At 44.2% G+C, this 72,089-nt stretch overlaps 1 protein-coding gene across 1 annotated transcript in view; it reads left to right on the top strand.

The window, feature by feature from the left end:
- The first annotated feature begins 71,821 nt into the window (after window positions 1-71,821).
- The window catches only part of LOC121549341 (photoreceptor outer segment membrane glycoprotein 2-like), a 9,237-nt gene continuing 8,969 nt past the window's right edge, over window positions 71,822-72,089 (top strand). The window contains exon 1 of the mRNA XM_041861198.2: window positions 71,822-72,016. The gene's annotated coding sequence lies outside the window, so the exon portion shown is untranslated. The remainder of the gene's footprint in view (window positions 72,017-72,089) is intronic.

The following is a 72,089-nucleotide window of genomic DNA, read 5'->3' as shown; positions in this document are numbered from 1 at the left end:
TCTGATGAAACCAAGTTTGAACTCTTTGGCCTGAATGCCAAGCGTCATCTCTGGAAGAAACCTGGCACTATCCCTACGGTGAAGCATGGTGGTGGCAGCATCATGCTGTGGGGATATTTTTCAGCGGCAGGGACTGAGAAACTAGTCAGGATCGAGGGAAAGATGAACGGAGCAAAGTACAGAGAGATCATTGAATGTCCTTGAGTGGCCCAGCCAGAGCCCGGACTTCAACCCGATCTAACATCTCTGGAGAGACCTGAAAATAGCTGTGCAGCGATGCTCCCCATCCAACCTGACAGAGCTTGATAGGATCTGCAGAGAAGAATGGGAGAAACTCCCCAAATACAGGTGTTCCAAGCTTGTAGCGTCATACCCAAGAATACTCGAGGTTGTAATTGCTGCCAAAGGTGCTTCAACAAAGTACTGAGTAAATGGTCTGAATACTTATGTAAATGTGGTATTTCAGTTTTTTATTTGTAATACATTTGCTAAAATAACTGTTTTTTGCTTCGTCATTATGGGGTATTTTGTGTAGATTGAGGGGGGGAACAGTTTTTTATCCATTTTAGAATAAGGCTGTAACGTAACAAAGTGGAAAAAGTCAAGGGGTCTGAATACTTTCCGAATGCACTGTATGTCAAGAAACGTGAATATTTTCCTCGAAAGTACGTCATGTCACAATTCCAAAGCTACGGAATATTACAGATAGCAAGTTAATGATCTCACATCTCGGAAAATATTTGTAATGTTGTACTAAATGTGTGTTAAGGTTGGGTTTTTGAGCTGGCGCCGAATAGACTCCCATTCACTCTTTGAAGGAGAGCGCTCCTTGTCCCAGAATTTTACATTTACGTCATTTAGCAGACGCTCTTATCCAGAGCGACTTACAGTTAGTGAGTGCATACATTGTTTTTTTATTTTTCATACTGGTCCCCCGTGGGAATCAAACCCACAACCCTGGCGTTGCAAACGCCATTCTCTACCAACTGAGCTACATCCCTGCCTGCCATTCCCTCCCCTACCCTGGACGACGCTGGGCCAATTGTGCACCGCCCCATGGGTCTCCCGGTCGCGGCCGGCTATGACAGAGCCTGGATTCGAACCAGGATCTCTAGTGGCACAGCTAGCACTGCGATGCAGTGCCTTAGACCACTGCGCCACTCGGGAGGACAGAATCACTCAGAATGCACCGCGCGGCCCATTGACGAAGCATGGGCAACGTTTCCCTCCTCCTCAAAAGTATGGCTGAATGTTAGACTCCACTCTGTGAGGCACATTGATCTGCAGGTTGAACATGGTGAGATTGTAGACTCCTAAATTGATAGTGCAGTTTGTTTAGGCGATTTTACAGTTAACTAGCTACTTTACATGCTGATATTGTCTTTGGTATTATTGTATGTAGCTACGTTTGCCAGGCAGCTACCTACCAAGCTAGCTAGCTAGCCAGCCAGCCTCCGAGCATTGCATTGTGGATTTTTTAGTCAACTTGAGCTGAAACAGATTTCCACAACGATTTTCCATGTTGCGACTAACCTTATTATAACGCCAAAATATAACAAAAAATATTGTTCACATGTTAGTGTTTTAATACTGTAAATTAAAGAAATTAGTGGTTGTGGGTGGATTTTTCCTTTAATAGGTTTCATGGATGTGGGATGGTTGGGCCTTAGATTTCAATTTGCTGCCATGGCCTTTTGGGAGAAAGACCATTCCAAATTCCTGTACTGTAGGCCTATCAAAGAGCAGCTGGAAATTGATTTAACATTCCATGGAATGTTCCAGACTTTGGTGAAAAGGAAGAAAATAGGGAGGGCTGCTTTGCTCAAGGTTAATATTTGAAAAGTATCCTATAGGGTGGTCATTGGATTCAAGGGACGTGGTCATTGGATTCAAGGGACGTGGTCATTGGATTCAAGGGACGTGGTCATTGGATTCAAGGGACGTGGTCATTGGATTCAAGGGACGTGGTCATTGGATTCAAGGGACGTGGTCATTGGATTCAAGGGACGTGGTCATTGATGAGGAGTAGCTATGGCACGTGCCTAGAATTCACTAAACTCTTCTCCTCTGAACCCTTCTGTTGTTCAAAGGAATTGGTTACCTGTAATGTAACCAGTCAACCATACACACTATAAGATACAGCACCGATTAAGATCCAAGAGAATGTTATGCTAATGAATAGTCTTTGAAAACAAAACTCAAGATTACATTTCTTTATGGAATTCACATTTTGGCAGAGGGAGTCAGATTAGTTGATCTAATTTCCATATACACCATATGGCTTCAATTTGACAGATTATTCTTTTCACAACAAAATGATATTTCGTCCAATCATCATTCCTCTTCTCCTTGACAGTTTGCATTCATATCTGTCAATGGAATTTGCTGTCTTTTTGTCAAGGAGAAATGTGGCCAATTCCATGAACAATTCCATCATACTGAGCAGTAATTGTGTTGGTAAATGCAACCCACTCGATTTTAAATTCCTTTAATTGATGGAAATGGAATAAAAAGTCAACAGAAAACAACATTGTCATGTTTATTATGAAGCCATAGCAAAATTCATGCACACAAATGCAAATGTTGTCCAGGTTTCCATTCAAGATTTGCATAATTTGCCTGAGCATGTGAGAATGTGCAGTTTCAAATATGGATCAACATGTTTTTCTAAGTTACGAAAGGTTGTATTATCATTGTTGCATTCAGGGGAGCTTTCTGGCATCACTGATATTACAATTTACCTGATAATACATGGCTATTTGGCTCATTACCATACCGTTTATTCAAAGGGATAGCTCACCCAAATTGTCATTCAACCATAGCATCCTTAGATTTAGGGAACCAAACTTTTGAAAAACAAACACATTACCTTTCTGTCCAAAACCTCATACCAAATTCAAGGAACCTTTTTGACCCACCCTAGTGGAGTTTAACGTATAACTTATGTTATTAGTTCTGGGCTGTATATTTTATCTATATATCTTGCTCTTTATTTAGTTCCTCACCCTGTTCATTTCTTCAGTCTTCACTCATGCCTCATATCACATTGACCCTATAACCCATTCAAAGTAAAAGGACATTGGAGCTTTTGGAGGAGCTTTACCCCAATGAACTAATATGGAAAGGAACTGTTTGTGTGTTACCTGAAACAGCACCTCCAGGGCTGTTCCATTTTTTTTGGGGGAGCACGCCAGTGAAAAGGATGAGGAGGGAATGGTTAAAGTAGAATATGCTCTTAATGAGTGGAAGGCTTATCATCATTGTAAAGAGGTGATTATTTGTCCATTAAATAATATATTTTCTATTTATACAGTGGGGAGAACATGTATTTGATACACTGCTGATTTTGCAGGTTTTCCTACTTACAAAGCATGTGGAGGTCTGTAATTTTTATCATAGGTACACTTCAACAGTGAGAGACGGAATCTAAAACAAAAATCCAGAAAATCACATTGTATGATTTTGAAGCAATTCATTTGCATTTCATTGCATGCCATAAGTATTTGATAAATCAGAAAAGCAGAACTTAATATTTGGTACAGAAACCTTTGTTTGCAATTACAGAGATCATACGTTTCCTGTAGGTCTTGACCAGGTTTGCACACACTGCAGCAGGGATTTTGGCCCACTCCTCCATACAGACCTTCTCCAGATCCTTCAGGTTTCGGGGCTGTCGCTGGGCAATACGGACTATCAGCTCCCTCCAAAGATTTTCTATTGGGTTCAGGTCTGGAGACTGGCTAGGCCACTCCAGGACCTTGAGATGCTTCTTACGGAGCCACTCCATAGTTGCCCTGGCTGTGTGTTTCAGGTCGTTGTCATGCTGGAAGACCCAGCCACGACCCATCTTCAATGCTCTTACTGAAGGAAGGAGGTTGTTGGCCAAGATCTTGCGATACATGGCCACATCCATCCTCCACTCAATACGGTGCAGTCGTCCTGTCCCCTTTGCAGAAAAGCATCCCCAAAGAATGATGTTTCCACCTCCATGCTTCACGGTTGGGATGGTGTTCTTGGGGTTGTACTCATCCTTCTTCTTCCTCCAAACACGGCGAGTGGAGTTTAGACCAAAAAGCTCTATTTTTGTCTCATCAGACCACATGACCTTCTCCCATTCCTCCTCTGGATCATCCAGATGGTCATTGGCAAACTTCAGACTGGCTGGACATGCGCTGGCTTGAGCAGGGGGACCTTGCGTGCGCTGCAGGATTTTAATCCATGACGGCGTAGTGTGTTACTAATGGTTTTCTTTGAGACTGTGGTCCCAGCTCTCTTCAGGTCATTGACCATGTCCTGCCGTGTAGTTTTGGGCTGATCCCTCACCTTCCTCATGATCATTGATAACCCACGAGGTGAGATCTTGCATGGAGCCCCAGACCGAGGGTGATTGACCATCATCTTGAACTTCTTCCATTTTCTAATAATTGCGCCAACAGTTCTTGCCTTCTCACCAAGCTGCTTGCCTATTGTCCTGTAGCCCATCCCAGCCTTGTGCAGGTCTACAATTTTATACCTGATGTCTTTACACAGCTCTCTGGTCTTGGCCATTGTGGAGAGGTTGGAGTCTGTTTGATTGAGTGTGTGGACGGGTGTCTTTTATACAGGTAACGAGTTCAAACAGGTGCAGTTAATACAGGTAATGAGTGGAGAACAGGAGGGCTTCTTAAAGAAAAACTAACAGGTCTGTGAGAGCCGGAATTCTTACTGGTTGGTAGGTGATCAAATACTTATGTCATGCAATAAAATGCAAATTAATTACTTAAAAATCTCACAGTTGAAGTGTACCTATGATAAATATTACAGACCTCTACATGCTTTGTAAGTAGGAAAACCTGCAAAATCGGCAGTGTATCAAATACTTGTTCTCCCCACTGTAAGTGTCACGTCTCCTCCCGTTGCTCCCTCCGGCGCTCTGATTCAACGGTCTACTGAACCACCGGTCTGAGCGCACCACCTCGGCTACACCGGAATGGAAACCCAACGCACCCTAATCACCTCCAGCGTACCTGCACCTCATCATCTCATCACCACCCCTATTTAGCCGTGGACTGTTCAGCATTGTGTTGTGTGTGATTGTTAGCGTCGTGTCGTTATTCTCTTTCTCATTATTAAGTAAACCTTGACCTTGTTAATTCCTGCGTCTGCGTCCTTCCTCTTCATATACTCAGTACTCGTCACAGAATCACACACACACTCACGAAAATGGATGCAGCAGGAGTTTCCCAGTGCCTCGACCAGCACCAGCAGCAGCTTGCCCAGTTGAACGCTGCCATGCAGGAAGTGCTTCAAACTCTGCATAATCTGCCCAGCGCTCCGGTTCCACCTCAGGGAGCAGCCAGTGCACCCAATCCACCTGTTCCCGTGCTATCACCCACTTCTGAGGGAACCCTCGCCCTACCGGAGCGCTATGACGGTAAAACTACTAAATGTAGCGGCTTCCTGCTCCAGGTTTCACTTTATCTGGCGCGTCAGCCTGGGGCAAATCCATCTGACCAAGCCAGGATAGCGCTGGTGATTTCGCTACTTAAAGGAAAGGTGCTGGATTGGGCCACGGCAGTCTGGGAAGGAGAGGAGGCAGTGGCGCTTCCCTACTCCACCTTCCTAGCTCAGTTCAGGGCGGTGTTTGATCATCCCACGGAGGGAAAGACCGGGGTGAGCGTCTCCTCCATCAACAACAGAGAGAGGGGCCCATGTCCGAGTACGCTCTGAGCTACCGCACGGTGGCAGCGTCTTCCGGCTGGAATGAGCGTGCTCTGTGCACGGCCTTCAGGAGAGGCTTACGGGAGGACATTAAGATGGAACTCGCATGTCGGGACGACGAGATGGACCTTGATACCCTCATCACCACGTCCATCCGTCTTGACGACATGTTGAGAGAGAAACTGCATTCCCAAACCTCCCGGAGCCTCGACGCTCACCCCATCTGAGCTATGGAAGCCGCCCTGCCTCCGAGTCCTCACCCATGGAGGTGGGCAGCACCCCCTACTCCACCACGGACCACAGAACTCCTGGCAGCTCCCAATCTAGGCTGTATGACTCCCGTAGCCGCTCCATGAGTGTTACATCATCTCCTATCACAAAACCATTGTTTTTAGTTCCCTTAACGGTGACTGGTTATTCCTTCTCTTCCATTTCTACTGCAATGATAGATTCCGGATCAGCGGGGAACATTATAGATAGGGAGCTGGTCTCTGAATGGGGGTTGCCCACAGTGGCACTGCCATCTCCACTACACGTCACCTCGCTGGACAATAAACCACATGGATCAGGCACCATTATGCAAGTCACTCTCCCCATCACCATCACCATTTCCACACTACAGGAGCACCATGAGGAAATGTCATTCCACATCGTCACGTCACCCCTTCATCGTCTTGGGATTGCCCTGGCTCAGACTACACAACCCCCCTGTGTGTATAGCCTCCCTACTGTTGTTTTGTTTTACTTCTGCTCTTTTTTTCTGAACACTTTTTTGTTGTTTTATTCTACTTTTTTATAAAAAATAAATTCACTGTTGGTTAAGGGCTGTAATTAAGCATTTCACTGTAATGTCTGTACCTGTTGTATTCGGCGCATGTGGCCAATAAAATCTGATTTGATTTGAATTGGATCACCAAGAGGATCACAGCCTGGTCCACCTCAAGACCTGCCTGCCGGTGGTTTGTTGTTCCACGTCAGTGGAGAGTCCGGAGTCCGCCCTCCAGCCCAACATTCCACGTGAGTACTCAGATCTCTCCGATGTCTTCTCTTCATGAAAGGCTACGTGTCTCCCTCCTCACAGGCCCTGGGACTGCGCCATTGACCTGCTGGAGGGACAACACCCCACGAAGAGTCGCATTTACCCCCTTTCCATGGCGGAGACTGAGGCCATGGAGAAGAATGTGGCGGAGACCCTGAAACAGGGGTTTATCAGACGCTCTACCTCTCCTGCCTTCTCCAGCTTACTCTTTGTGGCCAAAAAAGACGGAGGACTGAGACCATGCATTGACTACAGGGGGCTGAACGCAGTCACCACCAAGTACCGGTACCCCCCTCCCTCTGGTTCCGTCGGCCATCGAGCAGCTACGAGGGGCCTGGTACTTTATCAAGTTGGACCTGAGGAGTGCCTACAACCTGATCCGAATCCGGGAAGGAGACGAGTGGAAGACGACATTCAGCACTACCTCAGGCCACTCTGAATACTGCGTCATGCCTTACGGCCTCGCCAATGCACCTTCTGTGTTCCAGTCCTTCGTCAATGACGTGTTCCGAGACATGCTGAGTAGACAGGTGGTGGTGTACATCGACGATATCCTGATCTACTCGGCTATGTTGGAGGAGCATGTCAGGGACGTCCGAGCTGTCCTACTCTGCCTCCGGGAACACAGCCTGTTGGTGAAGGGGGAGAAATGCGAATTCCTCCAACAGGCCATCTCCTTCCTGGGATACAGGATCAGTCCTCAGGGGGTGTTCATGGAAAGAGTGAAGACGGATGCCGTCAGGTCATGGCCAGTCCCCACTACCATCAAGGGCCTACAGAGCTTCCTGGGTTTCGCCAATTTCTACCGGCGTTTCATCAGGTCCTTCAGCTCCATAGCTGCCCCGCTCACTTCTCTCCTTAAGGGTGGGCCTCAGAAGCTGGACTTGAACCCTGAGGCTCACGCTGCCTTCAAGAGGCTGAAGGAGAGGTTCACCACAGCGCCCATCCCTAAAACACCCAGATCCATCTTGTCCTTTCATCCTGGAGGTGGACGCATCGGAGGAGGGCGTGGGTGCGGTCCTCTCCCAGCGGCACGGTAAGCCAGAGAAAATGTATCCCTGTGCCTTTTTTTCTAAAAAGCCCAATTTCTTACTCACTTTCAATTCATTCTGTCCTACCGCCCAGGATCCCAGAATGTGAAAGCCGACGCACTCTCCAGGATGCACCATACCGGAGAAAGGAAGGATCTGGGGGGTCCTATCCTGCCCTCGTCTCTCATCGTTGCACCTGTCGTTTGGGATGTGGACGAAGACATCCGCCTGGCGGCTCAGGAGGACCCATCGCCTGCCGATGCCCCTCCAGGGTATGTGTATGTACCCACCAGTGTCCTTGACCGCCTGCTGATCTGGACGCACACCTCCCTTACGGCAGGGCACTCTGGTGTTACACGTACCCTGCATTCTCCAGCACAAAAATACTGGTGGCCCACCTTGGCTTCTGATGTGTCCCGCTATGTCAACTCCTGTTCCGTATGTGCCCAAACGAAGACACCTCGGAACGCCCCGGCAGGCAAACTAGTTCCTCTCCCAGTGCCTCAGCGACCTTGGTCACACCTGTGATACACCTTCACCACAGTCTTGGTGGTTGTAGATTGATTCTCCAAATCATGCCGTTTTTTGCCACTAACTGGTCTTCCTTCTGCTCTCCAGGTCACTGAGGTCCTGTTCCAACAGGTCTTCCGGAATTATGCACTTCCGGAGGACATCATCTCGGACCGTGGCCTCCAATTCACCTCCCGAGTGTGGAAGGCTTTCCTTGAGAAGATCGGGGCCATGGCCTGCCTCACTTCCGGGTATAGGTCTCAGTTGAAAGGGCAGGTGGAGCGCATGAACCAGGATCTGGGGAGGTTTAATCTTTGCCACTGTCAGGACCGGCAGGGTGAGTGGGCGAGGTTTCTTCCCTGGGCAGAATATGCCCAGAACTCCCTCGTTCACTCCCCCATGGGGCTCACTCCCTTCCAGTGCGTCCTGGGGTACCAACCGGCCCTGGCCCTTTGGACACCAAGCCAGACCAATGCGCCCGCTGTCGACGAGTGGTTCCACAGGTCCGGACAGGTCTGGGATGCCGCCCATTTCCATCTCCAGAGGGCTATTCGTCGGCAGAAGGACCAAGCCGACCGCCACCGCAGTGAGGCTACTGTATTCCAGCCTGGGGATCGTTTCTGGCTGTCCACAAAAAACCTCCCTCTCCGCCCTGCAAGAAACTGAGCCCCCGGTTTGTTGGGCCGTTTAAGGTCCGGTGGATAAATGAGGTATCATACCGGCTGCTCCTTTCCCCTCACTACCGTGTCTCTCCTCAGGCCGGTGGTTCCTGGTCCTCTGGTGGATGCTGTCCCCCGGGGTACGCATCCTCCGCCCCTGGACATTGACAGGAGTCTGGCGTATGCGGTGAGGGACCTGCTGGACGGCTCCATTACCTGGTGGACTGGGAGGTGTATGGTCCTGAGGAGAGGAGCTGGGTTCCGGCTGGGGACATTCTGGACCCCAACCTAATTTGGGACTTTCACCGTCGCCGTCCTGACCGGCCCGCTCCTCCCGTTGCTCCCCTCCGGCGCTCTGATTCGCCGGTCTACTGAGCCACCGGTCTGAGCGCACCACCTCGGCAACACTGGAATGGAAACCCTAGGCACCCTAATCACCTCCAGCACACCTGCACCTCATCATCTCATTTCCACCCCTATTTAGCCCTGGACTGTTCAGTATTGTGTTGTGTGTGATTGTTAGCGTTGTGTCGTTTACTCTCTCTTTGTTATTCTCTTTCTCATTATTAAGTAAACCTTGACCTTGTTAATTCCTGCGTCTTCGTCCTGCCTCTTCATCACTCAGTACTCGTCACAACAAGACTGCTGGATGTGGGTTTGGGGAGCCCAAAAGGCTCTGTAAGAGTAACGAACCACAGTAAACCCATCAATGAGTACATTTACATGCACAGTAATAATTCAATATTAAACTGATTATGGCAGTAGGCAGATTATGCAATAGTCATGTAAACACCTTACTCTGCTATCTTAATTTGCGTAAGGTCAAAATCGAAGTAAGCGTACGGCAATTAAAACACCTGGTTTTCTGAGTAATCTTTTGAATTATTAGGACATGTAAACACCTTAATCGGCGTTCCTGCGATCTCCGCACATGCTAGCACCTGCCAAGTGAGCCTCCCTCTTTAGCGCAAGTGATTTCAGATGTGTCCAGGTAATCAGGATTATTAGGGAAATTGTTCTTTCTAAACATTTTAATTGAACTATTATATTAATCTGACTATCCCAATAACCCCATTATTGTGTGCATGTAACCATACTCATTGGCAATCTTAATGAGATTGGATGCCAGGAGGCGACTAACCTTTCAGAGACAGTCTATTGACAAGAGGCATTCCCTAAGTAACCCTAATGATAATCATTCATTTCTTCTCCAAATCCAGAGGTGGAGCCTGATCAGGGCCTGCATTCAGAAAGCGTGTCAGTGTAGTGCTGATTTAGGATCAGTTTTCCCCATAAAGAATATAATTATATGTACAGTTTTGATATAATTTTTTGTGTGCACAAAAACAGCCCGCCAAATAATGGTTTCCTTGAACTGAGTCGATGCTTCCCTGAAATGTTAGAAAACATACCCTTTTCCATTCCAAATTAGTCTATCTTCAATTTCCACTCGAGTGCAAGTACATCATGCGCTGGGAAAGAGACATTAAACAATCCAGAGGACAAGAATGAGACTTATCTGGGCCCATCAATTCATTAGCAGAAGAGGCTGTCACTGGATCACAATCAGGGGTCATAAAACAGCACGGTTCCCCCCAGCTTCCACTTCACTGTCCTGGGGTGTTCATAAAACGTTCCACCCCGGAGCATCTAGCGCCTTTTGGCCGAGAGATGCTAATTACGCGGAGGCCCATAAACGTATTACACCAAGTACCTTCATCTGCCTGCTCTCCAATCCGTTTACACGGTCTCTCGTAGAAAGAGTTGCAAGGCACAGATACAGCCACTTGATTAAATCTAGAAGGGTGGAATGGGGGAAATCCCGTGCTTAATTCCGACTGTGAGTTTTATTTGCACATATGAACGCATATAAAGTGCAGATATACAGCACACCAACACAAATGGTATTGTGTGCATGCAATAATGTGTAGCCTATGTTTCGACTGAAGAAAATATTACTGATATTTAGCGTTGTTCTCATTTGCAGGCAACCACGAGTTGTTCTCTCCAAAAAGTGTGATGTAACATTTGTGCACTTGTAACACAAATCCCTGGTGCCTTTGTGAATTAGCCTACACATCAAGTAGTTTTAAGACAGTATTTAGTACACAAGGAAGTTGGGAGAGAGGACAAGGAGATAATTCTCAACATTCTCAGCATAGGTGAGAAACTAATGATTTGGAACAAGTTCAATCACTTAGGCACATGCGAGTCTGTAATTTTGGACTTATCTGAGTATGTGGATGGGGGATTCTCTGCGCCCTTTTGAATTGACTATTACACTTTTAAAATCTTTTAGTCATTTGGAATACACTTCAATGAAAATACATTTTGTTTCAATCAAAGTAGTAAGGTAGAACAAAGGCTAGTTTTAGAGTTTGCTTCTTTACACCTGTTATTTTCAGAAGGGAATTAAACCCAAAAGAAGAAAGCTAAAATCGAGCAGCTTTCATTATTTTCACAACTCTTTAGTTCTTATCCCTCTCTTTATCTTTCTTTTGCCACTGTGTTCTGTATTTTGTATTTTATTCTTAAATGCTATAAAGGTCCAATGCAGCTGATTTTATCTCAATATCAAATCATTTTTGGGTAACAATTAAATACCTTACATTGATTGTTTTCAATTAAAATGGGGAAAAATAAGAAAAAAATAGCTTCTTAGCAAAGAACAATTTCTCAAGCATGAATTTTGCTAAGACTGTCTGTGAATGGTCTAAGTGGGGAGGGGAAAACAGGAAACTATCTGTTTGGAACTCTCTAACTTATTGGTCTATTAACTCATTTACCGCCTGATGACAAAAACTCCATCCCACCTAAACAGGCTGATATTTCAGGCAGTCTTTTCAAACAGCTCTTACACTAAAAGGGCATTATGATAATTTTCACAATTTCACAGTATTATTCCAACCTCATAGTGTGGAAATATATATAAAACACAGGAAATCACGTTTTTTACTGCACTGGGACTTTAAGTAAGTACATACTTCAAGAAAGTATGGAAGTGCTTGGTAAATCAGGCTCATAAAGTTAAGTTAACCCTTATAGACTGCCTCACCCTCATAGACTGAGATATACTGCATCGACATGTCTTGAGAGAATGTGATAAAAACTATACCAGTAGATCTCTTTCCATGCTTTCGCACACACTTAAACACATTTTGTGTCTCTCAGTGCACAGCAAGTGCAACAAAGGCTTTTCCAAGTGCACATGCTTGAATTGTAGCATGATGAGTAGAGTATTTCCCTTTTATGCACATGGAGGTTGTAGTGACAGGAATAAACCATAGTGGAATGTCAGATCCCCCACGGTGATGACACACACACACACTCTCCTACTGAGATTAAATTGGTTAACCCACTCCAGCCATTCTCTCTACTTTAAAAGCTTTCAGAGAGAGACGTGAACAGGGTCGTGTGGTTGTGTTTGTCTTTGAAATAATGCGGCCCATTAAACACAGATATTGGAGTGCCGTCACAGAGTGTGTATCACACAAGGAACTCTGGTAAGTGAATGGACATTTCTAATATTTGTGCTCCTTGAGTGATTTTCCATAGTTATCCTTGGACCTTTCCCTTTTTCAGAGAGTTGTGCGCTTTATATTCACAAGTATGAATTTGAGTTTGCACCAAAGATTTGTCAGAATGACTAGTGACATAACTTGAGGTATCACATGAGAATCTAGGGCTCATGGGGAAATAAGGCTTGGCAAGATTTAGGTCAGAAGTCCAGACATGCTTGTCTAATAGAAATACAAAAATGTTGCTGCCCTCTGCATGAGAAATAGTTTTCCAAAACAAAAACCATCAGGAATTGATAGACCTGATCACAAAGTATTCCTTTTATAATGAGTTTGTCTGGTCTGGATAAATCTCCTTGTGTTTAAGAAAATCTATTGAAGTTAATTAATGTTATCTTCATTAGGGAGCACAAGGTAAGTCCCTTTCACCATTGTAATTTAAGTCGGCCTTAGACAGTTCTTGTTTTCTTAAACAGTTCTCTAATTAGTGGTAATCTTTCACTACCTCATCAAGCTGCTATCGATGTTGAATCCATACTGGGTTCAGTACTGTAGGCTCATTAGTCCTTTGGATACGGTGCAAACTTGTCAAGACCAAGAGAAACAGAAGGGTGAATGAACAGACAAGAACATCAGGCATGTAAACAGTTCCCCACCACAGTCAGTTCAACTGGGTGTAAGGGTTGGTGTGAGGTGTGACCCAGGTGCGGTGCAGGATAGACAGTAGGCAGTAGACAAAGATGGTGAAACAAGGATCTTTACTGGTGGTCCCAAAGCCAGGATACAAAATAACGGACTTATCACGAAAAATGAAGGAGGAGCAAATTGGTCTCCAAAAACAGGCTGTCAGCAAAAATACGAAATACTAACTATGACTAAAAACAACAATGAAACAGGGAGAACACTTCTCAAGTACCTGTACTTCGGTCTCGTGATCAGACACTGATTCGTACTGCTTGACATCAAGAAACTAACAGAGAAAACGGAGCAAGGGAACACAGGGAAGTGAGGGCATAAATACACAGGGGAACAGATAGACCCAGGTGACATCAATAGGATGATGATTAGTCCAGACTGTGAGTGAGGAGGTGCCTAAGGTTGTCGGAGGATGACACCTAGTGGGTCACTCCGGAACTGCGACCCCCTCCTGTAACAACTGGGCTAATTACTTACTGCTTTGTTTATGTACATTTCAAATTGTAGTTCACAAGGCACTATGGTGACACTGTATGGTAGGGTTTAATGACAAATCCTCAATGGAAACTTCAGACAGTTTTTTTGTGCCAACTAAACTAGATGACACCCCAAGTCATGTGTCCAAACCTTGTAGGACTACAAGAAGCTGTACATATGTTCAAATAAAGACCAAAGGCACTCATACGCTTTAAGCACAAACTTCACAATGTTCTGTTATGAAAAAGCCGATGCTTCAATTAATCCCATATTAATCCTGTAAATATTGATTTGGCGCCGACTTGATAACAAATGAGAGGGACAATGTCCTATGACGGTGAGGATTCCACTCGGGCCATATTGACGGCTGCGCCTCATTGCTTTTAATAACGAATCTCTCGAGGCTACATTAGCAAGTGTCCTCTCTTCAATCATATCTGTCGAGCCACTACAGAGAAATTCCTTTTCGTATTAAAATCACACTAATGTTCATTACAAACCAAACATACTTCTCTCAACATGGCCTTGTCATTGGGTTACAATGTTAATAACCACTTTCACCAAGTCTTTTGGTTGGTATTGAAAGGAGAGAGTTTTATGATGACTGTTTGGTTTTCCATCTTGTTTCGGGGCATGATAGTGAGGAGGAGAGGCAATACACATGGCAGAGTTAAGTTAATCAGTAATGACAGCTTGCTTTATGGAGACAAACAACAGTACATGGTTGCCAACTGTGTTGTGTCAAAGCTGTAAAAGCTGTTGCCAGAAGTGCTGAGGCCAATTTGCAAAGACTGTTGCAATGTGTGGTAGCTCTGTTTTAATTGGCTCATACTGTATTTAGTGTTTAATTTCAAATAAAGGTGAAATAAATACTGTACACCAGTTTTTAAGCAAAAACAAAAAAACATTTGTGTGACATTACAATGATGTCCTCTACACTTGAAACCTAAGCACTTTCAGGGGGTAGATCAGCTTTAATAGTGCAGATAGATTGTAACTTCCATCAATGTAATTGTCTGCATCACTTTCAATCCCCCATATGTTTTTTTCTCTCGCAAATATACACTGGGGAGAACAAGTATTTGATACACTGCCGATTTTGCAGGTTTTCCTACTTAGAGACGGAATCTAAAACAAAAATCCAGAAAATCACGTTGTATGATTTTTAAGTAATTCATTTGCATTTTATTGCATGACATAAGTATTTGATACATCAGAAAAGCAGAACTTAATATTTGGTACAGAAACCTTTGTTTGCAATTACAGAGATCATACGTTTCCTGTAGGTCTTGACCAGGTTTGCACACACTGCAGCAGGGATTTTGGCCCACTCCTCCATACAGACCTTCTCCAGATCCATCAGGTTTCGGGGCTGTCACTGGGAAATACGGACTTTCAGCTCCCTCCAAATATTTTCTATTGGGTTCAGGTCTGGAGACTGGCTAGGCCACTCCAGGACCTTGAAATGCTTCTTACGGAGCCACTCCTTAGTTGCCCTGGTTGTGAGTTTCGGGTCATTGTCATGCTGGAAGACCCAGCAACGACCCATCTTCAATGCTCTTACTGAGGGAAGGAGGTTGTTGGCCAAGATCTCGCGATACATGGCCCCATCCATCCTCCCCTAAATACGGTGCAGTCGTCCTGTGCCCTTTGCAGAAAAGCATCCCCAAAGAATGATGTTTCCACCTCCATGCTTCACGGTTGGGATGGTGTTCTTGGGGTTGTACTCATCCTTCTTCCTCCAAACACGGCGAGTGGAGTTTAGACTAAAAAGCTCTATTTTTGTATCTTCAGACCACATGACATTCTCCCATTCCTCCTCTGGATCATCAGACTTCAGACGGGCCTGGACATGCGCTGGCTTGAGCAGGGGGACCTTGCGTGTGCTGCAGGATTTGAATCCATGACGGCGTAGTGTGTTACTAATGGTTTTCTTTGAGACTGTGGTCCCAGCTCTCTTCAGGTCATTGACCAGGTCCTGCCGTGTAGTTCTGGGCTGATCCCTCACCTTCCTCATGATCATTGATGCCCCACGAGGTGAGATCTTGCATGGAGCCCCAGACCGAGGGTGATTGACCGTCATCTTGAACTTCTTCCCAAGCTTCTCACCAAGCTACTTGTCTATTGTCCTGTAGCCCATCCCAGCCTTGTGCAAGTCTACAATTTTATCCCTGATGTCCTTACACAGCTCTCTGGTCTTAGCCATTGTGGAGATGTTGGAGTCTGTTTGATTGAGTGTGTGGACAGGTGTCTTTTATACAGGTAACGAGTTCAAACAGGTGCAGTTAATACAGGTAATGAGTGGAGAACAGGAGGGCTTCTTAAAGAAAAACTAACAGGTCTGTGAGAGCCGGAATTCTTACTGGTTGGTAGGTGATCAAATACTTATGTGATGCAATAAAATGCAAATTCATTACTTAAAAATCATACAATGTGATTTTCTGGATTTTTGTTTTAGATTCCATCTCACAGTGTAAGTGTACCTATGATAAAAATTACAGACCTCTACATGCTTTGTAAGTAGGAAAACCTACAAAATCGGCAGTGTATCAAATACTTGTTCTCCCCACTGTATGTATATATATATATATATATATATATATATATATATATATATATATATATATATATATACAGTGAGGGAAAAAAGTATATGATCCCCTGCTGATTTTGTACGTTGCCCACTGACAAAGAAATGATCAGTCTATAATTTTAATGGTAGGTTTATTTGAACAGTGAGAGACAGAATATCAACAACAAAATCCAGAAAAACGCATGTCAAAAATGTTATAAATTGATTTGCATTTTAATGAGGGAAATAAGTATTTGACCCCCTCTCAATCAGAAAGATTTTTGGCTCCCAGGTATCTTTTATACAGGTAACGAGCTGAGATTAGGAGCACACTCTTAAAGGGAGTGCTCCTAATCTCAGCTTGTTACCTGTATAAAAGTCACCTGTCCACAGAACATTTTTACATTTTAGTCATTTAGCAGACACTCTTATCCAGAGTGACTTACAGTTAGTTCATACATTATTTTATATTTATCATACTGGCCCCCCGTGGGAATCGAACCTACAACCCTGGCGTTGCAAACGCCATGCTCTACCAACTTAGCTACATCCCTGCCGGCCATTCCCTCCCCTACCCTGGACGACGCTGGGCCAATTATGCGCCGCCCCATGGGTCTCCTGGTCGTGGCCAGCTACGACAGAGCCTGGATTCGAACCAGGATCTCTAGTGGCACAGCTAACACTGCGATGCAGTGCCTTAGACCACTGCGCCACTCGGGAGACACAGAAGCAATCAATCAATCAGATTCCAAACTCTCTACCATGGCCAAGACCAAAGAGCTCTCCAAGGATGTCAGGGACAAGATTGTAGACCTACACAAGGCTGGAATGGGCTACAAGACCATCGCCAAGCAGCTTGGTGAGAAGGTGACAACAGTTGGTGCGATTATTCGCAAATGGAAGAAACACAAAATAACTGTCAGTCTCCCTCGGCCTGGGGCTCCATGCAAGATCTCACCTCGTGGAGTTGCAATGATCATGAGAACGGTGAGGAATCAGCCCAGAACTACACAGGAGGATCTTGTCAATGATCTCAAGACAGTTGGGACCATAGTCACCAAGAAAACAATTGGTAACACACTATGCCGCGAAGAAATCCTGCAACGCCCGCAAGGTCCCCCTGCTCAAGAAAGCACATATACAGGGCCGTCTGAAGTTTGCCAATGAACATCTGAATGATTCAGAGGAGAACTGGGTGAAAGTGTTGTGGTCAGATGAGACCAAAATGGAGCTCTTTGGCATCAACTCAACTCGCCGTGTTTGGAGGAGGAGGAATGCTGCCTATGACCCCAAGAACACCATCCCCACCATCAAACATGGAGGTGGAAACATAATGCTTTGGGGGTGTTTTTCTGCTAAGGGGACAGGACAACTTCACAGCATCAAAGGGACGATGGACGGGGCCATGTACCGTCAAATCTTGGGTGAGAACCTCCTTCCCTCAGCCAGGGCATTGAAAATGGGTCATGGATTTGTATTCCAGCATGACAATGACCCAAAAAACACGGCCAAGGCAACAAAGGAGTGGCTCAAGAAGAAGCACATTAAGGTCCTGGAGTGGCCTAGCCAGTCTCCAGACCTTAATCCCATAGAAAATCTGTGGAGGGAGCTGAAGGTTAGAGTTGCCAAACGTCACCCTCGAAACCTTAATAACTTGGAGAAGATCTGCAAAGAGGAGTGGAACAAAATCCCTCCTGAGATGTGTGCAAACCTGGTGGCCAACTACAAGAAACGTCTGACCTCTGTGATTGCCAACAGGGGTTTTGCCACCAAGTACTGAGTCATGTTTTGCAGAGGGGTCAAATACTTATTTCCCTCATTAAAATGCAAATCAATTTATAACATTTTTGACATGCATTCTTCTGGATTTTTTTGTTGTTATTCTGTCTCTCACTGTTCAAATAAACCTACCATTAAAATTATAGACTGATCATTTCTTTGTCAGTGGGCAAACGTACAAAATCAGCAGGGGATCAAATACTTTTTTCCCTCACTGTATATATATACATACATACATACATACATATACTTTAAAAAATATACATTTCCCTTTATTACTTTCCAACCCCACCATCCCTTCCCTAATTGGAGTAAACAACAATGCTTAGGCCTCAACTTCCAGCTTACACATACTATATACATTTCATGGACACAGTCAATTTTACATTTACGTCATTTAGCAGACACTCTTATCCAGAGCGACTTACAGTTAGTGAGTGCATAGATTATTTTTATATACTGGCCCCACGTGGGAATCGAACCCACAACCCTGACGTTGCAAACGCCATGCTCTACCAACTGAGCTACATCCCTGCTGGCCATTCCCTCCCCTACCCTGGACGACGCTGGGCCAATTGTGCGCCGCCCCATGGGTCTCCCGGTCACGGCCGGCTACGACAGAGCAACAATTCTAATTCAATAATTCTATTTTGTTTGTTTTTTACTCAGGAACCTCCTCTACCCTTAACCTCTTCGATCATTTTTATGATGTCCATCTGGTTTGCTTCTATATGCCATATCTTTCTAACTGTGCTCTTTCACAAAAGTACTCAACCTATAACCTATATACTTATTATGGAGACAGTATGCTTTACATTAGTTATCTTGTTGTTATTAGTTGTTGTTAGTTGTTATTAGTCCCATCCTTCAACTCCATACAACACCACCCATCTATCTCTTAACACCATCCATATTGGATTTCTATTTGCCATATATTTTTCAACTGTACTGTGATGTTTTATAAAAGTTCTGAACCCTTCTATTCTCATTGTTCCTAGATTGTAAATTGAAAATAAACATTTTTGCTAAATATTACGTCAAAAATCTCTTCCCAACTATTTTGCAATCTATATTGGATGGCTGTCAATCCTTTGGTCCTTAAATGAAACAGGTATACTTTTTTATTTATCACAATTTTCTTTAACCAATTATGTTCTTTAATGCAGGGCCGACAGACAAGTTCCTTACTTTTTCCCCCTTCCACTTTTCTCTTCCATTTTTGCGGTAATGCTACAATGATTTGGTTGTAATTTTGGGTAGAGCAGACATTTCCATATGTTTTTGTTAGCTGCATGTGCAACATAACTCCACCAGTACTACCGATGATAGCTAAACTGGGATAATACTAAAGAGTTAATCAGGGTTATTTTTCCACAAATAGACATGTATTTACCTTTCCATGGTAGCAAGATCTTATCTATTTTTGCTAACTTTCTATTAAAATGTATTGGAGTGAGATCATTTATTTCATTTATGATATGTATTCCGAGTATATCCACATCACCATCAGACGATTTTTTAGTTATCCAATACGTAGTATAGTACATTTATCATAATTTGGTTGTAATCCAGAGAGGTTAGAAAATGTATCTAGATCCTCTATGAGGCTGTGGAGGGATTCAAGTTGTGGATTTAAAAGAAAACATGAATCAACAGCGTACAATGACACCTTTTTTTAAAGCCTGTCACGTTCGTTGAGTACAGGATTGGACCAAGGTGCAGTGTGGAATGCATACATGTTTATTTACGAAGTAAACACACGACAAAACAACAAACGCAACGTAACGTAACGTGACGTGACACTCAAAATGGCTACACACAAACAAGCCAAACAAGAGTCAAGATCCCACAACTAAGGTAGGCAAAATGGCTGCCTAAGTATGATCCCCAATCAGAGACAACGATCGACTGCTGCCTCTGATTGGGAACCACACCCGGCCAACATAGATCTAAACATACTAGATCTCCACATAGATATACACATTACATAGAATACTCACACCCTGACCAAACCAACTAGCGAACTCTATGTCAGGGCGTGACAAAGCCCTGGATTTCTAATCCATTGATATTATTGTTGGATCTGATTTTAATAGCTTACATTTCGTTGGCCATAATAAATAGATATGCCGATAACGGACAACCTTGTTTCACTCCTCTTGACATTTTAAAACTTTCTGAGAAATAGCCATTATTTACTATTTTACACATAGGGTTACTATACGTGATTTTAACCCATTTTATAAGAGATTCTCCAAAATGTAAATGCTTCAGGCATTTATATATAAACTCCAGTCGTACTTTATCAAATGCCTTTTCAAAGTCTGCAATGAATAGCAGGCCTGGTTTCCCAGAATTTTCATAGTGTTCTATTGTTTCCAGTACTTGCCTTATATTATCTCCAATGTATCGTCCATGTAAAAAAAAACTGTCTGATTAGAATGAACAATGTCCGAAAATACCTTTTTAATTCAATGCGCTACACATTTTGCTTGAATTTCTGTATCACAACACTGAAGTGTAAGGGGCCTCCAATTTTTTTAATGGACTGGATCTTTATTATTAATAATGAAATCAGACCTTCTTCTTGAGTGTCTGATAATCTACTGTTTACATAGGAGAGGTTAAAACATGCTCAGAACGGTTCTCTGAGTATATCAAAAAAGGTTTGGTTTACCGCGACTGGTTTGCCACCCAACCCTGGAGTTTTCCCGGACTTAAAGTATTTAATTGCATCCAGAAGTTCCTCCTCTGTAATTTCACCTTCACATGAGTCTTTCTGTATGGTTGTTAATTTTACATTATCAACACACAAAAATCCTACAATTAGCTTCAGTTAGAGGAGATGGAGGCGACTGAAATGAAAACATATGCTTAAAGTACTTTGCTTCCTCCTTCAAAATATAATTTGGTGAATCATGGGTGACTCCGTCATTTGTAACCAGTTTCATTAAATTATTTTTGGTAGCATTTCTATATTGAAGATTAAAAAATAATTTGGTGCATCTTTCCCCATATTCCATCCAGTTCACTTTATTTTTATAATGTATTACACTTGATCTTTATTGAATAAGTTTCTCCATTAGCTTTTGTTTTTCCTCTAATTTATTCTGAGCCTCTATGTTACAGTTTTTATTGCTATCTGTTCTGTTAGACCTTCTATTTGCTTTGTTAGTATGGACTCTTTTGACCTAAATTGCTTTTGTTTTCGAGATGAGTACTGAATTGCATTGCCTCTGAAGGCACATTTAAAAGTGTCCCATATAATAAGGGGATTTGCTGTACCTATGTTATGTCAGAAAAAATCTGTTATAAATTCCTCTGTCCTAGTTAAAAACAAGTTATCATCCAATAGGCTTTGAATAAATTTCAAATATCCTCGCCCACGTGGAAATTCAGTAAGAGTAATGTATATGCCAATTATATGATGGTCCGATCGCATTCTGTCCCCTATAAACACTTTTTAAACTTTTGGTGCCAACGAGAATGACAAAAGAATGAAGTCAAGACGACTAGCTTGATTGAGTCTCCGCCATGTATATCTCACTAGGTCAGGATATTTAAGCCTCCATATATCTACTAGTTCTAATGTATCCATGACATTCATGATTTCCGTAAGAGCATGAGGGTGATAGTTTGTAGTGTGATTTCCTCTAAGGTCGATTTAGCTATTTAAAACAGTATTATAATCTCCCACCATAATAATAGAGTCTTATATTGCTTGCAGGGTTGATAATTTATTATATATATATTGTCAAAGAAGTGCGGATCATCATTATTTGGTCCGTAAAGGTTAATGAGCCATATCTGTTTATGGTCCAATAACATATTTAAAATCATCCATCTACCTTGCGGATCTGTTTGGACAATTTGCACATTCAGATAAAAATTACTGTTAATTAATATCATCACCCATTTTGAGTTTCTTTGCCCATGGGAGAAGTATATTTCACCCACCCCCCCAGTCCTTTTTCCACACAACTTCCTCTAGAATTGTTCAATGAGTCTCGTGTAAACAATAGATATTATATTGCTTCTCTTTGAGCCATGTAAATATTGTTTTTCTTTTGTTATTATCTGCTAAGCCATTGCAATTATAACAGGCTATACTTATTTCACCAGTTACCATATTGAAATACAAGTTTCAAATCTATTTATCATAATATATGTTTGTAAATTTACCAATAAAAAAAACCATAGTGATTGAGTGTCCATATTACTGTACCATGATATTTGCATTGCTACTAAGTAACCCTCCAATTGTTCTCCACTATTCCCCCTGCTAAAGCCCCTCCCCATCCCAAGTTGGGTTGTCATCCCAGTAATCAGCATACCACCCCCGTCCCCCCGGATCCCTAGGCCCCCCGAGAGGCCAGGACCCATCCTTCGAAAACAGCAGACAGTGCCACCCACAAAAAAGAAGCAGGTCAACCACCAAAAGCATTTCCAATGCTCTCACCTCAAGATATATATAGCTATTAAAAATATATATATATTCAAATATCTTGCATATGTTAATTTCCATCATTATCAATTAATATGCGTAATAATGTCGGCGGAGGAGTATTTCTGTCTGTAATAAAGCCCTTTTGTGGGGAAAAACTCTGATTGGCTGGGCCTGGCTCCCAAGTGGGTGGACCTATGCCCTCCCAGGCCCACCCATGGCTGTTCAGTATATACAGTACCAGTCAAAAGTTTGGACACACCTACTCATTCCAGGGTCTTTCTTAATTTTTACTATTTTTTACATTGTAGAATAATAGTGAAGACATCAAAACTATTAAATAACACATATGGAATCATGTAGTAACCAAAAAAGTGTTAAACAAATCTAAATATATTTTATATTTGAGATTCTTCAAATAGCCACCCTTTGCGTTGATGACAGCTTTGCACACTCTTGGCATTCTCTCAACCAGCTTCATGAGGTAGTCACCTGGAATGCATTGTAATTAACAGGTGTGCCTTCTTAAAAGTTAATTTGTGGAATTTCTTTCCTTCTTAATGCATTTGAGTCAAACAGCTGTGTTGTGACAAGGTAGGGGGGGTATACAGAAGATAGCCCTATTTGGTAAAATACCAAGTCCATATTATGGCAAGAACAGCTCAAATAAGCAAAGAGAAATGACAGTCCATCATTACTTTAAGACATGAAGGTCAGTCAATACGGAAAGGTTAAAGAACTGAAAGTTTCTTCAAGTTCAGTCGCAAAAACCATCAAGCACTATGATGAAACGGGCTCTCATGAGGACCGCCACAGGAATGGAAGACCCAGAGTTACCTCTGCTGCAGAGGATAAGTTCATTAGAGTTACCAGCCTCAGAAATTGCAGCCCAAATAAATGCTTCACAGAGTTCAAGTAACAGACACATCTCAACATCAACTGTTCGGATGAGACTGTGTGAATCAGGCCTTCATGGTCGAATTGCTGCAAAGAAACCCCTACTAAAGGACACCAGTAATATGAAGAGACTTGCTTGGGCCAAGAAACACGAGCAATGGACATTAGACCGCTGGAAAGTTGTCCTTTGGTCTGGATTCCAAATTGGAGATTTTTGGTTCCAACCGCCTTGTCTTTGTGAGATGCGGTGTGGGTGAACGGATGATCTCCGCATGTGTATTTCCCACCGTAAAGCATGGAGGAGGAGGTGTTATGGTGTCGGCGTGCTTTGCTGGTGACACTGTCTGTGATTTATTTAGAATTCAAGGCACACTTAACCAGCATGGCTACCACAGCATTCTGCAGTGATACGCCATCCCATATGGTTTGGGCTTAGTGGGACTATCATTTGTTTTTCAACAGGACAATGACCCACCACACCTCCAGGCTGTGTAAGGGCTATTTGACCAAGAAAGAGAGTGATGGAGTGGTGCATTAGATGACCTGGCCTCCACAATCCCCCGACCTCAACCCAATTGAGATGATTTGGGATGAGTCGGACGGTAGAGTGAAGGAAAAGCAGCCAACAAGTGCTCAGCATATGTGGAAACTCCTTCAAGACTGTTGGAAAAGCTTTCCAGGTGAATCTGGTTGAGAGAATGCCAAGAGTGTGCAAAGCTGTCATCATGGCACATTAATCTCAAATATAAAATATATTTTAATTTGTTTAACACTTTTTTGGTTACTACATGATTCCATATGTTTTATTTCATAGTTTTCATGTCTTCACTATTATTCTACAATGTAGAAAATAATAAAAATAAAGAAAAACCCTTGAATGAGTAGGTGTGTCCAAGCTTTTGACTGGTACTGTATATAAGTTGTTTATAGAATTTTTTAAACCATGGGACCTGCAGTGAAGATAGTCTAGGTCATAGAGCTCCTCATTTACACTCTAGAATCCCTAGTCCTGGTACAGTATATCGTACCGGAGCCCCACATTAAAAACCATTTTACAAATGAAGCATATTGTAATATGCCACAAAAATTATAACTGATTTGATTCTCTTAAACAAAGTAAAACATATTGTATAAATGCTATTGATAGTTCTAATATTTACCACTTTATGTCTATGTAAAATACAGATATCTAACAGAGAGTAAAATAAAGTGTAACTGATTCATTTCATAATGATAAGCGGTTTCTTCATATATGCATTGAGCACAGTACAGTAGGTTGTGTATCAATAATGCTCAACCCAGAGCTGGATAATCTGATGTATGAATTTCATTAACACAGAGACTGTGCTGAATGACCCAGGGCCCTCAGTCCCATATTTATTTTCATCATCTCCCTGTCAGCCCCTGCACATTGAGCGGAGATAACAGGCTAGCAGCCTTTTCATCCTGTCAATCACACACAGGGACACTGCAGTGTATAACACAAGGGTTGGTAGCCTACACACTAACTGTGTGTGTGTGTGTGTGTGTGTGTGTGTGTGTGTGTGTGTGTGTGTGTGTGTGTGTGTGTGTGTGTGTGTGTCGTGAGAGAGAGAGAGAGAGAGAGAGACAGGGGTTTGAGTGTGTATGTGCATGTGTGTGCACGTCTAGCAGGAGGGTTGATCAGACACTAATTTCTTATGTAAATTGTTGTGTGAATCGCTGTGTGTGTGTGTGTGCGTGTGAATATGTGTGTGTGTAAATCTATGAGTGTGAGTGGGTGTCTAGCAGGAGATTTGATCACATTAATTATCGGTCATAAGTATGCAATCCATCTTCCGTCACAACTTTGCGGTAAAATAAAAAACGTAGTGCTTCAAATAGGCCAATTCAAATGTTTTGCTCTCTCTTGAGTAGATTGTTATTTCAACTGGGAAGTTAATTAACACACTTAAGTCCCTACATTTTTTCATTGACTTCGGAAGACACCTGGGACAGATCTGCAAATCAGCCTTTTACAGGTTCACAGTCCATTGGTCTTGGCTTGGGTTTGGATAATATGAAATATACAGATGGGGAGGTGATTCAGAAGTCATGTATGCTATGAGAATGCCGTTTGAACTCCCTGCTTTATCATCATAATAATAGGCTCTAATAGACAGAGCATGTGTGTCGATGACAGTTCATTAGGAATGGCCTTTTTCTCTTCAAAATGACATCATTAGATTTCTCTCCATGGTTTAATTCAATTTCGCATTGGCAGAAGAGGTCATTGAGTTTCCCCATCAGCATAATATTAGCCATTTTCCTTTTTAATTGAAAACCGGTTAATGAAGGTCTTTGCTGGCACAGTGGTATGTGTGTGTGAGTGTCTGTGTCCTAGTGACTTCACCACATGGACACATTATTGCAACTGTGGATGGAATACTGTATGGACATGGATAAAGACATTCCGATTAAAATCAAATCAAATTTTATTTGCCACATGGGCCGAATACAACAGGTGTAGACATTACCGTGAAATGCTTACTTACAGCCCTTAACCAACAATGCATTTATTTTTTTATAAAAAAGTAAAATAAAACAACAACAACAAAAAAGTGTTGAGAAAAAAAGAGCAGAAGTAAAATAAAATATCAGTAGGGAGGCTATATATACAGGGGGATTCTGGTGCAGAGTCAATGTGCGGTGGCACCGGCTAGTTGAGGTAATATGTACATGTAGGTAGAGTTAAAGTGACTATGCATAAATAATTAACAGAGTAGCAGCAGTGTAAAAAGATGGGGTGGGGGTGGGGGGGCAGTGTAAATAGTCCGGGTAGCCATGATTAGCTGTTCAGGAGTCTCATGGCTTGGGGGTAGAAGCTGTTGAGAGCTTTTGGGCCTAGACTTGGTGCTCCGGTACCACTTGCCGTGCGGTAGCAGAGAGAACAGTCTATGACTAGGGTGGCTGGAGTCTTTGACAATTTTGAGGGCCTTCCTCTGACACCGCCTGGTATAGAGGTCCTGGATGGCAGGAAGCTTGGCCCCAGTGATGTACTGGGCCGTACGCACTACCCTCTGTAGTGCCTTGCGGTCGGAGGCCGAGCAGTTGCCATACCAGGCGGTGATGCAACCAGTCAGGATGCTCTCGATGGTGCAGCTGTAGAACTTTTTGAGGATCTGAGGACCCATGCCAAATCTTTTCAGTCTCCTGAGGGGGAATAGGCTTTGTCGTGCCCTCTTCACGACTGTCTTGGTGTGTTTGGACAATGACAGTTCATTGGTGATGTGTACACCAAGGAACTTAAAGCTCTCAACCTGTTCCACTACAGCCCAGTCGATGAGAATGGGGGCGTGCTCAGTCCTCTTTTTTTTTCCTGTAGTCCACAATCATCTCCTTTGTCTTGGTCACGTTGAGGGAGAGGTTGTTCCTATTCCAATTGTGTATTTTGTATGTCGTTTTTTTCTGCATATGTAATTACCTACCAGTATTCGTGCATTCAGAAAGTATTCACACCCCTTGACGTCTTCGACATTTTGTTACGTTACAGCCTTATTCTAAAACGGATTCAATTGTTTTTTCCTCTCATCAATCTACACAGAATATCCCATAATGAAAAAGCAAAAACAGTTTTTCAGACATTTTTGGAAAATAAAAAACTAAAATATCACATTTACATAAGTATTCAGACCCTTTACTCAGTCGAAACACCTTTGGCAGCGATTACAGCCTCAAGTCTTTTTGGGTATGACGCTACAAGCTTGGCACACCTGTATTTGGGGAGTTTCTCCCATTCTTCTCTGCAGATCCTATCAAGCTATGTCAGGGTTGGATGGAGAGCATCACAGCACAACTATTTTCCGGTCTCTCCAGAGATGTTCAATCGGGTTCAAGTCCGGCTCTGGCTGGGCCACTCAAGGACATTCAAAGACTTGTCCCGAAGCCACTGCTGCGTTGTCTTGGCTGTGTGCTTATGGTCATTGTCCTGTTGGAAGGTGAACCTTTGCCCGAGTCTGAGGTCCTGAGCGCTCTGGAGCAGGTTTTCATCAATGATCTCTCTGTACTTTGCTCCGTTCATTTTTCCCTCGATGCTAACTAGTCTCCCAGTCCCTGACGCTGAAAAACATCCCCACAGCATGATGCTGCCACCACCATGCTTCACCGTAGAGACGGTGCCATGTTTCCTCCAGATGTGACGCTTGGCATTCAGGCCAAAGAGTTCAATCTTGGTTTCATCAGACCACAGAATCTTGTTTCTGATGGTCTTAGAGTCCTTTAGGTGCCTTTTGGCAAACTCCAAGCGGGCTGTCATGTGCCTTTTATTGAGGAGTGGCTTCCGTCTGGCCACGCTACCATAAAGGCCTGATTGATGGAGTGCTGCAGAGATGGTTGTCCTTCTGGAAGGTTCTCCCATCTCCATTGAGGAACTCTGGAGCTCTGTCAGAGCGACCATTGGGTTCTTGGTCACCTCCCTGACCAAGGTCCTTTTCTAGGGAGAGTCTTGGTGGTTCCAAACTTCTTCCATTTAAGAATGATGAAAGCCACTGTGTTCTTGGGGACCCTCAATGCTGCAGAATTTCTTTGGTACCCTTTTCCCAGATCTGTGCCTCGTCACCATCCTGTCTCTGAGCTCTATGGACAATTCCTTCAACCTCATGGCTTGGTTTTTGTTCTGACATGCACTGTCAACTGTGGGACCTTATATAGACAGGTGTGTGCCTTTCCAACTCATGTCCAATCAATTGAATTGACCACAGGTGGACTCCAACCAAGTTGTAGAAACATCTCAAGGATGATCAATGGAAACAGGATGCACCTGAGCTCAATTTCGAGTCTCATACCAAAGAGCAAAGGGTCTGAATACTTCTGTAAATTAGGTAATTCCGTTTTTTTATTTTTAATAAATTAGCAAATATGTCTAAACCTGTTTTCACATTGTAATTATGGAATATTGTGTGTAGATTGATGAGGATTTTATTTTATTTTATCCATTTTAAAATAAGGCTGTAACGTAACAAACTGTGGAAAAGTCAAGGGGTCTGAATACTTTCTGAACTGCTCAGTATTTGAATTATTTATTTTATACTTTTTTGCTCATCTTTATCAAGGGTGCCAAAAATTTAGGAAATTATATTATTTTATACTAACACAATTGGTCAGTGAAAGAGAAAGTAATAAAAACAATTCTCAAAAAGATAGCTGTTAAAATAATTGGAACCCAGTTTTCCATACTTCAGCACCCTCCCCTTGCGAGGATAAAGACAACGGAGTGTTTTTCTAAAATGTTTTATGAGATTGGAGAACACATTGGGAGAGATCTTAGACCATTTCTCCATACATAATATTTCCAGATCCTTGATATCCTTTGTCTGTACTTATGGACTGTATTTTTCCCTATATATAGACACACCCTATGTGTTTTAATGAAATCTACTATGTGTAGGTTAATGAGCTTTCTAAACCTCCTCCTCCCACTGCTTCTGGCCTTTGCAGATTCTGCCATTACACTCCCGAAGTTGCCGGTAATAGGCTACACCAGGGGTCAGCAACCTTTTCCATTTGGAGTGTCAATTTATCTTACCATTTCTACCGATCTGCGTGCCAGTTATGATTTTCATATGCACATTTTCGTGGAACAGTTTCATTCATTTTATAATAAAGTCTTTGTATCTCAAAATCATTGTCATGTGATTCATAAAAATTATATCTAAATGAAAATTATACAAACCTAAAAGTAACTTATATTGCCAACTATGTAAAAATAGCCTACAAATAAAAAGATTGCAGCCTGCAGGTAAAAAATATCCGGATAAAAATTATGTATTTTTGCTACTGTCGATCCTGGGACTAGCGCTTTGCTGCAAATACTACACGCCAGAGAGCCCCCACAGGTATTGTCTTGGACATTGTCAGCACCTGGATGCTGCATATGCTAAAAGTGGTATGAAACCTCAAAGTGCGGACACAGAGTTTTTAAACCCAGAGTACTTACGGTGATCTCCGGACCGGGACTTTGGGACCAGGGCTTCGGGTTTGAGAACTGAATGGGAGAGTAAAAACGTCCTTAATTGTTAATTTTCTCGAAATCTAAATATACAACCTAGATTCAAGCCCATGTCCTATATAGCTGAATATGTCATGACTACAACCTTGTGAAAGCGTCAAACTGAAAAATAAAACAATAAAACAATAAAATTACATAATATCAAAAGATTGGCTTTGATTTGACTGCCTGCAAATGCGAAGTTCGGTGCAACACAACCATTAGACCTGATGACGTGTGTCTATGAGCTTAGCAGGTGTGATCTGAGATTTCTATTGGAGAAGCAGCTTCTGGAAATCTTAATGTAATTATTTTTGGTGTGAACAGCCCTTGACTGTTGCAATGACTGTGAACAACCAGAAGAGGGCAGTCGCGGTGCTTTTTTGTCATCTCTGGCAACACCGACAATGACCGGGCTGAGGGCCATGAAAATATCAAGACCAGCAAAATATTCCCTAATAATAAACCATCTAAGAAACTGAAAGTGGTGCTAAATAAGAAAAAGTTAGTACACGCAGAGGGAAATCCACAGGCAATGAAGGACATACAGAGAGGTTATAAGGCAGATCGAGTTCGATAAATATGCGTACAAACTCAGGGTTAAAAGGACTCATCAGGCAACTCTAGATCTGCCTGGCAGGGACTTAAAACCATGGCAATTGCTACCACAAGGGCAAAGAGAAAGCCAGTGCTGGTCTTGGAGGTGGAGCGGGACTTAACGTGGCAAATTACTTGAATGTGTTATTTTCAAGGTTTGAGTCAGATTAAAGCTCCAGGTTAAAGCTCCACTGGAGATGACAGATAGGTTTGTTGTCAATCAGTCAGATGTCATGAAAACGATGCAATGCCTACAAAAGCCCAAGTCCAGACAACATCTGTGGTCATGTTTTAAAACATTGTGCAGAGAAACTGGCTGGTGTTTTCTCTTTTATTTTTCAATCCTCTTTGGATTAGCAACAAGTACCTACATGTGCTATGGAAAAGCTCTGCTATAGTACCCATCCCCAAATCAACAAACCCGTCTGTGCTAAATGACCATAGGCCGGTAGCTTTAACGTCCCTGGTTATATGAAGTGCTTTGAGAAGATTGTCAAAAACCACATCCTGCGCTCTACCCAGCAGCATCTTGATCCCCTTCAGTTTGCCTTTTATGGCTGGTAGGGGGGTTGATGCCATCCTCATGCTACTGAACCTTATCTACAAATACCCAAAGGGAGCCAAATGACATGCTGTCTTTTTTGTTGATTTCCCCTCAGCTTTTAATACAATCCAGCCCTCCACCTTCACCCAGAGACTGACAGATAATTTTTCATTGGTGGAGGCCTGGTGCTGTGGATCCTTGATCTCCTTAGCAATAGGACACAGCAAGTCAAGGTGGGAAAGTGGATGTCAGACAAGTGCACCCCTAGCGTAGGATCTCCTCAAGGCTGTTGAACACCAATGACTGTAAAAGCTCCTGGCAGACACCTGGTAAAGTTTGCAGGTGACACAGCACTGGTCTGTCTACTCCAGGGTGACGAGGAGGAGCACGGCCAGTCTTGGAGGACTTTTTGACGGGGTGTGACTCTCACTTAGTGCTCAATACAAAAAAGACCAAAGAGATGCACATTGGCACCTTCCCCGCTGACTGTTGTTAAGAGACAAGACATAGAGGTAGTGGAGGAGTATAAATACCTGGGTGTTGTACTTGACTACAAGCTACAGTGGGAAAGTGTACTGAGCAGATGTAAGAAAGGACAGCAAAGGCTGTACTTTTTAAGGAAACTACGCTTTTTTAATGTTGTTCATGCTCTATTGTAACTGTTTTACAAGTCATTCATTGAAAGTATCTTAACATATTGTATCATTTGGAAATGCTAATGTCTCTCAGAGAAATATGTTAAGAAAAATTGTTAGCTCTAGTAGTAAGGTGCTAGGGGTCAAGCAGACAGGTCTGGAGGTCATTTATGATATAATAGCCTTCACAAAAGCCCACAAGGTACAGATGGACCCCAGACATCAAATCAAATTTTATTTGCCACATGCACTGAATACAACAGGTGTAGACATTACAGTGAAATGCTTACTTACAAGGCCTTAACCAACAATACCGTTTTTAAGAAAAATAGATAAGTAGATAAGTAAAACATTTAAAATAAAACATAATAAATAATTAAAGAGCAGCAGTAAAATAAGATAACAGTAGGGAGGCTATATATAGGGGGTACCGGTACAGAGTCAATGTGCGGGGACACCGGTTAGTTGTGGTAATTGAGGTAATATGTACATGTGGGTAGAGTTAAAGTGACTATGCATAAATAATACACAGAGTAGCAGCAGCGTAAAAGAGGGGAATGGGGTGGGGTGGGGTGGGGTGTGGGGGCAATGCAAATAGTCCGGGTAGCCATGCTTAACCGTGTGGTGTACTCCTCAATGCTATCGGAAGAATCCCGGAACATATTCCAGTCTGTGCTAGCAAAACAGTCCTGTAGCTTAGCATCTGCGTCATCTGACCACTTCCTTATTAACCGAGTCTCTGGTGCTTCCTGCTTTAGTTTTTGCTTATAAGCAGGAATCAGGAGGATAGAGATATGGTCAGATTTGCCAAATGGAGGGCGAGGGAGAGCTTTGTAAGCGTCTCTGTGTCACGATCGTTACAGGAAGATACGGACCAAGGCGCAGCGTGATAAGCGTACATTTTATTTAGTACACAACACACGAACAAAACAACAAAACCAACGATACGTGAAGTCCTGAGGTTACAACAACACAAACCTTTACGGAACAAGATCCCACAAACTAACTAGTGCCAAACGGGCTGCCTAAGCATGGTCCCCAATCAGAGACAACGAGCTACAGCTGCCTCTGATTGGGAACCACCCTGGCAAACATAGATCTAAACGATCTAGAACAAAAAACATAGAAAACTAAACATAGAAAAATCCACACCCTGGCTCAACATTTAAAAGACCCCAGAGCCAGGGCGTGACAGTACCCCCCCCCCCCAAAGGCGCGGACTGCGACCGCGCCAAACAAACACAAGAGGGTAGGGGCCGGGTGGGCATTCCGCCTCGGAGGCGGATCCGGCTCTGGGCGTGACCACCACTCTCTCTCCACCCCCTCGTTGCGCCCCTGGTCTGGTCTGGCCCCGCTGGCCGGAGCTGGACTGGACACCGGTGGAGCGGATTGCTCTGGCTCCGGAGTGGAGCCGCTGACCGGTGCCGGACCAGGCACCGGTGGAACAGGCACGGGCCGTGCCGGACTGGACACACGCACCACTGGCTTGGTGCGGGGAGCAGGAACAGGCCGGACCGTCTGGCGACGCGCACCAGAGGCTTGGTGCGGGGAGCAGGAACGGGCCGGACCGGGCTGGCGACGCGCACCACTGGCTTGGTGCGAGGGGCAGGAACAGGCCGGACCGGGCTGGCGACGCGCACCACTGGCTTGGTGCGGGGAGCAGGAACAGGCCGGACCGGGCTGGCGACGCCGCACCACAGGCTTGGTGCGGGGAGCAGGAACGGGCGGACCGGGCTGACGACACGCACCACTGGCTTGGTGCGGGGAGCAGGAACAGGCCGGACCGGGCTGGCGACGCGCACCACAGGCTTGGTGCGGGGAGCAGGAACGGGCCGAACCGGGCTGACGACGCGCACCATAGGCTTGGTGCGGGGAGCAGGAACAGGCCGGACCGGGCTGGCGACGCGCACCACAGGCTTGGTGCGGGAAGCAGGAACTGGCCGGACCGGGCTGACGAAGCGCACCACTGGCTTGGTGCGGGGAGCAGGAACAGGCCGGACCGGGCTGGCGACGCGCACCACAGGCTTGGTGCGGGGAGCAGGAACAGGCCGGACCGGGCTGGTGACGCGCACCACAGGCTTGGTGCGAGGGACAGGAACAGGCCGGACCGGGCTGGCGACGCGCACCACTGGCTTGGTGCGAGGGACAGGAACAGGCCGGACCGGGCTGGCGACGCGCACCACTGGCTTGGTGCGAAGGACAGGAACAGGCAGGGCTGGACTAGGAACACGCACCACTAACTTAGTGCGGGGAGCAGGAACGGGCCGGACCGTACTGGGAACACACACCACTGGCCTTGTGCGGGGATCAGGGCGCAGCGTGATAAGCGTACATTTTATTTACTACACAACACACGAACAAAACAACAAAACGAACGATACGTGAAGTCCTGAGGTTACAACAACACAAACCTTTACGGAACAAGATCCTACAAACTAACTAGTGCCAAACGGGCTGCCTAAGTTTGGCCCCAATCAGAGACAACGAGCTACAGCTGCCTCTGATTGGGAACCACCCTGGCCAACATAGATCTAAACGATCTAGAACAAAAAACATAGAAAACTAAACATAGAAAAATCCACACCCTGGCTCAACATTTAAGAGTCCCCAGAGCCAGGGCATGACACTCTGTGTGTGGAGTAAAGGTGGTCTAGGGTTTTTTTCCCTCTGTTTGCACATTTAACATGCTGGTAGAAATTAGGTAGAATGGATTTCAGTTTCCCTGCATTAAAGTCCCCGGCCACTAGGAGTGCTGCCTCTGGATGAGCGTTATCCTGTTTACTTATGGCCTTATACAGCTCATTGAGTGCAATCTTAGTGCCAGCATCGGTTTGTGGTGGTAAATAGACAGCTATGAAAAATATAGATGAAAACTCTCTTGGTACATAGTGTTGTTTACAGCTTATCATGAGATTTTATGCACCAGCTGTTGTTTACAAATATACACAGACTGCCACCCCTTGTCTTACCGGAGTCAGCCATTCTATCCCACCAGCTGTATGTTATCCATGTCGTCGTTTAGCCACGACTCGGTGAAACATAAGATATTACAGTTTTTAATGTTCCGTTGGTAGGATAACCTTAATCTTCGGTCGTCCAATTTATTTTCAAATGATTGAACATTGGCTAATAGGATTGATTGTCACGGTTCTCTAAGACCGAACCCAGAAGCAGACCAGGACAAGGTGAGTTGAACGAAGGTGAGTGTTTATTTACAGATTCAAAAGGATGCAGAATAATCCAGGAGCCGGAGCGGGTGGCGGGGATGAGTAGGTGGAGGTGAAGTGGCAGATGAAATGATGGCACGGCAGGGGTTGGTTGAAGGTTCCGGGAGAATGATGTTAATGGCTAACGATCCGGCAGGGAATGGATGTCAGGTCAGAGCTTAAGAAGGGGTGATGATCAGGACCAGGTGTGCCGAGGCTGATGAGAAGCAGGTGCGGGTAATCGAGAGATCACCCGCCTAGCAACGTCGCCCGGCAACTGGACAGGGTGCGTTCAGGAACCTTCGGGAAACAGGAGATATCGAGCAGAAAAACGGCAACACAGGCAGGAACAGACTCAGGACGCAGGGTTCATGACATTGATGGAAGAGGGAGATTACTCGCTCGCCGTCGGATCCTTACAAGGCACCCCGACCTAAATCCATGATATCTCCGTCTCTTTCTCATGCGAATGACGGGAATTTGGGCCTTGTCGGGTGTCTGTAGGATATCCTTCACGTCCGACTCGTTGAAGAAAAATTATTTGTCCAATACAAGGTGAGTAATCGCTGTCCTGATAGCCAGAAGCTATTTTTGGTCATAAGAGACGGTGGCAGAAACATTATGTACAGAATAAATTACAAATAACGCGAAAAAACACACATAATAGTACAATTGGTTAGAGGGCTGTAAAACGGCAGCCATCTTCTCCAGCGCCATTTCTCCATCCTTTTTACCAAGAGTTTGAGCTACTCCCCTCTGGGCGACATTACAGGGTACCAGGGCACAAAAGAAATAGGGCCAAACGATCCTTTGTCCCAGCGGCAGTAAGGCTCCTGAATGTTTAAAACCACAAGTAGGACCAATGAGCTGGCCTACAGCTAACATTGTAGTAGACAGTGTTCTGTTGTGTATTATGTCTATAGTGTAATCATTGATCGCTCATGAACTGCACTTTCTCTATCTATATTTATTGTCTGTATACAGTGCATTTGGAAAGTATTCAGACCCCTTGACTTTTTCCACATTTTGTTACGTTACAGCCTTATTCTAAAATGGATTTTAAAAAAAATAATGATCTCATCAATCTACACACAATACCCCATAATGACAAAGCAAAAACAGTTTTTTTTTGCATAAAAAATAAAATAAAAACATAAAATATCACATCTACATAAGTATTCAGACTGGGCAACTGAAGGATATTCAGAGACTTGTTTCGAAGCCACTCCCTCATTGACTTGACTGTGTGCTTGACTGTGTGCCTCCCTCTTATGCGCTAGTGAAGTGAGTTCGGAAAAACTGAAAGTATGCATCTTATAAATAGTTGATTTTCTACATTTATCAAAAGTCCCATCAGTGGCCTGATTTAAGATGTGTCCATGTAAACAGGATTATTTGTGAAATCCTTCTTCTTGCAAAGCAGGTAAACGTTTTAAACAAACTGTTATATTAACCTGACTATCCACAATAATCACATTAATGTGTGCGTGTGACCATGCTCATTGTGTAAGACAAATCATAAAGGCTATTATTATGTTGGATTGTAATGGGAATCCGGCTAAATTCTGGGAAACTGTCAAATCCCTGAAGGGTTATACTTCCTCCTCTCTGCCACAACAAATTAATTCAGACACTGGTCTCATTAGGAAAAAAATGCCATCATTGATGCCAGGTTTCCTCCAAACGTGACGCTTGGCATTCAGGCCAAAGAGTTCAATCTTGGTTTCATCAGACCAGAGAATCTTGTTTCTCATGGTCTGAGAGTCCTTTAGGTGCCTTTTGGCAAACTCCATATGGGCTGTCATGTACCTTTTACTGGGGAGTGGCTTCAGTCTGGCCATTCTACCAGAAAGGCCTAATTGGTGGAGTGCTGCAGAGATGGTTGTCCTTCTGGAAGGTGTCGTATATGAAGATTATGACGTTGTTAATGTTTCTAGTGGGACAAAGAAGGGATGTTTACTTTAGTTCAAAAGTAGCCACTTGTAGGGTGACGCCCCAGGGGAGACAGGTGATTGGACAGCAGAGGGAGCAACCCATATTTTGGCATTGTTTATAAGTATGGGCTAGACAAAGAGGGGGTTAGAAGCATTCAGATTATTTTGGGACACTGCTTCTCCAGACACTGCGGGTCTGTAAACTTATGCTGAAAACTTGTGATATGAATAAAACTTCTAATCAAAGTGCAGCCTAAGCGGACTCTTTGTTTGACAGCAATAATCACCAGCATTCGACGCGATACGACAAAATGGGGGCTCGTCCGGGATACTGACTGCATCGTTCTTGGTTCCCTTCCTGAGTCGCGAGTTGACTACCGCTCAAGCCGGCTAAGGTGAGATTTCTCACACAATTTGGGTATTAGTTAGTTCGCTGGCTCATTGGGGGGAATTGGATAGTATGTACTGTGTAAATTACTTGGGTTTGGGCTGATGTGGTCTTATTGCTGTCGACTAAGGGTCTGTCATAATTATTCTAAAATTGTACAGCAATTGAAGGCAGATATTAAGGCAGATATTGGCAGATATAATACAAGGCAGATATACGTATCCATTAGGGCACTGTACCGTGTAAAGACCCCGGAGTGGGCGATCCAGGATGGGCCGAAAATCCTCTTGCGCGATTAGATGTGTATTAGGTGTGTTTTAAAGAAAAACTCGGGTTGATGGAATTTATTTGATTGTGATTATTGCTCAGCTTTCATCCGACGGGGTGTCCGCTTGGGGTAATCTCTCAGTAGATGGTCATTGAACTCACGGTATCACAAACGGTAGAGCATAAGACAAAGAAAGGGCAGTGCAGGGTACCTGTTGCGTGTTGCAAGCCACAGCTTAGCTAAAGGCTAAGGCTAATGTTAATGCTAAATGCTGGTTGTGTTTCATGCCACATTGTACATAAAGGCTAATGCTAAATGCTAATGCTAAATGCTGATTGTGTTGCGTGCTACATGCTAACGGGTGTCCTTAGAGGGCCATTGCGATGGAATAAAGCCTCTTAAATTTGTTTGTGTGTGTAGAATTCAGAGTTCTACGCAAATGTGAGCTCTGTTAAGTGTTATTGTTTGATTATAAGGAGTAAAATAGTGAAGCTGTAGCGGAATGCTAGCGTTCTATTGTCTGGGAATCGTATCGTTAAATGTATTTGCGCATGCGTTTAATGTTGCGACACTACACTACAAAACGTGGGAGTTTATGGCACGAGATTATGACACGTTGGTTTACGGTACTAAACTACAACACGTTGTTTACTAAAACTACAAAAAGGGGGATTGTGGGTAAAGTGTCATATTTCTGTTGGGCTGGGCTGCAGGGGGAGACAGAGAAATAGCCACAGACAAAGAGAGATTTGGACACGAATCTTCTAGTGGTTAAAGCGGCTGTTGTTTGAAAATGAAACTATTTGTTGAGATGTAGTGAATTTATAAGTTAGATATATGTTGACGGATTATAATAAATTAAATAAAATAACGATTAAAATAAAAAAAATGTTATTGAGCTATTTAGTCTTGAGTTAAGTCTTAGAGCAAATGTGAGTGGGGGAATATTGAATGTGGATAACTTAGTTAAGTGTATAAACTTTAAATGCTTGTCTGTCCCGTTTTGTTCCCTTGTCATATGAGAGGCGATAGGACGAGAGAAGTGATTCAGAGGAGAGAGAGAGGAGGGGCTGGCGTGTACGTCACATGACAAGGTGTGACGAGGCAGAGGATCGAATCAGATATCAGGCTAGTTTGGTTTACATAATCTTCCCCTACAGGATATTTGATGTTATGACAATTTCGCAGACGCTTGGCAACAGACTGATCATTTGAATAAAATGTGCATTTTGGAGTCTCTGTGCATCACTTGGCTTGATTAGGGCTTCGGTTGGAAATCAAGTACTGACATTATTCTGTGAAATTAAGATACTTGGGTGCATATTAAACAATGAAATTTATGAGTATTGTAGGGTTGTAGGATTGGAAGTCTTTGGTGTTTGGGATTGCTGTGAAGTTGACTACTTGTATTTACTGTCCGGATGGGTTGTGGTAAGATAGCCACTAATTGATAAATTGGTAAGATAGAATATAGAAATAAAAAATTGGTTTTAATTATTCATAATTTTTAATAGATTTTTTAATTGATTTTTTATTTTAATTATAAATATTTTTTGAATAAAATTTTGAATTGAATTTTTTCATATTCATATTTTTATTGATTGATTTAAAAAAAATAAAGAAAAAAAATATATATATTTTTTTTGGGTTGTTTAGTTTCTATTAATAATTAAAGGGGGGAAGCCATAGGCTATATAGTCTAAAATAAAATAATTCACAATAAAGGAATATAAAGGAGTAGTTACAATGGGGAGAAAGGTACAGCAAGGCTATGAAAGTCATTACACCGGTTGATATAGTTGAGAATAGTAATCCTTTAGTTAAGGGTATTGCGAGGTTATCCGGCAAATGGAACAAACGTTGGCCTGACATTGAACAACCATGGCCAGTGGAAGGGACTCTTAACCCTGACGTCATCAACATCATGAAAGTGCTTCTGTCAATTTACAAGGCAGATCAAAAGAAGGGAAAACAAAAGGAACGACGTAAAGAAAAGAGACAAAGGGAGCTGGGTGTTCTTAAGCTGTTTGAAGATGAAGGACAAAAACTGATGAAAGATACCAACGATAAGAGAAACAAAGGTATAGAGAAAATGCTAAAGGAAGAGAAGGCGACAGAAAAACTAAGGGCAGAAGTCAGTATACCTTTCTCACATACGGATTCAGCGAAAAGACCCCCACCTTACGAGAAGGAAGTAGAGCTTAGGGATGTTTATCCTCAGCTTCCAGTGATCCTCCAGCAGGGTGATTATTGCATCAGAGATGAAGATGAACGAATAATAGAGAGAGGACAAGCAGAAACGACCATAAAAATGCATCCAAGCTCCAAAAGTAAAAAGAAAACGAGATGTCTGGAAACTAAGGGTGGAATGAGGATAAGTAGGATGAAACTGGATGAGGACGATGATGATCAGAGTGATTCAGAGGAGATCATGGGTGGATATGATCCTGTGATCAAACGGAAGTTGGCCAGAACGGAGAGAAGGGGTGAGGAAGGTTTGAAGAAGAAGGATACAAGATATTCTAGTTCTGATGAAAGCGAAGATGAAGACAGCGATAAAGAGGAGACTAAAGGTGCTGTGTATTCAAAAGGAGTTTATCCTACAAGGACTGGCATAGAAGAAATAGAAGGAGATATAGACCGATGCTTATCAGACCTGGATAACGCAAGGACTTTAGGAGAGGTAAGAGAGCTGGAGGAACAACTCAAAACGCTGAAGATACAGAAGGAGAAACTGCGGAAAAAAGAATCCAAAGAAGTTGAGGGAAAATATGCATTGAGGCCAAGGAAAGAGGCCACGAGTAAAATGGCACCAGTTATCATTCGGGGTCAAAACTTAGAATATAAGCCGTTGCAAAGTACCGATATGTCAAATATACTTGAGAAGCTGCCTATTCTTCAAGATGGGGCCTATCCTTGGATTTCGAAATTGGAAGAAATTACGGTGGGAACACAGTCAGCCATAGGAGACGTTAAGAGACTTTTGGCTAATCTCATTGGGATTCCAGATATGGAAGAAGTCTTTCAGAGAGCTGGACTTATTAGATATGTAGGGACTGCAGTGAACGATCCTGAATTGTTGGCTGCAAGTAGGAATCGTCTGTGGAGAGCATTGAAAGTTACATTTCCAACAAATGTGCATCCTGATAATATTCTGATTGACCCACTAGGACAACAAGAAAATCCGAGAGCCTATGTGTCAAGAGTTCATCAAGTGTGGAGAAATATTACTGGAAATGATCCAGATGTGAGTCAAATTGAGCAGTCCATTTTGAGAGCTAAACTGCAAATGGGACTGCCCTCACCAGTAAGGAGCAAACTGGCAGAGGTGGTTGGACTTGGAAGCATGACAAAAGGCGTCTATACCGGTCATATAGCCCATCAAGTGGATCTGTACAGGAAAAAGGAACACAATCAGAAAGAACAGGACGAAGAAACTCTCAGAAAACTCAATCAACTACAACTGGGGGAGAATAAAAAGGAGAAGAAACAAGCTTTGGTTATGCAGAATCAGTGTGCACCAAATCAACAATCACTGCCACAGCTTCAACCAGAACAGTTCCAACTGCAATTATACCAGCCACCAATGGCGGTACCAGTTGGTTCATATCCACAGCCAATTTCTGGACAGACACAGAATTGGAGAGGAAGAGGACGAGAAGGCTTCGAAGGAAGAGGAAGGTTTCAGCCACACTTCCAGCAATCTCAAGATGTGTGTTATAATTGTGGACAGGGTGGTCACTATGTCCGGGACTGCAATAAGTCAGGAGGAAACATCAGAGGGAATTTCAGAGGAAGATACAGGGGCCAGTCAAGATCATCTGGAGGACCGGTGAACCCCTACAGGGGTCCGGAGCAAGGATTCTAGAGATGCCTAGATGATCCGAAAGGGGGGTGTCAGCTGGTAGCATCAGGACCTGTGACGTCACGAGAGGCTACACAGCTTTCAGCGGGATTGCTCAAGTAGTGCAAGGAGACAAGGTTCAAACAAAACAAGGATTTTATTATAGGTCTTGGGAAATTAACGAAAATATAACAAAATTCTGTTCTCTTGTGGCTCTTTAAGGGTTAACAGTTCAGGGATGTCTCTTCCACATCCAAAATCATAATTCTCACTCGCTCAGATAACTTTTCCCCAGCCTTACTGTAGTCCACGTTGCAGCTAGTGGCCAACCCAGCAAAAAAGTCCTTCCAAATGTCTCTCACGTATTTCCACAGGTGCATATATCCAAAGGTGAGTATTTCCCAAAGGTAAGTATCTCCAAATCCTTATATTCCTCATGGAAGTGGACGTGCAGCACTCTTGTCTTCCCCAGAGCCCAGGTTGGAGACTGTGTCTCTTCACTCCCCAAACCTTCAGCTCATCAGCTCCTCATTTGTTTCAGCTGCGTGGGAAGATTGGCCATAGAGGGGTGGAGTTCCCGACCATACCAGCAGATGGAGCCATAGCTGTCTGGGTTTGCAGCCACCTCAGGGGGATGTAACGTCCCTCCAGGACACAGCCTCTCGTGACATCACACATCCCCCTCCTCGGGACCGACGTCCTCGTCGGGGTAAAGGCAGCGAAGAAGGCATCACGCCGGGAGAGGGCGTCCGCATTGCCGTGGTGCTTGCCAGCCTGCTCTCTCTTCAACTCCTCCACCTCTAGGACCAGGGACTCAGCCTCCTGTTGTCTCTCCTTGAGTTTCTTACTGAACGCATCAGCCTTGGTTTTAGCAGAGTTTAGCTTCTGTTGAGCAGCTTTCAGTTCCTTCTCTCTCTCTGCCTCCGCATTCTTCATCTTGTTCTCCAACACCTTGTACTTCTCCTCTGCCTTCTTCGGGACCTCCTTACTACTGCGCAGGGTCTCCTCACACTCCTCGATGGTCCTGCGCAGCCTCTCCAGCTCCTCCTGTTGCTTATGGAAGGAGCTCTGTTGGAGTTTAGCCTGGAGGATATCTAACTCTTCTGTCTTCATGTCTAACTGTTGCTTTAACAAACGATACCTCTCAGCGGTCCCCTTCAGACCAGACAGTTCTTTGTCCAGATTCTGTAGCTCCGTCTCTGTGTCGGTCTGGGCACCTGCCATCCCTATCAGAGCCCGGGCGGGAGTGAGTAATTCGGAGGATTGCACCGGAGCCTTCCCAGGATGAGTCTTGCCTCTCCGTTTCCGAGGTACTCGGGTTATCCTCTCCTGAGACTCTCTCCAGAGTGGGTAAAAGGCTGGGCAGTCTCGTCCAATTAGGACAGGGACGGGGAGGGAATCAACCACCCCCGCCGTCGTGTGTATGGTTCCCCGTGTGCTGGTCATTGTAAATTCAGTAATGGGGTATTCTCTGGTGTCCCCATGGACACAGGAAACTGGGAGGACTTTCCCCGGGGGTCAGACACGTTGGACCCACCAAATCCTTACGCACCAGGGTGGCCCGGCTACCAGAATCCAGTAAGGCCTCCACATCATGGTGATTCACAGTTACCGGGCAGGTGGGGGGGGTCGATCTGGGCCGCCATCTACGACTCCCAAGAGCGAGGCAAAACGGTGTGTGGGTGCTGAGCTGGAGGACTCCGCAGTGGGCATAGGTTCATCGGCTGGTTTCCCACACTGCCAGGAGATATGTCCCATCTCCCCACACCGGTAACACTGTCGAGTTTCCCCCCTCCTGGTGTACTCTTCTTGGACCCGCCTGGTTTCTGGCTCCCCCTGGAGCCGGGATAAGTCCTGACGTGGCTGGGTTCGAGACCTTGGGGGTCCTTTGGACGGGTTCTTCCCATTTGTGGTGGGGCCGCACTCCTGGGGTCTTTTCGGGAAGCATTCAGCATCTCCGCTGTGGCCTGGTACTTTTCCACAGCTTCCACGGTCAGATCAGCCGTGGTCAAGGCCTGTTGACTGATGAACCGTTTTGCCTCATAAGGCAGGGCGCGTAGGTAACGATCCACCACAACGGCCTCCACCACCGCCGCTGCTGTATTCCTCTGCGGATCCAGCCATTTCCTTGCGATTCGGACAAGTTCATGCATCTGCGCCCGAGGAGGTTGGTCTGGTTGGAAGGTCCAGCTGTGAAAGCGCTGGGCCATACCAAACTTTGTGAGTCCATATCTGCTGAGGATCTCAGACTTCAGGGCATCATAGTCAGTAACCTGGTCAGGGCCCAGGTCCCGGACAGCATTCAGCGATTCCCCGGTTAGAAAGGGGGGCTAACAGACCAACCCACTGTTGCTTGGGCCAGGCTTCCCTAGTGGCCGTGGCCTCAAATGCATGCAGGTATGCCTCAATGTCATCGGTAGCTCCCATCTTAGATATAAAGTCACTTGCCTTTATTGGGCGGGTATTTTGGACAACCCTCTGTCTCTGCAACTGCAATTCCTCTGCCTTCAGAAGGTTGGCTTTCTTTTGCTCCTCCAAGAGAGCCACGTTTGCTTGCATCTGGGCTTGCTGGCCAGCAACAAGGGCTTTCAATATGTCCTCCATTTCAGTCGGCGGGGAGCCTACGGCCAACTTGGAAAACTGGGTGATCAAACCTTCGGTATCCTCCTCTGACATGCACTATTAACGCTTGAGCGTGCCCCCATTCTCCACCATCTGTGACGTCACGAGAGGCTACACAGCTTTCAGCGGGATTGCTCAAGTAGTGCAAGGAGACAAGGTTCAAACAAAACAAGGATTTTATTATAGGTCTTGGGAAATTAACGAAAATATAACAAAATTCTGTTCTCTTGTGGCTCTTTAAGGGTTAACAGTTCAGGGATGTCTCTTCCACATCCAAAATCATAATTCTCACTCGCTCAGATAACTTTTCCCCAGCCTTACTGTAGTCCACGTTGCAGCTAGTGGCCAACCCAGCAAAAAGTCCTTCCAAATGTCTCTCACGTATTTCCACAGGTGCATATATCCAAAGGTGAGTATTTCCCAAAGGTAAGTATCTCCAAATCCTTATATTCCTCATGGAAGTGGACGTGCAGCACTCTTGTCTTCCCCAGAGCCCAGGTTGGAGACTGTGTCTCTTCACTCCCCAAACCTTCAGCTCATCAGCTCCTCATTTGTTTCAGCTGCGTGGGAAGATTGGCCATAGAGGGGTGGAGTTCCCGACCATACCAGCAGATGGAGCCATAGCTGTCTGGGTTTGCAGCCACCTCAGGGGGATGTAACGTCCCTCCAGGACACAGCCTCTCGTGACATCACAGACCGGAAAAAGATCCAATAATTGAGGTGAAAATAAACAACCGACCATTGGAAGTGATGGCGGATAGCGGAGCTGCGTTCACCTGTGTTCGGCCTGAAGATGCTACACATCTCCCTATGTCCAATCAACTCATTAGGACAATCGGATTTGAGGGAGTAAAACAGCTGATTCCTCTTACGGAACCAATTGAGCTCTGCTATAAAGATCAGAAAATTACAATACCCATACTGGTATCAGAACATACACCTGTTGCATTATTGGGAAGAGATGCATTGTGTAAGTTGAACTGTACAATAAGATGTACACCAGACGGCTGTCTGGTAGAAATGCCAAAGGAAAAGGTTTACCAATTGTTGATGAGGACAGAGATGGATTCGTCGTCAGTATTCTGGATTGGAAATCTCAGTGAATATTTTATGAAGCAGGCTAAGATATGGGAGAGATTTATTGTTGCAAATATGCCGGATGCGAGGCTTCCAGAATATCCATTTCATTGTACGCTCAAGTATTTCAAGAAGGCTGCCCAACCACACTCAGAGGAATGGTTGAGTCATCAACCGAAGAATGTTCAACTTAGCTCAAGTTGCATTATTTTAGGACCACAAGGAGCAGCTATGAAGATAAACACAGACGACTATCTGAATAAAGAATTTGAGATTGAGAAGAGTGTGCCACATGTTACCTTGTTGGTGTCGGAAGGCTATGAGCAGAAGCAAATAGGAGAAATGATGACAGAAGCAGGGAAACTTATTTTCAGACCAATGAAAGAGAATTTGGCGATCTGGAGAAGTGAAGATCAACGATTTCTTAAAATAATGATTTCGGCTCAAGGACAAGGAGAGCCACAGGCTGTAGGAATGACACATGAATCTATTTGCAATATGAAGATGGATTCAGACTCTATGAAAGAGGAGATGTTGCAACAAGTTCCAGAAGGGTTGTGGTCTCAACACAGTACCGATATTGGACTTGTGAAATCAGCCCAACCTGTGAAAGTTGAACTTCGACCAGGAGCCAGACCTCCATGGAAAAATCAGTATCCATTGAACGATGAAGCAATCCAAGGGATTGAACCACAAATTGAAGGACTTTCGAAAGCAGGTGTTTTAAGGATAACAAAAAACCCTCTGAGTAACACACCTTTGTGGCCTGTGGAAAAACCAGATGGAACTTATCGTGTGGTTCATGATTTGAGAGCAGTAAATGAGGTAGTGACTGACTTTCCAGCAGAAGTGCCAGACCCTCATACCTTGTTAGCCCAAGTTCCTCCTGATGCGACACATTTTACAGTGTTAGACTTATGTGGAGCATTTTTTAGTGTTCCACTTAGTGTAGAGAGCCAGAATTTATTTGGGTTCACATATAAGGGTCAATTCTATGAGTACAGTAGAATGCCACAGGGGTACCGGCATTCTCCTCATATCTTCAATAAAGTACTGAAGGATGAATTTGTAGGGATAGATCAGATATTGCAGAGCACTGTCATTCAGTACGTAGATGATATAATGGTTTGCTCACAAAATAAGGAAACATGTCATAGAGACTCAATTAAATTGCTACAGGTATTGGCAGAAAAGGGGCATAAGGTTTCACAGAAAAAGCTAAAATATTGCCAGGAGAAAGTTGTGTATTTAGGTCAAAACATAACGCATGGCCACAGAAACATTTCGGACAGGCAAGTGGAAACTATTCGTAAGGCTCCGAAGCCTAGAACGGTCAGAGAGATGATGACATTTCTGGGTATTGCTGGTTTTTCCTCAGCTTGGGTAGAGAGTTATACTAGTTTGATGGCACCTTTGAGAGCTATGGTTAGGGGTACTGAGAGTGGTCAACTCCATAGCAATCTTTCCTGGACACAGGAAGGCCATGTGGCATTTGAAACGATCAAACAGAGGTTGCAGGAGGCACCTGCACTTACACTACCAGATTACTCAAATAACTTTTTGCTATATGTGTCTACTTCTACTGGAGGTAGATATGCGTGTGCGGTTCTTTGTCAACCGACAGGCACGGGGACGAATCCTCAGCCTATTTCCTACTACTCTACTGCTTATTCAGAGGTAGAACTAGGGTTACCACTGTGCTACAGAGCAATGGTGGGAGTATATTAAATGTATGACAAAGCATCATCGGTCACGATGGGCTACCCAGTAACAATTCTTACCCATCATAGTCTCAGAAATCTTCTGAACTATGGGAAATATACATTGACTATGCCTAGGCTCAGAGACTATCATAGGCTCTTAGAGCAGGAAGATGTCACCCTAGTGAGGTGTGATACAGTAAATCCAGCCAAGAGTTTACCAACTTCAGAGGATGGTGAGCCACATGATTGTGTCCAAGAAGCAGAGAGATATTCGAGGCTTAGATCAGATTTACAAGCCTTTCCATTACGTGAGGCAGACCTGGAGTATTGGACTGATGGGTCTCGTTATCGGGTGGGAGATAAATTATGTGCTGGTTATGCAGTAGTTAGAGGCAGAGGAACGGGATTTGTTGTGGAAAAGGCTGAAGTAATACCACAGCCTGCGTCTGCACAACTTGCTGAACTTGTGGGGCTAACAGAAGCATGTTTGTTAGCAGAAGGAAAGCGAGTAACGATATACACTGATTCAGCATATGCACATAGTGTATGTCATTTGTTTGGGGCAGTATGGAAAGGTCGAGGGTTTAAGAAAACGGATGGTTCTCCGATACAACATCATGCGCAAATAATGAAACTGTTGCATGCTATGATGAAGCCTAAAGAGATAGCGATAGCTAAGTGTGCAGCTCACAAAACAGATATGTCAAGAGTGACACAAGGGAACAAAGCTGCTGATGAAGCTGCAAAAGCCGTCGCAGGAGCGGATAAATTGGGAAAAGTTTTTCTGGTCACTCATGGAGTGGACTTGGAAGACAAAATTACGCTTCAGGATGTAATTTTGATGCAAGAAGCTGCTTCTATGATCGACAAACAGCTATGGCTAGACCGAGGAGCGGTCAAAGATGCTACTGGTCTGTGGAGAAACCATGAGGGGTTGATAGTAGCGCCTCTAGACCTCTTAGGTCTGATGATTCAGGAAGCACATGGGTTAGCTCATGTTGCGAGGGGGGAGGTTAACAGAAAGATCACAAAGGAATATGGTTTTTGGGCTCCATATTTGTTTGAACAAATTGATTATATGATAGGAAGGTGCACTATCTGTCTTAAAAATAATGTTCGAAGAGGGATAACTGTTCATCCGGGTTACATTCCAACACCAAGGGGTCCTATGCGTGAGTTGGTTATTGACTTTGTTGATATGATAAAACCAGTTGATGGGAAAAGATACATGTTGGTGGTTGTAGATAGATTTTCACGATGGACGGAAGCTTGTCCAACCAAGCGTAAGGATGCTCAGTCGGTTGCCAAGTTCTTGTGTAAAGAAGTCATAAGCAGGTGGGGATTACCCGATCGAATATCCTCAGACAATGGAAGGGAATTCGTGGATAAATCAGTTAAATTGATGTTGCAAAAATTGGGAATCAAGCAACGTCTTGGAGCAGTTTATCACCCACAAAGTCAAGGGATGTGTGAAAGAATGAACGGTGTCTTGAAAAATCGCATTGTGAAGATTTGTCAACATACAGGTCTAAACTGGATAGCGGCGCTTCCTTTAGCACTAATGGTGTGTCGCTCAAGTGAGTTACGTGATCTACGTATGACACCCCATGAGTTGGTAACAGGAAGAAGGATGCCTACGCCTTGTTTGCGAACAAGCGTAAAGGGTCCAAGCTTGGCTCTGTTGGAAGATGAAATGAGAGCGTACGTTACATATATGGCCAATTTTCATAAAAAGTTGTCCACATATGTTTCTGACAGGCAAAGACAAGAAGAGGTGCAGGAGGAGCTTGAGGAGGATAAGAGGAATACAGTACAACCGGGGGACAAAGTATTCGTAAAGGTATTCAGAAGGAAATGGTATAACGAACGTCGTGAAGGACCATTTGAAGTGGTTCGTAGTACTGGAACAGCTGTCCAGGTTAAGGGGTCTCCTACGTGGTATCATTTGTCACATTGTGTTAAAGCACCTACAGAAGAAGTGCCACGCGCAGAGAGAGAGGATGGAGATAGGGGAGAACAGGAAGAGGGAGAGATTGTCAATGTTGGGGATAACGTTGATAATGTTTACACTTCTGATGATGCCAGAGATGACTATGCAAGGGATGGAAAGGAAAGGGGATTTTGGGAAATTGATTTTCAATACGTCCCAGAAGCAACAGGGAATATTTCAGTGGAATGTGAAGCAGCAGAGACCACCAAGGGCAACTCTGTTACAGGAGAAGCTAGTGATTCAGTTAGACAAAGTAGGCCTAGACCAGTTAGGAGAAAAGTCAGACCAAAACGTTACGAAAACTAGGGATGAAGTAACAACAATGACATCAACACTTCAGTCTGTTATAACAACAGTGGGAAGCAATTTAACTCTTTCAACATTGGTAGTTATTAAAGCCATAAATATATCGCATTTGATTACAAAAGAACCAATAGCTCCAGCACCAATTTTAGAAGAAAAGACTGTTATTAAGGTTAGGAGGGGTGAGACAGCTCATCTTCCTTGTAGCTGTGAGAGATGGAGTGGGGGTGGTGACGTTCCTCCCACATGGAGAGATAATTATGGAGAAGAAGTATTGTTATCAGGACCAGATGTAGAAGCGGTGCCCCCTAGTCAAAGGAAGTATATGTTGTACAACAATATAAAGGGGAAGAGGGTTATGACTGATTGTTCACTTCTTTTGCGTAATGTTACAGAGAAAGATCAGGGAGAATATATGTGTACTTATCTAGTGCAAGCATTAAAATTTGTTCCGGTTAAGAATTATTGGTTAAAAGGCTATGTAATTCGTAAAGTGACGCTTATAATGGAATATTTGAAGTCTGTTGAAGTTTCCACAGTCACCAAAAGAGTTCAGGATAAGTATATTACAGTAGCCACCCCAACAGTAAATAATACACAGAGGATATCGGTAACTTTCCCACTAGAAGTAATTAAGGGTGTTAATTCATCAACTAAATCAACTACTTTAATGGTAACTTTGGAAGGAATTAATGGTACAACGGCAATAACAAATGTAGGAAGTATGACACCGACACCGACAACAACTTTTCTGAAATTAAATGATGTAGCAAGAGTGACTCAGGAGATAGTGATAGAGAACAATATAGATTCATTTGAAATAGGGCAACATAATATCATGGAAGTACAGGATGAGTTCTTTAATTTCAACATAACATCAGAAGATACATCTGATCAATACCGCTCATTAGGGAAAAGAGAAACTAAATGGAAAGCATATGGATTTGATTCTTCTGTTTTGAAGATTATAGATGAATGGGCAGGTAGAAATCTTTGGTTCCAGCAGTTAACTCATTCTGTAAGATCAGTGAGGAATCTTGAGGGTCCATGTCTGTTGAGAATTCCAGCACCAGAGACGTGGGGTTCCATTTTAGAGACGGTCGCTCAACCTCTATCGAGTATGTGTCAATCTTATGCTTTGTCATGGCTGTTGTATGAGCAACAATCATTAACAGATAAAGTAATGTCATCGTCAAAACATTTGTTTAGGCCTGGGTTTAGATGTTCTTGGTTAAATGAATTACCCTATGTGAATTTGTTAGATGGTAAGAAAAATCAGGTAACAGCGAACCCTGAAGCATTGGAGGTGAAAGCAGTGAGGGCTAAAAGTTGTTTTTGTTCTAATAAAACATATGATGGAAAGGGTATGTTCATGGGAATATCAGATTGTGATGATTATATGATGACTTTGGATAAGCATGAACATAAGGTTAGAGAGGACAAATATAATGTAACTTTTTATGTACCAGTTAGTAAGAAGAGCAGGACTTTGATGGTGAAAGATCAGCTTTTGCCTGGCAATGTGACTATTGGGAATTTTAGAGATATTTGGTGGGTTTGTGGTGATAAAGCATATATATTCTTACCCTATGGATGGACAGGATGTTGTTACATGTCAACGTTGAAGCTTCCATATGAGGCTTCAGACTGACGCTGTTGAAACATGACATGGCTCTTGACTATATTTTAGCAAAACAAGGGGGCTTATGTTTGGCTATGAATCTGACGGGGGATGATTGTTATACTTTGATCCCAGATAGTTCCGATAATATCACGAGTGTTATAGATGCGTTGAAGAATATAAGGGATGCGTTTGGTAAATCTGAAGGAGCTGGATGGTCAGCGAAATCTTGGTTGCAAGATCAGTTAGGCCCAGTAGGAGCAGTGATGGTTCAGATTTTAGTTGCAGCTCTGATAGCGTTGTGTGTGATGTTTTGCTTTTGTACTTTGTTACTGACCTTTGCGAAAGCTATGATATTAAGATGGGTTGGAGTTGTGATGCCTGGAGACAACACTCAGATGCCGTTGTTGACTGTTCCTGATCTGGATGAAGATGGACAAGGGGGTCTGGATGGAGTATTAATGGATAAATATCCTTTTTGATTATTTGATCATTTTTCCAAAAAAAATTCAATATTAGTGTGATTTTTAGTATGATTTTATGAATCAAAGGGGGGAATAGGATAATGTGATTCATACATCATTTATATATCATTTTTATATTCTTAGTTGATCTTGATGTTTAATTTGAAAGTGTTTGTTTTGCAAAAGATACTGTTTGGTCTTTTCTTTTCTTCCAGAAGCGTTTGGGGGAAAATGTAAAGATTGAAATACTCAAACAAGGACAATATGAAAGGACAATGACTGGAGGAGATGGAACAAGGAAGGTGTGGAAAGATTCCCATTCCATCAATCAACGATGCATTGGAAGTCGACACTACGGGGGAGATGAAGTGTAGTGGACTACATTTCAGTGTCTGCAATGAAATATAGACATATTTGCATGTGTAATACATAATTTGTGTCATATTCTTAGGTATTAATTTTTGTAGAATGATATTTGATGTTATTGGATACATGTGGGGATCTTAGATGTTTTTGTTTATTTCGTGAATGCTTAGGGACAGGGAGTCTAGGCAGGGATAGAAGTCCACTGTAGGGTCCGATGGGTTGACCAGCCTTAGAGTGGACATTTTTTTGGGATAGTATTTTGTTTGCAGGGGCTTTCATGTGTATTTAATTGCATCATAGTTTCAAATGCATTTATAAAGATTTATGGATTCATCGGGAGTACCTAGGTGGTTGCCTGGGGCAGAGGGACCGTGAGAGAATTTTACTGTCTTGATTGATGGATGGATATCTGGAAAGATGGCTGCCAGACAGTTTTTCGCTCTCACACTCCATAAAGATTTGTTCATATTTCAATAGTAATGTATTCACACTCCATAAAGATTTGTTCATATTTCAATAGTAATGTATTCACACTCCATAAACATTTATTCATATTTCATAGAAAGGTATTTACACTCTAGAGGAAAATGTTTTTGGTTTAATGTTAAAGATACTCAATAAGATGAATTGTTACTTGTCATAATCCTATTCTGTTTGTTTTCGAGACTGTTTAGTCTCGAAGGGGGGAATGTCGTATATGAAGATTATGACGTTGTTAATGTTTCTAGTGGGACAAAGAAGGGATGTTTACTTTAGTTCAAAAGTAGCCACTTGTAGGGTGACGCCCCAGGGGAGACAGGTGATTGGACAGCAGAGGGAGCAACCCATATTTTGGCATTGTTTATAAGTATGGGCTAGACAAAGAGGGGGTTAGAAGCATTCTGATTATTTTGGGACACTGCTTCTCCAGACACTGCGGGTCTGTAAACTTATGCTGAAAACTTGTGATATGAATAAAACTTCTAATCAAAGTGCAGCCTAAGCGGACTCTTTGTTTGACAGCAATAATCACCAGCATTCGACGCGATACGACAAAGGTTCTCCCATCTACACAGAGGAACTCTGGAGCTCTGTCAGAGTGACCATCAGGTTCTTGGTAACCTCTTTGACCAAGGCCCTTCTCCCCCGATTGCTCAGTTTGGCCGGGTGGCCAGCTCTAGGAAGGGTCTTGGTGGTTCCAATCTTCTTCCATTCAAGATTGAGGGAGGCCACTGTGTTCTTGGGGATCTTCAATACTGCAGAAATGTTTTGGTACCCTTCCCCAGATCTGTGCCTTGACACAATCCTGTCTCGGAGCTCTACTGACTATTTCTTCGACCTCATGGCTTGGTTTTTGCTCTGAAATGCACTGTCAACTGTGGGACCTTATATAGACAGGTGTGTACCTTTCCAAATCATGTCCAATCAATTTAATTTACCACAGGTGGACTCCAATCAAGTTGTAGAAACATCACAAGGATGATCAATGGAAACAGGATGCACCTGAGCTCAATTTCAAGTCTCATAGCAAAGGGTCTGAATACTCATGTAAATAAGGTATTTCTGTTTTGTTCATTTTGTCATTATGGGGTATTGTGTGTAGATTGATGAGGGAAAAAATATATTTAATACATTTTAGAATAAGACTGTAACGTAACAAAATGTGGAAAAAGGGAAGGGGTCTGAATACTTTCCGAATGCACTGTACTAGGTCTACATTGTAAAAAGCATCTACACATTATCTCCCATTTCTTTTAGACTAGCATTTGGTTTTCAACAGGGGAGATTTGTAATACCCTTGCTGTCTGTCTCTCCGACATTTGCAACATTGTTTCAATATTGAAATTCGATCTCCAGCTGTCCTATGGTAATGGACATGTCGGGTGTCGGGACGAGACAGACAGGCTGGCAGCTTTTCTCAGCCAGTCGAAATCATGAATCCATCATTTGTATTGATATATACAAAGAAATGTCAATAGAAAAACACGAAATGCAGCTAGTTTGCTGGCATTCCAGCTTCAGTTTGAAGTGATTGTGTTAGTTGTGTAGTTGGCTATTTCTTCTGAACAGTGGCCTGGCGAGAGACCATATGTTCTATGACAGGCAAAATCGGACATCATTAGCTCATTGTTATGGATGTATCCCAAACAAATCACTAGAAAACAGCTTAAACAAAGGCAAATGAAGCTACTTTGCTGTTTTTCTGGCTGGACTGTTTGACGTGACTGTGTTAGCCAAAGTTGGCTAGCTAGCAAGCAAGGGATAAGAATGTTGCCAGCCATAATGGCAATGGAACTTAACGACTGGGTCGCGTCTCTGGCAACTGAACCGATAGAATGAACGACCAGCCGGCTTGGGTAGCAACGCTAGATTTGTGTCGGGATTATATCTAGTGGAATAGTATGAATAAATTAATGAAAATAACGTTTTTAATGAAAATATGTCAATCATTATTTGAATATGTTAGTAACCCGTAGTGTAAAAGTGGTAATGCCCTCGAAGCTGGTGTTTGGAGGATATATTGGCACGGTTTGCCGGCCCGAGACGAACCCATGCCAATATATCCTCCAAACACCGGCTTCTCAGACATTATCACTAAAATATTTTGTGTATAATGTGTATATTTGTGTTTTATTGTGCAGGGCACATTTGAAAAAGAGACTTAGATCTCAATACGTCTTCGCTGGTAAAATAAAGGTAAAATAAAAATGGTGTGTGTGCTCGTGCGCACATGAGTGACCTTGCGATGTGTCTTATGATTTTTGGTTTAACATTTTATTAGCATATTCTCAAACAGACAGGTCAGAACCAACATTGCTGAATACCTGTGCCAGACGGCGAAGAGACCTGACCCCTCTGGAGGTGCAGGTGTAGATGTCATGAGCACTCTCTCTCCCTGGTAGCAACATTAATTGCATTCAATTATCTTCCACTCTGCTCACCTCCCTCTCTCTACTCAGCCTAACTAGCTCCACCTGCCCTGCTCTGCTCTTGTTACCTGGCCAGCTGCACTGCATTTCCCACTCACCATCCTCACCTTGCCTCACTCTGTTCTAATTACTCTGCCAGCTGAACTGCATTTCCCCACTACCTCTCCCAGTATATCAAGCCCTGGTTTTCAGCCAAGCCCTGTCAGATCGTCTTCAAACCCGGACCAGTAACCTGCCTGTCTGCGCTCTGACTCCTGTTTGTGATACCGATCCTTTCTTGACTGCCTCCTTGTTCTACTGCCCCGTCTATCCCAACCTGCCTTCTGGACCTCGACTACTCTCCGATCTTCAGCCCCCTCCGGTAACTCGTTTCTGCCTTCTGTCTCTCACCACGATATTTGCCCAGCCCTGATCTGTACTTCTGCCTGCCATTCATATTGCTGTTGTGTGTGTGTGTTCCCCCAGGTCTCCGACCACCAGATGAGCGTGCCCAGACGTTTCACCACCCTCAGCCCGATACGCCGCTCCATCACTGGGGAACACACACACTAACACTTGGACTGGACACCCCGGACATTTGGTGACCCCCGGAGCACAGGTCACCCACAGGAGGACCCTGAAAGACCCTGACACCCCCTGGGACTCCTCTTCCCGCCTGTAACCTTGAATAAAGAACTCTGAATTTGAACTTGCGCTCTTGGGTCCTCTTCTGTTCGTGACAGAACGATCTGACCATCATGGACCCAGCGCACTCCCTGACCACGATGGAGGAAGAGCCAGAGAGGACTGCCCTACAGCACTGGAACGCTCTGAGGGAGACATAAATCGGATGGCTGGCGACACCGCTTCCCTTCTCCAGCTATTCAACCAGCAGCAACAACAGTTCCAACTGCAGCAACAACAGCTAGCCCAAGCCCTGCAACTACTCTCAAGCCCGGCTACTCCACCTGCACCCCCTGGTCCTTTTGTTCCTGTACCACCGGTACTCCTTCATCCCTCCGCTGGAGGTCCCAATGCTGCAGGCCCGGCAGTGCTGCCACCAGATCCCCACGCTCCTGAACCAAGGATTGGGAACCCGAAACGTTTGATGGCAACCAGAAGCAAGTAAGACCATTCTTGAGCAGCTGCCGAATCCAGTTTGCACTACAGCCCAGGACTTTCTCAACAGAGGGAGCCAAGGTGGGGTATGTCATCACACATCTCACCGGTCGAGCTCGGTTGTGGGGAACGGCCGAATTCGCCGGCAAACCCCAGCCTGTGCCTCCTTCGGGAGGGAGATGTTAAAGTTCTTTGACCTATCGCCAACAGCCGAAGCGTCACAAGCTCTGCTCACCATCCGTCAGGGCAATCGGACAGTGGCAGACTTCTCCATTGACTTTGTTACCCTGGCAGTCAAAGCTCGTTATAACCCAGAGGCACTGGTGCAAGCCTTCCTCCATAGCCTGGCGGACTATATCAAGGACACGAGCTTGTTTCCCATGACCACGCCCTCAACGCTTGATGCCGCCATTGACCTTGCCGTCGTGATACGCTTGCATGCAGACCCGGAGGAGGGAGAAGGGCCGTCTCAGTCAACCTGCCATCCGTGCTCGGGTCGCATACCGCTTTTCCAGCCCCTGCCTGTCAAGTCCCATAGCCAACTCAATCAGCCTGAGCCATGGAGATTGGCGTGCCTCTCGACTCCCGCGGAGCGTCGGCGCCGTCTAAGCTCCAACCTTTCCCTCTACTGTGGTGGCGGAGAATCACCGTGTCGCTTCTTGTCCGGCAAAAGCCGCAGCTCACCAGGTTGTGGAGATCCGGGTGAGCTCAACAAGCCTTCAGTCTCCCTCCATCCGAAAGACCTGCTTCATCTCCCCCTTCAGCTTTCTGACAAGACTCATACATTGGGCCGCCCTTGTGGATTCCGGACCGAAGCAAACATCATGGACCCTGAGCTTGCACAGCAACTGGGCGTGAACCATCATCAACTGACACAACCCATTCCTGCTCCAGCCCTGGATGGGCATCATCTTGGCACTGTCACTCATATCTCCCGCCCTGACAATCCTGCTGTCAGGAAACCACCAGGAGTCCATCCAGTTTCACCTCCTACACTCACCTGGCCAACCACTCATTCTTGGATACCCGTGGCTCCGTCAGCACAACCCCCACATCGACTGGGAGACAGGAACAGTCCGTGAGTGGGGAAGGAATCTGTCACCAGACCTGTTTAAGGGGGCCACCCTGCCCGTTCACCCGGGAAGGATCTAGCGCTACCTCCGACATACCAATGTTCCGGCCTGTTACCACAGCCTGAAAGAGGTGTTCAACAAATCCAAGGCGACATCTCTACCCCCACACAGACCCTATGACTGCGCGATTGATCTCCTGCCTGGCACACACCTCCCAAGGGTCGTCCCTGTATTCACTGTCAGCCCCGGAAAGAAAGGCCATGGAGGACTACATTAGCGACTCTCTTGCCTCCGGGGATAATTAGACTGTCGTCTTCCCCGCAGGAGCGGGATTCTTCTTTGTACGGCAAGAAGGGCGGTTCTCTTCGTCCATGCATAGATTACCGGGTCTGAACGACATCACGGTTAAGAATCGCTACCCACTGCCCTTACTTTCGTCTGCCTTCGAACTGCTGCGGAGCCACTGTATTCACTAAGCTGGACCTTCGCAATGCCTACCATCTGGTGCGGATGAGGGAGGGAGACGAATGGAAGACAGCGTTCAACAACCAACCGGCCACTATGAATATCTCGTCATGCCCTTCGGCCTCACCAATGCCCCAGCAGTTTTTCAAGCCCTAGTGAATGATATCCTCAGGGACATGCTAAATACGTTCGTATTTGTGTACCTTGACGATATTTTAATATTCTCAAAGACTCTGTCAGATCCACGCACTCACGTCCGGTTGGTTCCTGCGCCGCCTGCTGGAGAACTCTCTTTTCGTGAAGGCAGAGAAGTGCGAGTTCCATGCCAAGACCGTTTCATTCCTGGGGTATGTGGTGACCGCGAGGCAGCATTCAGATGGATCTCACGAAGGTGTCGGCTGTCACTTCCTGGCCAGTTCCTGAGTCTCGGAAGAAGTTGCAACAGTTCCTGGGCTTTGCCAACTTTTATAGGAGATTCATCAGAAACTATAGCACAGTGGCTGCACCCCCTCACGGCGCTAACCGCACTAAACAACCGTACCAAATGGACATCAGCTGCTGATAAGGCCTTCAATATCCTCAAGACATGTTTCACTTCTGCTCCCATCCTCCAGATGCCAGATGCAGCAAGGCAGTTTGTGGTGGAGGTAGATGCTTCGGACGTGGAGTGGGTGCAGTGCTTTCTCAAAGAGCAGCTGAGGATGGCAAGATGCACCCCTGTGCCTTCTACTCCCCGTCAGTCTAACCCCTGCCGAATGCAACTACGACATTGGGAACCGCGAGCTGTTGGCTGTCAAGCTCGCCCTTGAAGAATGGCGGCACTGGTTAGAGGGGTCAAAGGGACCCATTCGTAGTGTGGACAGACCACAAGAACCTGGAGTATATCCAAACAGCCAGGAGGCTGAACTCCCGTCAACAGCGGTGGTCTCTGTTCTTCTGCGCGCTTCAATTTCACGCTCTCCTACCGCCCGGGATCTCGCAACATCAAACCTTGATGCTCTTTCCCGGATGTTTCAGAAGGACGAGACCACCGCCGTGACAGCTCCCATTCTTCCCAGCCACTTGGTCGTAGCGGCGCCTCACCTGGGAGATCGAGAAGCAGGTCATGGAGGCTCTTCGGGACCAGCCAGGTCCAAGCACCAGCGCCCCCACCCGTCTGTTTGTTCCAGCAAATCTCAGGTCACCTGTGATTCAGTGGGGCACGAATCCCGTCTGGCCTGTCATCCCGGCATCACTCGCACCCTTCATCTGGTCCGCCACCGCGTTCTGGTGGCGGGGATGAGCGGATGTCCGAGAATTCATCCACATGTCCCACTTGTAACCGAAACAAGACTCCCAACCAGCCTCCTGCTGGGTTGCTGCAACCCTACTCATACCCAAGAGTGTCCTGGTCCCACTTCACTGGACTTTGTTACGGGCCTTCCGCCCTCTGACGGACACACAGTCATCCTTACCATTGTTGACCGCTTTAGTAAGATGACCCACTTCGTGCCCCTTCCCAAACTACCCTCTGCTAAAGAGACCTCCCAGGTGGTCCTGGAACATGTGTTTCGTATCCATGGCCTACCCCAGGATATAGTGTCAGACCGGGGCCGCAATTCTCAGCAACCTTTTGGAAGGAGTTCTGTCATCTCCTTGGGGCCACCGCCAGCCTATCGTCTGGATTCCACCCGCAGTCAAACGGCCGGACCCAGCATGAACCAGGAGCTGGAGAAGGCACTGAGGTGTGGCTTCCCAAAATCCCCGGCCTGGGCTCAACACCTGCTCTGGGTGGAATATGCCCATAATTCACTCACCAGTTCCTCCACCGGGCTCTCCCCCTTTCAGTGTGTCTACGGGTATCAACCTCCACTGTTTGCCAGCCAGGAGGCGGATGCCACCTGTCCGTCTGCTCTTGCGTATGCCCGCCGCTGCCGCGCCATCTGGGCCCAGGCTCGCACTGTGCTCTGGAAGTCTGGAACCAGCTACGCCGTCGGTGCCAACCGACGGAGGACCAGCACCTACTTACCGGGTTGGTCAGAAGGTCTGGCTGTCTGCCCGGGATCTGCCGCTGCGGGTTGTATCACGAAAGCTGGCCCCTCGCTTCATTGGTCCTTTTCCTGTGCAGAAAGTCATCAGTCCAACGGCGGTCCGACTTCAGTTGCCGCGCTTCCATGCGGGTCCCCCCACCTTCCACGTCTCCAAGGTCAAGCCGGTCCATGAAAGTCCCCTGGTCCCTGCAGCTCCGGGCGCCACCTCCTCCGCGCCTCGTAGATGGCGGTCCTGTCTTCACCGTCCGGCGGCTGCTCCGCTCTAGGCGAAGGGGTAGGGGTCTCCAGTACCTCGTTGATTGGGAGGGATATGGTCCAGAGGAGAGGACCTGGATCCCGGCCAGGAGGATAGTGGACCGGACCCTATCACCGACTTCCACCGACTACATCCTGATCAGCCTGCAATCCGTAGGGGGCGTCCAAGAGGGGTTCCTAGCCCCGTCCGGCCCGCCCTGCTCCTGTCTCAGTGCCTGTCCTGTCTCCCGACCGTGACCCTCCAGCTCCTTCTGAGGATGAGGAGATTCACTCGGACCGCTCGGAGGAGTTCTGACCCGCCGCCTGCTCCCCTCCACCCTCCCGGCATGATGTTGTTCTTGGGACTTCTGGGGCCGTCCCTTGGAGGGTCCCGTCATGAGCACTCTCTCTCCCTGGTAGCAACATTAATTGCATTCAATTATCTTCCACTCTGCTCACCTCCCTCTCTCTACTCAGCCTAACTAGCTCCACCTGCCCTGCTCTGCTCTTGTTACCTGGCCAGCTGCACTGCATTTCCACACTCACCATCCTCACCTTGCCTCACTCTGTTCTAATTACTCTGCCAGCTGAACTGCATTTCCCCACTACCTCTCCCAGTATATCAAGCCCTGGTTTTCAGCCAAGCCCTGTCAGATCGTCTTCAAACCCGGACCAGTAACCTGCCTGTCTGCGCTCTGACTCCTGTTTGTGATACCGATCCTTTCTTGACTGCCTCCTTGTTCTACTGCCCCGTCTCTATCCCAACCTGCCTTCTGGACCTCGACTACTCTCCGATCTTCAGCCCCTCCGGTAACTCGTTTCTGCCTTCTGTCTCTCACCACGATATTTGCCCAGCCCTGATCTGTACTTCTGCCTGCCATTCATATTGCTGTTGTGTGTGTGTGTCCCCCAGGTCTCCGACCACCAGATGAGCGTGCCCAGACGTTTCACCACCCTCAGCCCGATACGCCGCTCCATCACTGGGGAAACACACACTAAGCACTTGGACTGGACACCCCCGGACATTTGGTGACCCCCGAAGCACAGGTACCCACAGGAGGACCCTGAAAGACCCCTGACACCCCTGGGACTCCTCTTCCCGCCTGTAACCTTGAATAAAGAACTCTGAATTTGAACTTGCGCTCTTGGGTCCTCTTCTGTTCGTGACAGTAGAGGGACCTTGGACTGGTGCTAAAGTATGCACCGGACATACGCGAGAGTGGAGGATGGCCACAAAAATTAGTTATTGTTGTTGTTTTTCTTTAGTTTGGTTAATTTTGTGATAATATAATCTCCTCCCCTTCTCACTACACTACAGTGCCAGAGGACCTGAGGGACCTACTGGGTACATAACTTAAAAGCATGTCTGACATGTATTGGGGTGCACAATCGTGGATTGATTTAAAAACCAATAGAAGAATCTTTAAATTAATTCTAAAACTCACACACAGTCAGTGCAGAGACCTTAAAACCGGTGTAATGTGTGCTCTCCGTCTGGTCTTGGTCAGTACCCGTGCTGCAGCATTCTGTATGTTTTGAAGTTGAACAATGGCTTTCTTGGGTAGACCAGACTGGAGAGCATTAAAGTAGTCAAGCCTCCTTGAGCATGGCTGAGTCTCTGTATCAGCCTGAGAGAGAAACAGCCGGACCTTGGCAATGTTCCTCAGGTGGTAAAAAGCTATTTTGGTCACATTCCAAATGTGTGATTCAAAAATGAGTTCAGAATTTAAAATAACACCTAGGTTTTTTACCTGGTGTTTTATCTTTATTGCCCGTGAATTAAAATGTGCGGACAGATTCTCTCTCTGTGATTTGGCTCAAACAATAAGTACCTCGGTCTTGCCTTGATTTATACTATCCAGGTCTGTGCCCAAACAGTTTGAGCTTCTACTTCTAAAAATTCACCTTTCCAGAAATAAGTCTCTCACTGTTGCCGCTTGCTACAGACCCCCCTCAGCCCCCAGCTGTGCCCTGGACACCATATGTGAATTGATTGCCCCCCATTTATCCTCAGAGTTCGTACTGCTTGGTGACCAAAATTGGGATATGCTTAACACCCCAGCCATCCTACAATCCAAACTAGATGCCCTCAATCTCACACAAATTATCAACGAACCTACCAGGTACAACCCTGAATCCATAAACATGGGTACCATCATAGATATCCTCCTGACTAACTTACCCTCTAAATACACCTCTGTTGTCTTCAACCAGGATCTCAGCGATCACTGCCTTATTGCCTGCGTCCGTAACGGGTCCGCGGTCAAACGACCACCCCTCATCACTGTCAAACGCTCCCTAAAACACTTTAGCGAGCAGGCCTTCCTAATTGACCTGGCCCAGGTATCCTGGATGGATATAGATCTCATTCCGTCAGTAGAGGATGCCTGGTTGTTCTTTAAAAGTAATTTCCTCTCAATCTTAAATAGACATGCCCCATTCAAAAAATACAGAACTAAGAACAGATATAGCCCCTGGTTCTCCTCAGACTTGACTGCCCTTGACCAGCACAAAAACATCCTGTGGTGTACTGCATTAGCATCAAATAGCCCCCGCGATATGCAACTTTTCAGGGAAGTTAGGAAAGCAAAGGCTAACTTTTTCAAACATACATTTTTATCCTGTAGCACTAACTCCAAAAGGGTTTGGGACACTGTAAAGTCCATGGAGAATAAGAGCACTTCCTCCCAGCTGCCAACTGCACTGAGGCTAGGAAACACTATCACCACCGATAAATCTACAACAATCGAGAATTTCAACAAGCCTTTTGCTACGGCTGGCCATGCTTTCCACCTGGCTACCACTACCCCAGCCACCAGCTCTGCACCCTCCGCTGCAACTTGCCCCCCCCCCCCCCCGCTTCTCCTTCACACAAATTCAGACAGCTGATGTTCTGAAAGAGCTGCAAAATCTGGACCCCTACAAATCATCTGGGCTAGACAATCTGGACCCTTTCTTTATAAAACTAGCCACCAAAATTGTCGCAACCCCTATTACTAGCCTGTTCAACCTCTCTTTCGTAACGTCTGAGATCCCCAGAGATTGGAAAGCTGCCGCGGTCATCCTCCTCTTCAAAAGGGGTGACACTCTAGATCCAAACTGTTTCAGACCTATATCCATCCTGCCCTGCCTTTCGAAAGTTTTTGAAAGCCAAGTTAACAAACAGATCACCGACCATTTCGAATCCCACCGTACCTTCTCCGCTATGCAATCCGGGGTTGAGATCTGGCGACTGGCTAGGCCACTCCAGGACCTTGAAATGCTTCTTACGAAGCCACTCCTTCGTTGCCCGGGCGGTGTGTTTGGGATCATTGTCATGCTGAAAGACCCAGCCACGTTTCATCTTCAATGCCCTTGCTGATGGAAGGAGGTTTTCACTCAAAATCTCACGATACATGGCCCCATTCATTCTTTCCTTTACACGGATCAGTCGTCCTGGTCCCTTTGCAGAAAAACAGCCCCAAAGCATGATGTTTCCACCCCCATGCTTCACAGTAGGTATGGTGTTCTTTGGATGCAACTCAGCATTCTTTGTCCTCCAAACACGACGAGTTGAGTTTTTACCAAAAAGTTATATTTTGGTTTCATCTGACCATATGACATTCTCCCAATCCTCTTCTGGATCATCCAAATGCACTCTAGCAAACTTCAGACGGGCCTGGACATGTACTGGCTTAAGCAGGGGGACACGTCTGGCACTGCAGGATTTGAGTCCCTGGTGGCGTAGTGTGTTACTGATGGTAGGCTTTGTTACTTTGGTCCCAGCTCTCTGCAGGTCATTCACTAGGTTCTCCCATGTGGTTCTGGGATGTTTGCTCACCGCTCTTGTGATCATTTCTGTGAGAGCCAGAAATCTTGCTTGTTTGTAGGTGACCAAATACTTATTTTCCACCATAATTTGAAAATAAATTCATAAAAAATCCTACAATGTGATTTTATGGATTTTTTTGTCTCAATTTGTCTGTCATAGTTGACGTGTACCTATGATGAAAATTACAGGCCTCTCTCATCTTTTTAAGTGGGAGAACTTGCACAATTGGTGGCTGACTAAATACTTTTTTTCCCCACTGTATATATATATATATATATATATATATATATATATATATATATATATATATATATATATATATATCAGTGGGGAGAACAAGTATTTGATACACTGCCGATTTTGCAGGTTTTCCTACTTACAAAGAATGTAGAGGTCTGTAATTTTTATCATAGGTACACTTCAACTGTGAGAGACGGAATCTAAAACAAAAATCCAAAAAATCATATTGTGTGATTTTTAAGTAATTAATTTGCATTTTATTGCATGACATAAGTATTTGATCACATACCAACCAGTAAGAATTCCGGCTCTCACAGTTGAAGTGTAGCTATGATAAAAATTACAGACCTTTACATGCTTTGTAAGTAGGAAAAACTGCAAAATCGGCAGTGTATCAAATACTTGTTCTCCCCACTGTAGCTGTAACGTAATATTTGCAATGCTACTAAGTAACCCTTCAATTGTTCTCCACTAATTCCCCCGCTAAAGCCCCTCCCCATCCCAAGTTGAGCATTCATTCCCAGTGATCGGCATCCCACCCACATCCCTCCGGATCCCTAGGGCCCTGAGAGGCCAGGACCCATCCATCGACAACAGGACACAGTGCCACCAACAAAACAGAAGCAGATTAACCGCCAAAAGCATTTCCAATGCTGTCACCTCTATATATATATATATATATATAAATATATATATATATAACTATTTAAAAAAATATATATATATATTCAAATAGCCTGCATATCTTATTTTCCATCATTATCAATTAATATGCGTAACAATGTCGGCAGTTCATGCGCAGGATCTCAACATACAACCCGGATTGCCATTTTATTACATTTAATTTATTGACAAGCAATTTTTATCCTAGCAAATAATTGCCGCGGTCCATCCCATACCCTCACAATGTGAGATTTTATTATTCTAATTAATCTATGTCAAGTCCTAGGTGATGGAGATCAGAGCCACCCTCTTCACCTGAGACACAAACACTCTGGTCCCCCGTTGTAACCATTTTTCCGAAGCATCTCCGTGCAGTCAGACCTTTGATCATTTTGTGCCACCTGGGCCACAATGATAAACCCCCTCTCTGATTGTCCGAGTGTGACCCCCTCCCCGTGACCCCCTCCCCATGGGTTACTGCAGCCAGTGTTGCCAGCACTGCCACTACCTGGGTGGGGTTACCCCACCGGAATCCCCACCGGGTAGGTACAAGGTCGTCAAGGTTCTCATTAGCAGCTTTGAGAATTTCCTTGTATATAATGCTCTCCCATCAGGGGGCTTTGTATGACCAACCCTGCCAGGCAGGCTCAGAATCCTGAGGGGGCGGTGCTGCTGAAGTAGGTCTCTGACCGCATTTATTTCTCTGTTTAGGCTGCATACTCACAGCAGGTCCATAAAACAGATGGGAACTTCTCTTTGGTGTATGGGTCGCTCAGGTGGGTGTCCAGGATATAGGGTTGGGGATATATCCATCATGATAGGACAATAAAAAGTTAGATTAGATGTATACTATATTTTAAAATGTATATCCCTCATCTACACAAAATTGAAAGCTCTCTCTCACTACCCCTGCTCATAGAACCCCGTCGACTCTGGGATATGCAACCATTTCCCCTCTCACTCACTTAACGCCGCACCCTTCCAAACACAAAAATGCACACCACATGGTTGACTGCGGAGGAAATGGGCCGAGCGTGCAAACGCACCCGCATCCAACACCTGCCGCAAGGGGGAAAGGACGCCAGGGAGAACACAGGACCAACCACAACAACCGCCCGCCAAAACAACAATTGCCCACCAAAAAGCCATGTTCTAATTAGTTGTATTTGAATATGTATTATTCTGCTTGTTATCTTTTCTTGTTATATCGTTTTATCCTTTTTTTAAATACTATACTTACTATAAATGTTATTTAATATTACAATCCCTATCATTGCTAGTATTTGGTGTTCCATTATTCGACTCCACAATTACAACTTTTAGAATAGCCATGGAGTAGTCTTTGTGTCTCTGAACTTTTGGTTGTCAATATATAGTTTATCGACCACCAGTGCAACACGTTTCCCTTTTCATCTATTTTCCTTGAAGATTGGATACAGAACTTTGCGCCTTTCTGCAATCTCCCTCAGGAACGGATCATTCATGCCTATTTTCGTGCCAGCAAGTCTTTTACCTAGGCTTTTAACCATTGCTTTATCCTTAAAAAATGCAAATTTGGCAACATATTTCTGTTCTCTTTGTCCGAAACGGTGTACACGTTCAAGTTGGATTTTATCGACAGCCTCGAGTGGGATTTGAAGCGCTGTATGCAGGAAATCCTTCATAATATTCTCGGTTATTTCTCCCTCCTTTTCCTGAATACCCGTAAGTACTAGATTTTCTCTCATCGATCTAGTTTGGATGTCTAGTAAGGCTTCTCTCAGAAGGTTGTTCTCCTTTTTAAGTTCTCTAATGTCCGTTTCCATCTTAGTGACTGTCACTTTTAATTTTTTGGTTTCTTTCTTCATTATCGCAGCTTTTTCGTCACTCATTTCAAGACTTGCTTTCAAGTCTTTTACGTCCTTACTGACCAATTCTAGTATGCCCAATTTGTCATTTATCGACTTCAACAGGTCGCTTTCCACACTTACCAGACCCAGTGGTGAAAAGCATACAGTGGGGAAAAAAAGTATTTAGTCAGCCACCAATTGTGCAAGTTCTCCCACTTAAAAAGATGAGAGAGGCCTGTAATTTTCATCATAGATACACATCAACTATGACAGACAAAATGAGAAAATGTTTTCCAGAAAATCACATTGTAGGATTATTAATGAATTTATTTGCAAATTATGGTGGAAAATAAGTATTTGGTCAATAACAAAAGTTTCTCAATACTTTGTTATATACCCTTTGTTGGCATTGACACAGGTCAAACGTTTTCTGTAAGTCTTCACAAGGTTTTCACACACTGTTGCTGGTATTTTGGCCCATTCCTCCATGCAGATCTCCTCTAGAGCAGTGATGTTTTGGGGCTGTCGCTGGGCAACACGGACTTTCAACTCCCTCCAAAGATTTTCTATGGGGTTGAGATCTGGAGACTGGCTAGGCCACTCCAAGACCTTGAAATGCGTCTTACGAAGCCACTCCTTCGTTGCCCGGGCGGTGTGTTTGGGATCATTGTCATGCTGAAAGACCCAGCCACGTTTAATCTTCAATGCCCTTGCTGATGGAAGGAGGTTTTCACTCAAAATCTCACGATACATGGCCCCATTCATTCTTTCCTTTACACGGATCAGTCGTCCTGGTCCCTTTGCAGAAAAACAGCCCCAAATCATGATGTTTCCACCCCCATGCTTCACAGTAGGTATGGTGTTCTTTGGATGCAACTCAGCATTCTTTGTCCTCCAAACATGACGAGTTGAGTTTTACCAAAAAGTTCTATTTTGGTTTCATCTGACCATATGACATTCTCCCAATCCTCTTCTGGATCATCCAAATGCACTCTAGCAAACTTCAGACGGGCCTGGACATGTACTGGCTTAAGCAGGGGGACACGTCTGGCACTGCAGGATTTGAGTCCCTGGCGGCATAGTGTGTTACTGATGGTAGGCTTTGTTACTTTGGTTCCAGCTCTCTGCAGGTCATTCACTAGGTCCCCCCCGTGTGGTTCTGGGATTTTTGCTCACCGTTCTTGTGATCATTTTGACCCCACGGGGTGAGATCTTGCGTGGAGCCCCAGATCGAGGGAGATTATCAGTGGTCTTGTATGTCTTCCATTTCCTAATAATTGCTCCCACAGTTGATTTCTTCAAACCAAGCTGCTTACCTATTGCAGATTCAGTCTTCCCAGCCTGGTGCAGGTCTACAATTTTGTTTCTGGTGTCCTTTGACAGCTCTTTGGTCTTGGCCATAGTGGAGTTTGGAGTGTGACTGTTTGAGGTTGTGGACAGGTGTCTTTTATACCGATAACAAGTTCAAACAGGTGCCATTAATACAGGTAACGAGTGGAGGACAGAGGAGCCTCTTAAAGAAGAAGTTACAGGTCTGTGAGAGCCAGAAATCTTGCTTGTCTGTAGGTGACCAAATACTTATTTTCCACCATAATTTGCAAATAAATTCATTCAAAATCCTACAATGTGATTTTCCGGATTTTTTTTCCTCAATTTGTCTGTCATAGTTGACGTGTACCTATTATGAAAATTACAGGCCTCTCTCATCTTTTTAAGTGGGAGAACTTGCACAATTGGTGGCTGACTAAATACTTTTTTCCCCCACTGTATATCATCTGTATCAGTCGACGAGTCGCGTTTTCTCTTGGGGATTGGTTCTCCTTGTTTATCTTCTGTCATGTTTGGGTGTTGCGTGTTGTTGTAATATTTGTCGATATATTTCTCTAGCCTTATGATTTGTTTTGTGTTATTATCCAGATTGAATTTTATTTACTGAGAATATATGAAATGCTAATATTTAGTCTAACTTACTGATTTTTAATATTATGTTTTTATCTTGAGGTGGTTTGTACCGCTTTCTATTCAATATGTCATCTTGTCTAACGCACGCGCATGTTGTTTTTCTTCTGTCAGTGTCAGCTGCTGAAGCCCCCCCACCATTAGCACTGAAACATGTAAAACCCTAGTCATTGGCAACTCTATTACCCGCAATGGAGTGATGAACCACCCTGCTGTCTCTGCCTGGTTGAAAGAATGCCAAGAGTGTGCAAAGATTTCATCAAGGCAAATTATGGCTATTTGAAGAATCTCAAACATAAAATATATTTTGATTTGTTTAACACTTTTTTGGTTACTATATGATTCCATATGTGTTATTACATAGTTTTGATGTCTTCACTATTATTCTACAATGTAAAAATATTAAAAACAAAGAAAAACCCTTTAATGAGTAGGTGTGTCCAAACCTTTGACTGGTAGTGTGTGTATATATATATATATACAGTTTTCAGCTGTGCTAACATGAAAACTGTTGTGCTGATTAAAGAAGCAATAAAACGGGCCTTCTTGAGATTAGTTGAGTATCTGGAGCATCAGCAATTGTGGGTTCGATTACAGGTTCAAAATGGCCAGAAACAAATAACTTTCTTCTGAAACTCGTCAGTCTATTCTTGTTCTGAGAAATAAAGGCTATTCCATGCAAAAAACTGCCAAGAAAATAAAGATCTCGTACAACGCTGTGTACTACTCCCTTCACAGAACAGCGCAAACTGTCTCTAACCAGAATAGAAAGAGGAGTGGGAGGCCCCGGTGCACAACTGAGCAAGAGGACAAATACATTAGAGTGTCTAGTTTGAGAAACAGACGCCTCACAGGTCCTCAACTGGCAGCTTCCTTAAATAGTATCCGCAAAACACCAGTCTCAACGTCAACAGTGAAGAGGCGACTCCGGGATGCTGACCTTCTAGGCAGAGTTGCAAAGAAAAAACCATATCTCAGACTGGCCAATAAAAAGAAAAGATGGGCAGTCTGAGATATGGCTTTTTCTTTGCAACTCTGCCTAGATTGTTTAAATGAATTAGGCCTTCTCGAATTAGCCTACTTTCAGCACCCATGCGCTGTCCATATCTGTGGCTGCTGCTTCATAGTAGGGCAACGAAACATTTTGTTTTTATTCAAATAAATTATAGCAGTAGCAAGCTTACCTCCGGTCCACCTTCTCATCTTCGCGCTCTCCCTCTCAAACTGAACAAGACATCAATAGGCCTAGTCCGCACGCACAGATATTGCATTCTTTGGACAAATTCAAAATTATTTTCTGAAGAAGCCTTTGACTCGCCTCCTGAAGTGCCACCATACACAGCACAATCATTGGTTAGGCAGCACAAAAGGGTTTATATCAGCAAGAGCAGTGCAGGCCGGAGCTCATGATTGAGAACACCTATCCATTGCAGTGTGTAATGCAGTGTAGCCTGGTTTTACACCATTCCAGCAGCGCAAAAACTCGGGAAGGAAGTAAATGTTCTTAGAAATATAACTTTGCTCTGTGATTCTCCAAGAATGCTCTTAGTATAGCCTAGGCCTGTAGCCTATAGTATAGGCTATGGATAATTGTATTGAGACCACACTAGGCACACTTGATATTGCGCGCCCAGCAGAGAATCAGGGATGAGGGGCATCATCGGGAACACATTGAGATACTATAATAAGTAACTAATTCTCAAACCCTGAGCAATATGACATTTAATCTATTACACATTTCATGACCCTCCCCTGGACTAAATAAAAAAACACTAAACCCTCCCCCTGACTGAAATTGAAAAAGCATGACCCTCCCCCATTTTCCTCCAGGTAACAATTATGTAAATTTCGACCGCTCCTTCATTTTATATGGCAAAATAATTAAACATGTCCATAAGATGATAGTATACAGTATGTTGCCCACTCACAAACTATTACAACAATGACATCTATTTCTCACTAATTTAAAGGTGCACTATGCAGAAATCGCTCCGCCATTTCCTGGTTGCTAAAATTCCAATAGTTTGCCTAATTTCAGTTTATGTGACAAAACAAGCAAGTATAGTGTAGAGAATCATTGTACAATCTAAACCGCTATGAAATATATTTTCCATAAACCAACATGTTTTTTTTTTCAGCTGTTTGAAACTGGTGTACAAAACCGAAAGTAAAAGACTCAAAAACTAAACTTAAGAACGAGAAGCATAGAAATAACACACATAGAACAGATCTACTGCTTTTAAGACTTGCTTTCAATGAGAATGACAGGTCTATAACTAACATTTGTATGTGAATTTGGCGGGGTCTTCCAAAAGTTACATATTGCAGCTTTAAAGAAAAAAACAGCTTATCAACATTTCATGAATAGGCTTATAATGTAGGCCGAGTGATACCACTGTGAGATCAGTATTGTTGTTTTAACTAGCAAGTACAAGGCACTTACAGAATCAGTTCTCATATTTCAATGCTCTCTGCATTGTGAAAATATGACAAAGCGCAGATGCATATTATAACTTTAGCATTTTAGACCTCTGTCAGTGGCAAATCCAAAGTGGTATTTGCTGGAATGAGATGTAGAAATAGTGTAATGTTATTGTATGTCAAAATGCCTGATGGTAAAGTAGGCTTTGCAGTAGCACGCATCACAATTTCACCCTGTATATTGGACAACGGTTAAATAATACAAATACTGCTGTCAAGGACATCAACCACCCGAGCCACGGCCTGTTCACCCCGCTATCATCCAGAAGGCGAGGTCAGTACAGGTGCATCAAAGCTGGGACCAAGAGACTGAAAAACAGCTTCTATCTCAAGCCATCACTAGCCGGCTTCCACCCGGTTACGCAACCCTTGGACTTGGAATCACTGGCCACTTTAATAATGGAACACTAGTCACTTTAATAATGTTTACATACTGCTTTACTCATCTCATATTTATATACTGTATTTTAGTCAATGCCACTTCTACATTGCTCGAACTAAAATGTAGTCTTAATTCCATTATTTTACTTTTAGATTTTTGTTGTGAATTGTTAGATACTACTGCACTGTTGGAGCTAGGAACACAAGCATTTCACTACACCCACATTAACATCTGCTAAATATGTGTATGTGACCAATAAAATGTTATTTGATTTGATTTGATTCCAACATGATTACGGTTTTTGCTTTGTTTCAATGTCAGAAATTAGCAGAATGTTATGTCTTATTAGCAGATACAGGGAGTTGGCTCAACAGATGTTGAGGCAATGTTAGTGGGGCTGGTGCTGACTTGACCCTGAATCTGCTGGTGTATGGGGCACAGGAGGTTGATGCCACCTTAATCGGGGAGGATGGGCTTGTGGTGTTGGCTGGAGCGGGATCAGTGGAATGGTATCAAATACATCAAACACATGGTTTCCATGTGTTTGATGCCATTCCTGAATGTCCGTTCCAGATATTATTATGAGCCGTCCTCCCCTCAGCAGCCTCCACTGGTATGGGGTTGTATGAGGGGAATGTCTGCGCAGCATCAGAGGAATGGGACTTGTTTTAAGCATTCTAAGCACTGTTGCACAGTGATGTGTTTTTACTTTGTTTAGCTGGATTATGCCAATGAAGTTTTTGTTTTTGTATCATTAAATCATTAACACCTAGTTTTTATGTGTTTGTAGTTTGTTTCAAAACCAACTAATCAGAAGTGATTTCATCCCTGCATTCGTGGAATCTTTCTGAGGTCTCCAAGTGCAAGAGCCTGTAAGGGCAGATACAATCTAAATAAATCTAATTATGATGCCAGTTCAAAAAGTCATGACCTCAGTCAAGCATCAATTTATAACTTTACTAGTGGTTACACAGTTAATCTGTGTACAGGCAGTATGTAAGCTTTAAGAAGCTCTCTATTCCCTTCCGTGAAAATCTACCTGATACAAATGGAACTCAAACTCAAACAACCACTTATTTGACTATTTATTTATTGACAGCCTTATTTACTTTGGGTCATAAAAAACAAGTAGATTAGTGTCATATTGTTGGATGGGTAAAAAACATGTGTAGATTAGACTACCACATTGTTTACCCAGTAAAGATTAAGGATGAGATACTGGGTAAGGTAATTTTCATGATGTAGGGATGTTGTTGTTATTGTATCCACAGATTAATGGCCAGACACTGTGAGGATAACATACCAGGGCATATATGCCACCGCTGTTTGTACACAACATCACTTAAGGTTAACATGGCAGATACCAGAAGTCAAACAGTTAAACCTAGATACCTAAAGCTCACTGCTAAAAACACAGATGAAAGAAATGCACATATTCAAAACCACTAATAGACCCATATATATATATATATATTTTTACATCCATTGGTGGGACATTAAAAAAGCCATTTCAGCTTCCAAAATGCTCTAGTGGCTAAAATGATCAGTGAAAAGGTTTGACCAATGGTCAATGGTGGATCACAGAGGGGTGTTTTGCTTACAAACTCTTAACAGGACAGAGATAAGAGAAGAAAAAAAGCCACCAAGCGCTGCACGCATGCTGATTGGCCCAGGTGGTTGGAAGCGGGGAGTCTTAAGATTATGGTGTTTACTAATGTTAAGGGGATTAACAGTTGTGGGGAAGAGAGTATCAGGGAATAGAGACGGGTGCCACTCTTGTTCAGTCTGGAGCTCCATCTTCCTCCTCCATGTCAGGATAGACCTCCTTTGCTCTGCCGGTGCCTTCCCGGAGGATGACATTTGGCAAAAGGGAATACCGAATGCAAAGAAATACAGCAAGATGGTCCCAAAGCCTTCGGTCAACCATGTGAATGCAGCAGAAGTAAACCTTCAGGTAAAAGCCAAAGTAAAAGTGTTTGTTGACTTAGTGGTATCCTTCCAACTGTACATGTTGTGTGTATGTATTG

The sequence above is a fragment of the Coregonus clupeaformis genome, chromosome 33, assembly GCF_020615455.1.
Source record: "Coregonus clupeaformis isolate EN_2021a chromosome 33, ASM2061545v1, whole genome shotgun sequence".
Lineage (NCBI taxonomy): Eukaryota > Metazoa > Chordata > Actinopteri > Salmoniformes > Salmonidae > Coregonus > Coregonus clupeaformis.
Note: the sequence above shows the minus strand (reverse complement) of the source record. Positions and strands in the feature narration are given on the sequence as shown.